Raw genomic sequence first — 71,650 nt, 5'->3', positions numbered from 1 at the left:
ACGTCAAAGCTGAGAGCAATGAAACCTGGGAGAGAAGGGCCAGCAGACACCAGCCATGTGCCTTCCCATGTGACAGAGGTGTCCCAGATGCTGGCAGCCTGACTTCCGAGTCCAGGTATCATCCTGTTAATGCCTTGAGTTGGGCATTTTCACAGCCTTAGAACTGTAAATTGTAAGTTAATAAATACACATGGTAAAAGCCAATTCATTTCTGGTATATTGCATTCTGGCAGCTTTAGCAAACCAAAACCAGAGAGGAAGTCTAGACAGAGAAAGATGACTGAGCAGCAGGAGTAGAAGCCAGAGGATGGGGTAGAAGGAAACAGAGTGCCATATGATGGAACAGAGATTGAGCAAGTACCAGAATGCTACAGCCTTCAGAGAAAGCATAGCCTATCATGACCTCAATTTTGGATTCCTTGCCTCCAAAACTGTGAAACAATAAACTTCCTGTTGTTTAAGCCAACTGGTCTGTGGTATTTTGTTGCAGCAGTCCTGACAAACTAAAACACAGAATAACTGGAACGCTCATACATTCCTGACGGGAATATAAATTGGAAAACTGTTTGGCAGTATCTACTAAGGCTAAACATATACCAACCCCAAGACCTAGCAATTTGGATCCTAGGTATATACTAAAAAGATTTTGAATGCCTATATCTACACAAAGATGTATAGAAGAATTGCATAGCAGTTTTATTATAAGAGCCCCAAAGTTGAAACAACCCAAATTTCCATTAGCAGGAGAACAAATAAATTGTAGTATATTTCTTCATTGGTGTATTAGTTATATACTGCTGGTATTACAGGTTATCCCCAAATTTAGCAGATCAAAACAACAAACATTTATTATCTCACCTAATTTCAGGAGTGAAGCTGCAGGCAAGCTATTGGCTGGGGCTGCAGAGGCTGCAGTCATCTCAAGGCTTGACCAGGGCTGGAGGATCCACTTCCAGGATAGCAAACTCAGGTGGTTGTCAAAGGAAGCTGTTCCTCACTGGCTGTTGATAAAAGGCCACAGTTCCTTGCTATGTGGACTTCCCTTTAGGGCTGCTCACAACAAGGCAGCTGGTTCTCCCCACAAGCAGGTGATCCAAGAGAAAGAGATGTCACAGTTACTTTTATGACAATCTCCAAGTCACATACCATCACTTCCAGCTTATTCTATTCGTTATAGAGAATCACTAAGTCCAGTGCACAACCAACAGGAGGGGATACACAAGGGTGTGAATACCAGGAGGAAGGGATCACTGGAAACCATCTTGGAGGCTGGCTACCACAGTCTGCCCTCTGGCATCCAATGATTCATGTATCTCCAACATACAAACCACACTCAGTCCCATTCAAGGTCCCCAAAAGTCTCATTAACTACAAATCCAGAATTTTTTCATTGAAATCAGGTCAGGTGTGGATGAAGACCCCTAGGTGTACTTCCTCAGTTCTAGCCCCCAGGGTACAGTTCTGCTTGATCTGTAGACCTGTGAAACTAAAGAGACAAGTTATCCATCCCCCACATATCCAATATACAAATGGTGAGGCAGGCATAGAATAACTGTTATAGTCATTCCTGTTCATAAAAGGGGGAAATAGGAGGCATCAAGGAGTCAAAGGACCCTAGTAAGTCTTAAAATGTGATCACAAGGTTAAGGAATAACTCTGCATGGCTCTCAGCTCCTTCCTCTGGGGTCTTGGTTACACTCTCTGAGTCATACTTACTTTTTCATGACAGATAGCATGCTGGTTTAAAACTGTTATGGATTCCAGAAGAGCCATGATCTTTTAATCCAATCTTGTGGGATGGAACCCTTTGATTGAATGTTTCCATGGAGATATGACCCAGTCAACTGTGGATGAAAACTCTAATTATATTATTTCCATGGAGGTGTGGCCCCACCCATTCAGGGTGGGCCTTAATCAGATCACTGGAATCCAGGAGAGCTCATGGAGAGGAGCAGCAGAGAGAAGCTCAGAGAGACATTTTGGAGAGAAGCTAATATATGTACTCCAGAGTTTTCCCCCAGGAGAAGCTAAGAGCTGACAGATCCAGATGCTTGGAGATGCAGACAGAAGGATGTTTGGAGATGCTAAGCTAAGACATGAAGTCCAGAGTTGCCCTGGAGAAGCTAAAGGAGGACTCACAGATGCTTAGAGGCACAGGAGCTGAAGAAGCTGACAGAGACGGAAGCCCAGAGACATGTTGGAGAAAGCCATTTTGAAACCAGAACTCAGGAGCAAAGGACCAGCAGATGCCAGCCATGTGCCTTCCCAGCTGACACAGGTGTTCTGGACACCAATGGCCTTTCTTCAGTGAAGGTATCCTCTTGTTGATGCTTTAGTTTGGACACTTTAATGGCCTTAAAACTGTAAATTTGTAACCTAATAAATCCCCTTTATAAAAACCAATCCATTTCTGGTAATTTGTGTAACAGCAGCTTTAGCAAACTGGAACAGGTAGCCTGTGCTTTCAGATGAATAGTTTATTCAGCCTGCTTCCTGCTTGCCAAAATTTAAGAGGGTCGAGTCCTTCTCCATTTTGTACTGTCTCTGTCCCTTTTAGTCCAAGCTGCAGTGTTTCTCCTAATAAAATTATCTTAAAAACATTGTAGGAATCGACAGACTCAGAAACTAGAACATAAGCCCCAGAGGATCAGGTAGAGGTAGTGAGTAGTGAGTTAATGCTTCAATTGTGCAGAGTTTCTGTTTGGGGTGACAGAAATATTTTGGTAATAGATGGTAGTGATGGTAGCCCAACTCTGTGAACAGAATTAACAGCACTGAAACATATATTTGAATGTGGTTAAAGGGGGAATTTTAAGTTGTATATATGTTACTAAAATTAAAAAATCATAGGACTGTAAACACAAACAATGAACCCTAATGTAAACCATAGACAATAGTTAATAATATAATTACAATAATATTATTTCAGTTGTAAAGAATGTGCCACAATAATGCATGGTGTTAACAATAAGGGGTATATGGATCTGTGTATTTTCTGAACCATTTTCCTGTAAACATACAACTTCTCTAATAAAAAAAGAAAAAAATTGATTGTAGGACTCCTCTGACTCTCATTGGGGTGCACTCTCATCACACAAAAGCCATGCCCACAAAACCCTTTTTGAGCTTCTGCTGATAATACTGAGGAACAAACTCTTAAGAGTCCTAGAAGAGGCTATTTGATAGTGAGAGGATGGGATACTCAGATCCATGTAAAGGGGGAATTCCCAAGGCCATGAGTGCATGACCAGGACAAGAAACATGCTCAGAAAAGGCAGGAGAATATACTGCACTTTCACTGCAGGCTGATCTACAGGTTCAGTGGTAGGGGTTAAACTCTGAAGGAGAGCACCACCCACTTCAGAAGCAATTTGAAAAGACTGTGAAAAATTTTTGTGTTGATTTGTTTGTTTTTGTTAGCTCCTGACATTCAAGAAAATCTGTCATATCACTAGCTGGCTCCAACTTAAGGAACACACAGATCAAGGACTAAATCCCAGAGTAAACATTTTAAAATATGAAAATGTACAGTTTGCAACAAAGATTACAAAACATACAAAGAAACAGGAAACTATGACCCATCCAAAGGAACAAAGTAAAACAACAGAAACAATCAACAAAGAATATCAGATTTTGAACATACCAAACATTTTTAGTGGTCTTAAATATGCTCAAAGAAATAAAGGGAAACAATACAAAGAGATAAAGGATATTAGGAAAGTGATATATGAACAAAATAAAAATTTCAATAAAGAGATAGAAATTTTAAAGATTAAACAAACAGAAATATTGGAGTTGAAGTCCACAATAACTGAAATTAAAAGTTACTATAGGGTTTCAACAGCAGATTGAAGCTGGCAAGAGAAAGGATACATTAGCTTGAAGACAAGAAAATTGAAACTATTTAGGCCAAGGAACATAAAGATAAAAGAATGAAGAAAGGTGAAAAAGCCTTAGAGACTTGTGGGAAACCATCCAGGGTATCAATATATTCCCTGTAGAAGGTCCAGAAGGAGAAGAAAGAGAGGAAAGGTTAGAAGGGACACTTGAAGACTTAACAGCAGAAAACTTTCCAAATTTAGTGAAAGATATGGTGTACAGATCCAAGAAGAGCAATTAACTCAAAGAGATCCATTTTTGTTTGCTAAAGCTGCCAAAATGCAGATACCATAAAATGGGTTGGTTCTCACAATGGGAATCTATTAGTTTACAAGCTTACAGTTCTGAGGCTGTTAAAATGCCCAAATCAAGGCAGCAGCAAGGTGATGCTTTCTCCCCAAAGACCAGCTGCTGGCAATCCCGTACTCCTCTATCACATGGCAAGGCACATGGCAACATCTGCTGGCCTCTCCCTTGGCTTCCAGGTTTTGTTGCTTCCAGCTTCTGGCTTCTGTGGCTTCCTCTCTCAGCTTCTGTGACTTTCTGTATCTTTTTCTGAATTTTACCCTCTTATAAAGGACCCCAGTAAGAGGATTAAGACCCACCCTGAATGAGATGAGTCACATCTCAATTTAAGATTTCACCAAAAGATCCTACTTACAATGGGTCCACACCCACAGGAATGGATTAAACTCAAGAACATGATTTTCTGGGGTATATAACAGCTTCAAACTACCATAAGATACATACCTAGACACAATATAATCAAATTGTCAAATATCAAAGATAAAGAGGGAATACTGAAAGCTGCAAAAGAGAAGGAAGGTGTCACGTACAAGGGAAATTAAGATTAAGTGCTGAGAGAACCTAAGATGGCAGCTAGGTGAGACAGGGCAAAAAAACACCTCCATGAAAAATGTTAGATAAAAGCCAGAAAGTGACCCAGAACACCAGTTCCAGCAAAGCACCAACTGGACAAGGTCTGCTAAATCCACAGGGACCGTGCATTTGGTGAAACCGGGAGTCTGCATTCTGAAATGAGTGAGTGAGCCAGCTGAAAGTCCAGCGCTGCGCTGCAGTGTGGGGGAACTGTGGGTTGGCATTTGGAGATGGACTAGTTCTTTAAAAAAAAAAAAAACAAAACTCAGGAGCGGCTGCAGTTATGATGGTGAGAACTGCACAGTGAAGCATGGTAGGAGCAGGCTGTGCCAACCTCTCAGTGCCTGGCATGGAGGATAGCCCACTGCTGATTGCCTCAGGGCCAGGGGGGCAGAGAGGAGCCAAAAAGAGAAAGAAACCTCGCCCCTTGTAGCCATCTCCCTGGCGAGCTGGGAACACTCCTGCCTGGGGCCAGAGCTATAGCCCAGAGCTGCGACAAGAAACCCAGTGTGATGGGGAGTGTCTCCCACAGCACTGCACACATGCCACAATATCAGCCGTAGACAGTGGCCTTTAGTGCACCCACAGCTAATTGTCCTGGAGCTGGGAAGGCATAGCTGTGCAAAAAGGGGGATATTAACATGCCCCATTCAACCATCTTTAAAGCAGGCTGGGAATGCCCCTGCACAGCCCAGTGGCCCAGGGCTTCCCTGGAGGGCCAGCGCACACTTGTGATGTGGCACAGCCTTCCTTCAGCAGAGGTCCTGGAAGAGCACAGCTGAGAAAGGGGGCCTGCTTGGAAATCCCAGGGACCCTACACCAATACCAAGGACTTGTGGGTCAGCGGCAGAGACAATCTGTGGCAAGAAATGAAGGCTTAGGCTCTTGCAACAGCCTTAAATCTCCAGGAACACCTGGGAGTTTTATTAAAGTGGCCCTGCTTCCCTAACCACTCAGACGCATGCCCACCATTCAGAGCAGACAGCACCAACAACACACCCAAACTTAGTGCACCAAACCCACAAGAACCAGATCCCCACACACCACAAAGACAAAGTTGGGGAGAACTGACTTGAGGGGAATAGGTGACTCACGGATGCCACCTGCTGGTTAGTTAAACTGTACGCCACCAAGCTGTAGATCCGACAAACAAGAGATTTTATATATATATATATATATCCTGAAAGGACCCTATCAAGTAAAGCAAATGCCAAGAGGCCAAAAACAACAGAAAATCTTAAAGCATATGATAAAACCAGATGATATGGAGAACCCAAACCCAAACACCCAAATCAAAAGATCAGAAGAGACACAGTAGTTGGTGCAATTAATCAAAGAACTAAAATAAAACAACGAGAGCATGGCACAGGATATAAAGGACATAAAGAAGACCCTAGAAGAGCATAAGGAAGAACTTGCAAGAGTAAATAAAAAAATAGAAGATCTTATGGAAATAAAAGACACTGTTGGCCAAATTAAAAAGACTCTGGGCAGGTGTAGCAATATTAACTTCAGATAAAACAGACTTTAAATGCAGGGATGTTTTGAGAGACAAAGAAGGCCACTACATACTAATAAAAGGGGCAATTCAACAAGAAGAAATAACAATCATAAATGTTTATGCACCCAATCAAGGTGCCACAAAATACATGAGAGAAACACTGGCAAAACTAAAGGAAGCAATTGATGTTTCCACAATAATTGTGGGAGACTTCAACACATCACTCTCTCCTATAGATAGATCAACCAGACAGAAGACCAATAAGCAAATTGAAAACCTAAACAATCTGATAAATGAATTAGATTTAACAGACATATATAGAACATTACATCCCAAATCACCAGGATACACATACTTCTCTAGCGCTCACGGAACTTTCTCCAGAATAGATCATATACCGGGACATAAAACAAGGCTCAATAAATTTAAAAAGATTGAAATTATTCAAAGCACATTCTCTGACCACAATGGAATACAATTAAAAGTCAATAACCATCAGAGACTTAGAAAATTCACAAATACCTGGAGGTTAAACAACACACTCCTAAACAATCAGTGGGTTAAAGAAGAAATAGCAAGAGAAATTGCTAAATATAGAGAGATGAATGAAAATGAGAACACAACATGCCAAAACCTATGGGAGGCAGCAAAAGCAGTACTGAGGGGGAAATTTATAGCACTAAATGCATATATTAAAAAGGAAGAAAGAGCCAAAATCAAAGAACTAATGGATCAACTGAAGAAGCTAGAAAATGGACAGCAAACCAATCCTAAACCAAGTAGAAGAAAAGAAACAACAAGGATTAAGGCAGAAATAAATGACATAGAGAACAAAAAAACAATAGAGAGGATAAATATCACCAAAAGTTGGTTCTATAAGATCAACAAGATTGACAAGCCCCTAGCTAGAATGACAAAATCAAAAAGAGAGAAGACCCATATAAACAAAATAATAAATAGAAAGGGTGACGTAACTCCAGATCCCAAAGAAATTAAAAAAATTATAATAGGATACTATGAACAACTGTATGGCAACAAACTGGATAATGTAGAGGAAATGGACAATTTCCTGGAAACATATGAATAACCTAGACTGACCAGAGAAGAAACAGAAGACCTCAACCAACCCATCACAAGCAAAGAGATCCAATCAGTCATCAAAAAGCTTCCCACAAATAAATGCCCAGGGCCAGATGGCTTCACAGGGGAATTCTACCAAACTTTCCAGAAAGAACTGACACCAATCTTACTTAAACTCTTTCAAAACATTGAAGAAAATGGAACACTACCTAACTCATTTTATGAAGCTAACATCAATCTAATACCAAAACCAGGCAAAGATGCTACAAAAGAGGAAAACTACCGGCCAATCTCCCTAATGAATATAGATGCAAAAATCCTCAACAAAATATTTGCAAATCGAATCCAAAGACACATTAAAAAATTCATACATCATGACCAAGTGGGGTTCATTCCAGGCATGCAAGGATGGTTCAACATAAGAAAATCAATCAATGTATTACTATACATTAACAATTCAAAAGGGAAAAATCAAATGATCATCTCAACAGATGCTAAAAAAGCATTTGACAAAATCCAACATCCGTTTTTGATAAAAACACTTCAAAAGGTAGGAATTGAAGGAAACTTCCTCAATATGATAAAGAGCATATATGAAAAACCCACAGCCAGCATAGCACTCAATGGTGAGAGACTGAAAGCCTTCCCTCTAAGATCAGGAACAAGACAAGGATGCCCACTATCACCACTGTTATTCAACATTGTGCTGGAAGTGCTAGCCAGGGCAATCTGGCAAGACAAAGAAATAAAAGGCATCCAAATTGGAAAAGAAGAAGTAAAACTGTCATTGTTTGCAGATGATATGATCTTATATCTGGAAAACCCCGAGAAATCGACGATACAGCTACTAGAGCTAATAAACAAATTTAGCAAAGTAGTGGGATACAAGAAGATTAATGCACATAAGTCAGTAATGTTTCTATATGCTAGAAATGAACAAACTGAAGAGACACTCAAGAAAAAGATACCATTTTCAATAGCAACTAAAAAAACAAGTACCTAGGAATAAACTTAACCAAAGATGTAAAAGACCTATACAAAGAAAACTACATAACTCTACTAAAAGAAATAGAAGAGGAACTTAAAAGATGGAAAAATATTCCATGTTCATAGATAGGAAGGCTAAATGTCATTAAGGTGTCAATTCTACCCAAACTCATCTACAGATTCAATGCAATCCCAATCAAAATTCCAACAACCTACTTTGCAGACTTGGAAAAGCTAATTATCAAATTTATTTGGAAAGGGAAGATGCCTCGAATTGCTAAAGACACTCTAAAAAAGAAAAATGAAGTGGGAGGACTTACACTCCCTGACTTTGAAGCTTATTATAAAGCCACAGTTGTCAAAACAGCATGGTACCGGCACAAAGACAGACATAGTGATCAATGGAATCGGATTGAGAATTTGGAGATAGACCCCCAGATCTATGGCTAACTGATCTTTGATAAGGCCCCCAAAGTCACTGAATTGGGTCATAATGGTCTTTTCAACAAATGGGACTGGGAGAGCTGGATATCCATATCCAGAAGAATGAAAGAGGACCCTACCTCACACCCTACACAAAAATTAACTCAAAATGGACCAAAGATCTCAATATAAAAGAAAGTACCATAAAATTCCTAGAAGATAATGTAGGAAAACATCTTCAAGACCTTGTATTAGGTGGCTACTTCCTAGACTTTACACCCAAAGCCCAAGCAACAAAATAAAAAATAGATAAATGGGAACTCCTCAAGCTTAGAAGATTCTGTACCTCAAAGGAATTTCTCAAAAAGGTAAAGAGGCAGCCAACTCAATGGGAAAAAATTTTTGGAAACCATGTATCTGACAAAAGACTGATATCTTGCATATATAAAGAAATCCTACAACTCAATGACAATAGTACAGACAGCCTAAAAGATATGAAAAGACAGTTCTCTGAAGAGGAAATACAAATGGCCAAGAAACACATGAAAAAATGTTCAGCTTCACTAGCTATTAGAGAGATGCAAATTAAGACCACAATGAGATACCATCTCACACCGATTAGAATGGCTGCCATTAAACAAACAGGAAACTACAAATGCTGGAGGGGATGTGGAGAAATTGGAACTCTTATTCATTGTTGGTGGGACTGTATAATGGTTCAGCCACTCTGGAAGTCAGTCTGGCACTTCCTTAGAAAACTAGATATAGAGTTACTGTTTGATCCAGTGATTGCACTTCTCGGTATATACCCGGAAGATCGGAAAGCAGTGACATGAACAGATATCTGCACGCCAACGTTCATAGCAGCATTATTCACAATTGCTAAGAGATGGAAACAACCCAAATGTCCTTCAACAGATGAGTGGATAAATAAAATGTGGTATATACACACGATGGAATACTACACGACAGTAAGAAGGAACGATCTCGTGAAACATATGACAACATGGATGAACGTTGAAGACATAATGCTGAGCAAAATAAGCCAGGCACAAAAAGAGAAATATTATATGCTACCACTAATGTGAACTTTGAAAAATGTAAAACAAATGGTTTATAATGTAGAATGTAGGGGAACTAGCAATAGAGAACAATTAAGGAAGGGGGAACAATAATCCAAGAAGAACAGATAAGCTATCATGGGTAAATTTAACGTTCTGGCAATGCCCAGGAATGACTATGGTCTGTTAATTTCTGATGGGTATAGTAGGAACAAGTTCACAGAAATGTTGCTATATTAGGTAACTTTCTTGGGATAGAGTAGGAACAGGTTGGAAGTAAAGCAGTTATCTTAGGTTAGTTGTCTTTTTCTTACTCCCTTGTTATGGTCTCTTTGAAATGTTCTTTTATTGTATTTTTTTAAATTATTATTTATTTATTCATTTATTTATTTATTTTTCATACAGTTGATTTAAAAAAAAAAAGTTAAAAAAAAAACAAGGAAAAAATATGTAGAGCCCCCTTGAGGAGTCTGTGGAGAATGCAGGGGTATTGGCCTACCCCACCTCGATGGTTGCTAACATGACCACAGACATAGGGGATTGGTGGTTTGATGGGCTGAGCCTTCTACCACAGGATTTACCCTTGGGAAGACGGTTGCTGCAAAGGAGAGGCTAGGCCTCCCTATAATTGTGCCTAAGAGCCTCCTCCCGAATGCCTCTTTGTTGCTCAGATGTGGCCCTCTCTCTCTACCTAAGCCAACTTGAAAGGTGAAATCACTGCCCTCCCCACTGCATGGGATCAGACACCCAGGGGAGTGAATCTCCCTGGCAACGTGGAATATGACTCCCGGGGAGGAATATAGACCTGGCATCGTGGGATGGAGAACATCTTTTTGACCAAAAGGGGGATGTGAAAGGAAATGAAATATGCTTCAGTGGCAGAGAGATTCCAAAAGGAGCCGAGAGGTCACTCTGGTGGGCACTCTTATGCACAATTTAGACAACCCTTTTTACATTCTAAAGAATTGGGGTAGCTGGTGGCAGATACCTGAAACTATCAAACTACAACCCAGAACCCATGAATCTCGAAGACAATTGTATAAAAATGTAGCTTATGAGGGGTGACAATGGGATTGGGAAAGCCATAAGGACCACACTCCCCTTTGTCTAGTTTATGGATGGATGAGTAGAAAAATAGGGGAAGGAAACAAACAAACAAGCAGACAAAGGCACCCAGTGTTCTTTTTTACTTTAATTGCTCTTTTTCATTTTAATTATTATTCTTGTTATTTTTGTGTGTGTGCTAATGAAGGTGTCAGGGATTGATTTCAGTGATGAATGTACAACTATGTAATGGTACTGTGAACAATCGAATGTACGATTTGTTTTGTATGACTGCATGGTATGTGAATATATCTCAATAAAATGAAGATTAAGAAAAAAAAAAGACTCTGGATACTCATAATACAAGATTAAAGGAAGTTGATCAATGACTCAGCATCCTCGAGGATCATAGAATGGAAAATGAAAGAACAAAAGAAAGAATGGGGAAAAAATTGAAAAAATCGAAATGGATCTCAGGGATATGATAGATAAAATAAAATGTCCAAATTTAAGGGTCATTCGTGTCCCAGAAGGGGAAGAGAAGGGTAAAGTTCTAGAAAGATTATTCAAAAAAATTGTTGGGGAAAACTTCCCAAACCTTCTGCACAATATAAATACACAAAGCATAAATGCCCAGTGAATTCCAAACAGAATAAATCTAAATAAACCCACTCCAAGATATATTCTGATCAGACTGCCAAATACTGAAGATAAAGAGCAAGCTCTGAAACCATCAAGAGAAAAGCAACTCACCACATACAAAGGAAACAACATTAAGACTAAGTAGTGACTACTCAGCGGCCACCATGGAGGCGAGAAGGCAGTGGCATGACATATTTAAAATTCTGGGAGAGAAAAATTGTCAACCAAGAATACTTTATGCAGTAAAACTCTCCTTCAAATTTGAGGGAGAGCTTAAATTTTTCACAGATAAATGCTGAGAGATTTTGCTAATAAAAGACCTGCCTTACTTCAGATACTAAAGGGAGCCCTATCAACAGAGAAACAAAGAAAGGAGAGACAGATATAGAGAAGTTTAACAGACATATATAGAACATTACTTCTCAAATCACCAGGACACACATTCTTCTCTAGTGATCACAGATCTTTCTCCAGAATAGACCATAGGCTGGGACATAAAACAAGCCTCAATAAATTAAAAAAAAAAATTTGAATATATTCAAAGCACAGTCTCTGACCACAATGGAATACAAATAGAAGTCAATAACCATCAGAGTCTTAGAAAATTCACAAACAACTGGAGGGTAAAAATGAGGGGGAGATGAAAACATTCCTGGATAATCAAAAGCTGAGGGACTTCATCACCAATAGATCAGTCCTATAAGAAATGCTAAAGGGAATTGAGCAGGCTGAAATGAACGGACACTAAACAATTGACTGAAACCACATGAAGAAATAAAGATTTCCAGTAAAGATCACATGGTAAATATAAATACCAATACTACTGTATTTTTGATTTGTAACTCCACTATTTACTTCCTAAAGGATCTAAAATATGTAAACTGTAATGATAAATCAGTGGTTTTGGACTCAAGGTAAAACATGTAATTTTTGACAAGAACTACATAAAGGTGGAGGAATGGAGGAGTATAGGAACATAGTTTACGTGTCCTATTGAGTTAAGTTGGTATAAAAGAAAAACAAGATTGTTACAGATATAAGAGGTTAAATTTAAGCCCCACAGTAAACACAAAGAAAGTATCAGAGAATATGACCATAGAGATGAAAAGTAGAGCAGGGATTACGAGAACTGGGGGAAGGGGCAATGGGGGGTTAAGAAATGAGTGTAGGGTTTCTGTTTGGGAAGAAGGGAAATTTCTAGTAATGGATGGTGGAAGGTGATAGCATTGCAACATTCTAAATGTGATTAATCCCACTAATGGAATGCTAGGGAGGGGTTGGAATGGGAAGATTTAGGCTGTATATATGTTTCCACAATTGAAGAAGGAAAAAAAAAAGACAGTCTAAATAGATAATGACAATTAAATGCCAAGGATGATCCTGGATGGGATCTGAGGATGGAGGAGAGGAGGCTCAAAGGGACACAGTTGGATCATAAGGAAAAAAAAAAAAAAAAGGAAATATAGAATGCAAGCTTTGTATTAATGTTGAATTTCTTGAACTTCTTAGCTGCGCTTAATGGGATTGCATAAAAGAATGTTCTTGTTCATGGGAATTGTATATGTGAATTATAGTGTTTGTTCAAGGATGTGTGCAGCTTGCTCTTGTATGTTCAGAAGACAGAGCAATAGATGATGGATGATAGGGAGGGAGGGAGGGAGGGAAAGAAAGAAATTGTGGCGTGACAGGATGTTAAAGTTGGTGGATGGGATATCGGGGGAGGGGGGTTGGGGTATGCTGGAGTTCATTCCTGTGGTGTAAACCCATTGTGAGTAGGACCTATTTCATTTAAGGTGTGTCCCGTCTCAATCAGGATGTGTCTTAATCCTATTACTGGAACCCTTTATAAGAGAATGAAATTCAGATTAAAAAAAAGAGAAAGCCACAGGAAGCAAGAAGCTGAAACAGAAATGAGGAGAGCAGGAAGAGAGAAGGATAGGCTGCCATATGCCTTGCCGTGTGCAAGAGGAACCAAGTGTCACTGGCAGCAGCCCCAGAACACTACAGTCTTCAGGGAGAAAGCTCTCCTTGGTGATACCTTGATTTGGACATTTTCTCATCCTCAAAACCATTAGCAAATAAATTTCCATTGTTTAAGCCTAACCATCTCATGGTATTTGCTTAAGCATCCTACGAAACTAAAATAGAAGGGCATAGGAACACAGTTTGTATATGCTATTGAAGTTAAATTTGTATTAAATCAAACATGACTGTTATAAATTTATGATGTTAAATTTAAGTCCCATGGTAATCACAAAGAAATTATCTGAAAAGTATATAAAAAAGGAATGAGAACAAACTCAAAATGGTTCACTACAATAGATCAAATAAACATAAAGGTAGGCAGTAATGAAACATATAAGAAAAAAACATAAACATTTAAGACTTATATGTTAAAAAAACAACATATAAGGTATTAAAAAACCAAATAGCAAAATGGCACATGAAAATCCTGCATTATTACTAGTTGCTTTTAATGTAAATCATAAAACTTTCAAGTCAAAAGGCCAAGATATTCAGAATGGATTAAAAAGCATGACCCAACTATATACTGTTTACAAGAGAATCACCTTAAACTGAAAGATGCTAGTAGTTGACAGTGAAAGAATGGAAAAAATATTCCTTGAAAACCTTAACCAAAATAGAGCTGGGGTGACTATATTAATATCAGATAAAATAGACTTTTTTTTTTTTTTTTTTTTTTTTTTTTTTTTTTTTTTTACCACTCTGTCCTCAACTTTTATTCCCCAACACCTTCTTTTTACATCAGTAAATGTAAACGCATTTTTGATAAGTAGCATCTGGCATGGCTCATGATATTTTACAGCTTTGTATAAACAATAACAATCACACCATTATCACTGGTAGCCAGCATTTGTTGAGCACATATTCTGAACCCGGCATTGTGCTTTGTACATTCACACATAAGATAAAATAGACTTTAATTAAAAACTGCTATATGGGACAAAGAAGGACACTATATACTGAAAAATGGGTAACTTTAACAAGAAGATACAACACTTGTATATGCACTTAACAGGAGAACATTAAAATATATGAAGCAAATACTGATAGATTTGAAGGGAGAAATAGATACATTAATAAGAGGAGACAATTTCAACACACCATTTCTAACAATGGATAGAATATCTAGACAGAAGATCCGTAACAAAATAGAACTTGAATGATACAATAAACCAACTAGACTTACCAGACTACATAAAACACTTCACCCCAAAACAGAAGAATACACAGTGCACATTCTTCTTAAGTGCCCACAGATTATTCTTGAGGAAAGACTCTGTTAGGCCACAAAACAAGCTTCAATAAAGTTTAAAGGATTGAAATAATACAATGTATCTTCTCTAATCACAATGCAATGAAGCTAGAATCAATAATACAGGGAAAACTGGAAAACATATCTGTGTGGAAAGTACACTTCACACTTGCGAACAACTAATGGGTCAAAGGATAAATCACAAGGAGAATTAGGAAGTATCTTGAGGCAAATGAAAAGGAAAACATGTTATACCAAAACTTATGAAACGCATCAAAGGCAGTGCTAAGAGGTAGTTTCATAGCTCTAAATGTTTATATTAAAAAATGAAGAAAGATCTCAAATCAGAGACTTCACCTCACAACTGGAGATCTAGAAAAAGAAGTGCAAATTGAACGAAAACAATCAGAAGGAAGGAAATAACAAAGATTAGAGTGGCGATAAATGAAACAGAGAATAAAAAATAGAGAGACTCAACAAAACAAAAAGTTGGTTGTTTGAAAAGCACAATGAAATTGACAAACCTTTAGCTAGACAAAGAAAAAGAGAGGGAAGATGCAACTAACCAAAACCAGAAATGAAAGGAGGGATATTACTACTGACCCTGTTGTGGTTTGCTAAAGCTGCCATTATGCAGAATACCAGAAATGGATTGACTTTTTTTTTACCTTCATTTTATTGAGATATATTCACATACCATGCAGTCATACAAAACAAATCGTACATTCGATTGTTCACAGTACCATTGCATAGTTGTACATTCATCACCTAAATCAATCCCTGACACCTTCATTAGCACACACACAAAAATAACAAGAATAATAATTAAAGTGAAAAAGAGCAACTGAAGTAAAAAAGAACACTGGGTACCTTTGTCTGCTTGTTTGTTTCCTTCCCCTATTTTTCTACTCATCCATCCATAAATTAGACAAAGGGGAGTGTGGTCCTTATGGCTTTCCCAATCCCATTGTCACCCCTCATAAGCTACATTTTTATACAATTGTCTTCGAGGTTCATGGGTTCTGGGTTGTAGTTTGATAGTTTCAGGTTGGATTGACTTTTATAAGGGGGATTTATTAGGTTACAAATTTACAATTTTAAGATGATAAAAATGTCTAAACTAAGGCATCAACAAGAGGATAACTTCACTGAAGAAAGGCCGATGGCATCCAGAATACCTGTGTCAGCTGGGAAGGGATGTGGCTGGCATCTGCTAGTCCTTTGTTCCCGAGTTCTGATTTCAAAATGGCTTTCTCCAAAATGTCTCTGGGCTTCTGTCTCTCTTACCTTCTCTCTCTCAGTCTCTGTGCATCCTTGCTTGGGCTTCTGAATCTCTTAGCTTCTCTCTCCCAGATCCTGTGTATCTTTGCTTGTTCTCCCAGGACATTTCTCTCTAAGCATCTGGGAGTCCTCTCTTAGCTTCTCCAGGGTAAACTCTGGGCTTCCTCTCTTAGCTTAGCATCTCCAAGCATTTCCAAGCGTCAGCGTCTGTGTTGGCTCTTGAGCTCTCTTAAGTACTCCAGTGAGCAACTGTGAATGGGTGGGGTCCATACCTCCATGGAAATAATTTAAGCAAAGGTCTCACCCACAGTTGGCTGAGTCACATATCCATGGAAACACTCAATCAAAAGTTTCCATCCAAAAAGATTGGGTTAAAAGATCATGGCTCTTCTGGGGTCCATAACAACTTCAAACAGCACAGACCCAATAGAAACATAAAGGATTATAAGAGGATACTATAGAAAATTGTACACCAACATATTGGATAACCTTGATGAAATGGACAAATTCCTAAAAACACTCAAATTACCTACACTGATTCAAGAAGAAATAGAAGATCTCAACAGACCAAAACAAGCAGAGAAATTGAATCAGTAATCAAAAATCTCCCACCAAAGAAATGTCCAGAAACAAAGACTTCACTGTTGAATTCTACCAAACATTTAAAGAAAAGTTAACACGAATCCTTCTCAAATTGTTCCAAAAACTAGAAGAGGGAATGCTATCTACCTCATTCTATCTATGAGGTCACCCTGATACGAAAGCCAAAGAAAGATATCGCAAGAAATGAAAATTACCAACCAATATCCCTCATGAATATAGATGCAAAAATCCTCAACAAAATAATAGCAAATTGAATCTACAAGCAGATTTAGTGGAATTTATCCCAGAAATGCAAGGGTAGTTCAACATAAGAAAACCAATTAATGTAATAATCAAATTAATAGAAAGAAGAAAAAACACATGATCATCTCAATTTATGCACCAAAAGCATCTGACAAATTCTAGCACCATTCTTGATAAAAACACTCAGATAACTTGGAGTCAAATGAAATTTCATCAACATGATGAAGGGCATATACGAAAAACCCATTGCTAACCTCATACTCGATGAAAACTGATCAGAAAGAAGACAAGAATGTCCATTTTCACCAATGGTATTCAACATTGTACTGGACATTCTAGCCAGAACAATAAGACAAGACAGAGAAATAGAAGGTGTGCTTAAACTGACTCCATTCCTGTGGGTATGAACCCTTGTAAATAGGACATTTGAGGAAGCTACTTCAAATAAGGCATGGTTCAGCATGGGTCTTAATCCAATAAGTGAAGGCCTTATAGGGAAAGTCACAGACAGAGGTAAAAGCCACAGAGGGAGCAGCCTGAAGCTGAAAGTCAGTGGAACCTGGAAGAGAAGGGAGAAGAGAGGAGCAGCTGGTATGTTCACTGCCATGTTACAAAGAAGCCAAGGACCAAGGCTCACTGGCAGCCAGTATCAGACACCAGTCTTTGAGAGGAAAGCATCACCTTGATGATGCCTTGATTTGGACTTCTAGCTCAAAACTGTGGGTCAATAAATTCCTATTTATAAGCCAACCCATTGCATGGTATTTCCTTTAGCCACAGGAAATGAAAACATCCAATTTATCCAATCAAAACAGATAAATTGGTCTTTATCAAAATTAAAAACTTTTGTGCATCAAAGGACATTATGAAGATAGCAAAAAGACAACCTACAGAGTGGGAGACAATATTTGCAATCATATATCTGATAAGGGTTTGATCTCCAGAATACATTAAAAAAAAAAAAAAAACTCCTATAGCTCAACAACAAAAGACAAACACAATTGAAAAATGGGCAGAGGACTTGAATAGACATTTCTCCAAAGAAGATATAGGAAAATGGCCAGTAAGCACATGAAAAGATGCTCAACATCATTAGCTATTAGGGAAATACAAATCAAAACCACAATAGAAACCATTTCACATCCACTAGAATGGCTTTTGTCAAACACATGGAAAATCACAAGTGTTGGTGAGGATGTGGAAAAATAGGAACCCTGGTTCATTGTTGGTAAGAATGTAAAATGGTGAAATATATTTTGGTTGTTCTTCAGAAATTTAAGAATAATTACCATATAACCTGGCAATCCCACTTCTGGTTAAATACCTTAAAGAATTGAAAACAGGGACTCAAACAGATATTTACACACCAATGTTCACAGCAAAATTATTCACAATTGCCAGATGGTGGAAGCAACCCGAGTGTCCATCAATGATGAATGAATTTAAAAAATGTGGTCTATCCATATAATAGAATATTATTAACCATAAACAGGAAGTAAAGTCTGATACATTCTACAACATGGATAAACCTTGAAGACACCATGTTGAGTGAAATAAGCCAGACTGAAAGAACAAATGTCGTATGATTTCACTTATATGAAATAAGCAGCATATGCAAATTTAGAGTCAGAAATTGGAATACAGTTTACAAGGGACAGCAGTGGGGGTGCAAATGGTTAGTATGCTTAATCAGCACAGAGTTTCTGTTTGAGGTGATGGAAAATTTTTGGTCATGGATGGTGGTGATGGTAGCACCCAACAATATGAATGTAATTAACACCAATGAATTGTACACTTCAACGTGGTTAAAACGGGACATTTCAGGTTGTATGGATGTTACAAGAATTTTAGAAATCACGTACAACTGCAGGGCACAAAGGATGAATCCTAATGTAGAATATGGACTGTAGTTAAAAATATATCTCATGGTGTTGGCTTGTGGCACCAGAACGCTAAAGACTTCAAAGACAAAGCATAGACTTAATTACACTTAAAGTATGGTGCTACCATCACACAGTATTGTGCTATCCCTTTTCGAACATTTACCGTCCGCCTTAATAAATATTCAGTACTTCTTAAGCATCATTTCCCAATCTCTGCCCTCTATCTCCTCATAACCTATGCTCTCAGCTTTAATTCCCAGAGTTTGCTCATTACAGTTAGTTCATATTTTAAAATGTAGAATGCTTCACGAATTTGGGGGTGTCATCCTTTCGCAGGGGCCTCAATAATATTCTCTACATCGTTTCAACTTTAGTAAATATATGCCTTAAAAGCAGCACTATATCTTCATTTTTCAAAAGGCCCTTAGTTTAGGGCTCCAGCAGGAACTCGACCGCGTGAGGGCGCTCGAGGCCTGACGCAGAGGCGGGCGAGCGGGCGTGAGCGTCCGCGCGCCGGAAGCCGGAAGAAAAGGTGGGCGCGGCCGCGTCAGCGCGGGCGCGCCGGAAGTCGGGGTTGTGCGGGCCCGGGCTGCCGCGGGTTATGGAAGGTGGCGTCCTGGGTGGCGGGCCCCGGGAGGGGCCCGCGGATGAGCCCGAGCTCCAGGGAGCGGCGTGGAGCGGCGACAGCGGCAACGTGTCTCAGAGCCACAGCAGCGCCTCGGTGCCGTGGGAGGACGAGGGCCCTGAGGACGGCGCGCCCGGCCGCGACCTGCTCCTGCTACGCCGCGCGGCCGCGGGCTACGCCGCCTGCCTGCTGCCGGGAGCGGGCGCCGAGGGCCGGCCCGAGGTGGAGGCCTTGGACTCGAGTCTGGAGGACCTGCTCACCAAGGTGGACGAATTCGTGAGCATGTTGGATATGATTCGCGGCGACTCCTCCCACGTCGTCAGCGAGGGTGTGCCCCGCATTTATGCGAAAGCCACCGAGATGAGGCAGATTTACAGCAAGATCGACAAACTGGAGGCCTTCGTGAGGATGATCGCGGGCAGCGTGGCGCGGATGGAGGAGCAAGTCGCAAAGGCAGAAGCCGAACTGGGGACTTTCCCCCACACGTTTAAAAAATTCTTGCAGGCAATTAGCGTGCCCTCCTTCTTTAACAAGTCGTCTTCCACGAGGCAGCAGCAGACCGCGTATGAGCCGCCCATCCTTTTTCGGACTGAAGACCACTTCCCTTGTTGCAGTGAAAGACCTCAGATCTGAGTCCGCGAGACGACTGACTACTTTAAGAGAACATTGAGATTCTTATCTTGAGAGCCTAATAATATACGCGGATGGTTTGGGCGTGTGGACATTTTTACCTTGTTTCGTGCAGACTTTCAGTGTTCTCACGATTACACGTAGAATGTTTGATTTTTCTGTTTTCCATTCCTATTCTAAAAGCTGCTTGGTGGGAGATTGGAGAAGCAAAATGAGTGAAATTACGTGTGAACTCTGGCAGAACTGTTATTTTTTGGATATTACAACTCGATTAACAGTATTGTCTTTTCGAAATATTTGTATATTTATGTAATCTTTAAACTACTGAACTTTGTTATTAGTCAGTGATAACAGTTTTCTATAGCTTGCTTATAGGAAGATGGTAAATTTTTCAAAATCACATTAAACTTTCCATATCATGGATTGTAAGCTGGAGGAAATGATACAATTTTTGAGAAAATATGTTGATTTATTGCAACTGATTCTGAATTTTGAAAGTGTAACCTCACAGTGGTAGTTTGTATATAGCAAACATGTCTTTCTGTGGTTTTATTAATATTTATAACTTAGATAGTAATAAAAATTTTAAATTTTATTGGAAAAGCATTCCTTCAGAAAAGGACTTTATATTAAATTTCCTTTTTGTTTGAAAATAGATAGGTTGCTCATGATTTTAAAATGGAGACAAAGAAAAGTGGTTTGAGAAGCACCTCCTTTAAAAGGCTAATAGGACCAACAAACTTTAGTTACTGTCTTGCAACATCTTCTTTTCCCTCAAAATGTGTAAAATCATTTGCATGAATGCCTGGTATTAGTATTTTGTTCTTTAACCCTGACAACACGGAAGACTTAAACCTCCCTTTGAGATGCCTTTCAAAATCTGGCTTTGATTTTGATCTTAATCTGTTTTAGAAGGTGGCTTCCTAAATAGCAGACTCTAATGATGTATATACTTTAGGTTGTTTTTGTGTGTCATCATAGATCTTGAGGTTGATGGAAGAATAGACATATTCTCCTTTTGGCTGTGTGTTATGTAAAATCTGGTAGTACAATCTAGACCTTAGCTTTATAGACCCTCTAAGTCACACGTTTACATTTTTTTATTCAGGTGGTTCATAGTTCACAAGTTAAGGGACTCCTGAATTAGAAGCTGAAAGAACAAGTAACCTACATTCAATATTTGGCAACTACTGGGTACTGCTGTAAGTAATCAATACATTCCTATGATGTAGTCACTAAATAGGAAAATGTCATTCTTACATAACATCTGTGTTGCTGAAATGGATTTTTAACTTGGGGTTAATATTAAAGAGTATGTAAGCAATTAGGGTAAATTATAAAAAGCCTTAGGGTAATGTTAAAGCTGAGATTTCATCTGCGTAACAGAAATCCTAAATTCTAGAAAGCATAAGTTAACGGGTGCTATAAAGTAAAACTTTATTAATTAGGAATGTAGATACTTTCATTATCTATGATAAAGGAATTTGGTTGAGAAAATTAGAAGTATGATACCCAGTAAGAGAGTGAAATTCAGCTTAACAGCTTTTTGAAAAAAAATCTTTATTTATTTTTATTAGAGAAGTTGCAGGTTTACAGAAAGATCATGCCAAAAATACAGAGCTCCCATATACCCACCCCCCTTTTTAACATTTTACATTAGTGTGATACTTTTGTTACAATTGATGAGAAAATATTATTGTAAAGTGAAATTAATAGTTAATATATTGTACAGTTAATAGCTTAACAGTTTTTAACATTAAGCAAATAAAATTTTTTTTGGCATTACCTCAAAAAAAAAGCTCTGGCTTAGATGAAAAATTATAGGATTATATGTACACTTTAATAGACTTTGGGTTCTGAAATTCTCTTAGTCATTGTTCTTCCTGAGATTTCTAAATGGAGATCTGTGCAAGGCGTTCTGGTTTGGAATGTGGACTTGAAGTAGATTGCATAGTGTATGTGACAGATAATAACTGAAGGTCATTGGTCTGTCTCAGTAGAGGTGGGGAGCCAAGTACCTCCCCCTGTCCTTGGCACTGCCGCCTTCAGACGTCTTCCCGGCTTCCCCCTCCTCTGCCCCCCACAACCAGGCTGGAGGGTCATCAGGGCCCTTTTGGACCATGGAAAACTGCTCCTTGGCCCACCCTCTTCCTAAATGATCACAAATTAGTGGGGAGGGGTCCCACCCCTGGAGTTTTCGGGGGAGGCTTAGTTGTCATCCTGGGTCACCTCTGCAGACCACCTTTGCAGACCATTTCTGCTAGTGGGATCTGGAGCTCCCCTGCTTTCTGGAAGTGTAAGCAGGGTGGGATGTGGTCTCCTGAAGCTTTGGAGGGCTGCTGACGTTGGCCCCACCAATCACATCGGAGTCAGTGAGCTTGCTCTTTGCTCTCACACTAAGAGCATAACACCCCTTGAGTTTTCAGCAGGGTCCCAGGCCATCCCCTCAGTCTAGAGGCAGCCTCTGGCCTCCAGGAATCAGTCTGTGCACCCCATAAAATTGGGCACAGATGAGCTGTAGATACCTCATGGTTTCTTTGCCTCCAACCCAGAACTTCTAGGAATGTGAGTCTTGGACCACATGTGGGAGGCGGGTCCAGCATAGGTGTAAGAGCACTGAATGTTGGCATCATCCCCCTGTGAGCCTCCTGCTAACCTATGCTCTAGGGCAGGGGTTGGGTAACTTCTTTTTTTTTTATTATTTAATTCAGTTTTATTGAGAAATATTCACTGTTCTGGTTTGCTAATGCTGCCATTTTGCAAAACACCAGAAATGGATTGGCTTTTATAAAGGGGGTTTATTTGGTTACAAAGTTACAGTCTGAAGGCCATAAAGTGTCCAAGGTAAGGCATCTACAATCAGGTGCCTTCACTGGAGAAAGGCCATTGGCATCCAGAAAACCTCTGTTAGCTGGGAAGGCACGTGGCTGGCATCTGCTTGCTCTCACGTTGCGTTTCAAAACGGCATTCTCCAAAATGTCTGCGTCAGCTTCCAACTGCTGTCTTCAAAATGTCTGTCTCAGCTGCAGCTCCTCCGAGGTCCTTCTGTTTGTGAGCCCCTTTTTGAGATTCCAGTGAACTATTCAAGGCCCATGCTGAATGGGTGGGACCACACCTCCATGGAAACATTCAATCAGAGTCATCAAGTGGGGTGGGTCATATCTCCACGGAAATATCCAATCCAAAAGTCACACCCTAATCAAAAAGATTAATCAATGTGTCCCCACAAGACTACATCAAAGAACATGGCTTTTTCTGGGGGACATAATATATACAAACTGGCACATTCACATACCATATAATCATCCACGGTGTACAATCAACTGTTCACAGTATCATCATATAGTTGTGCATTCATTACCTCAATCAACTTTTGAACATTTTCCGTAAAAAAGAATAAAAAGAATAAAAATAAAAGTAAAAAAAGAACACCCAAAGCATTCCATCCACCACATCCTACCCTATTTTTCATCTAGTTTTTGTCCCCATTTTTCTACTCATCTGTCCATACAAAGGATAAAGGGAGTGTGTGCCACAAGGTTTTCACAATTACACAGTCACACCATGTAAGCTACATAGTTATGCAATCGTCTTCAAGAATTGAGGCTACTGGGTTGCAGTTCTACAGTTTTAGATACTTCCCTCTAGCTATTCCAGTACACTAAAAACTAAAAAGGGACATCTATATAGCACATTATTAGAGTGCCCTCCAGAGTGACCTCTTGACTCCATTTGAAATCTCTCAGCCACTGAAGCTTTATTTTGTTTCATTTCACTTCCCCCTTTGCGGCTAACTTTTTAAAAGGTCAAATGGTAGGTATTTTAGAATTGCTGGTCATATCCCTTTTGCAGCTCCTGAACTCCGCCCTTGTAGCCTGAAAGCAGCCATAGACAATTTGTAAACAAATAGGCATGGCAATGTGCCAATAAAACTTTATGTATAAAACAGGTGGCTAGTTCACGGGCTGTAGTTCACTGATCCCTGAGTTCTAAAGTGAGTTATTTATAAATATAACCCCGTCTACCTCAGAGGGTTGGTTATGGGTTGAATTGCATTCCCCACAAAAACATGTGCAAGTCCCAACCCCCCATCCGGATGGTGTGACCTCATTTGGAAACAGGGCCTTTGAAAATGTTATTAGTTAAGATGAGAACAAACTGGCTCAGGGTGGGCCCTCACCCAGTATGACTGGAGTCCTCATAGGGAGAGACAGATGGGGAGAGAGTCAGAGAAGGAGGCAGCTGTTTGATGGAGGCAGAGCCAAGCAGTGCCCAAGCCTTCAGAAGGGGCACCCACCCTGACGTCAGCCCAGGCTGCTTCTGCCAAAGGTGATGAGGAACAGGGATGACACTTCTAATGTCTAGATTTAAAATTTCTCTGTCCCCCCTTGTAGGCCCTGGGCTGAGATGGATAAACCAAACTTGGAGGCTGAATCTGGGGCTTGATTAATTAATTAATCCATTAACATACCACTCAAACTCACAGCTTTGCCAATCTCATGTGCGATCTGGGACCAGTTAAGGTCTCCATCTGGAAAAAGTGTTCTGGACAATTGGAAAGAGATGGCTCTAGCCATGCCACAGAACTGCTTCTTTAGAAGAAACCTAATGGTTTTCCTAATCCCAATGTGTGGGTCCGATGGTCATGAACAGTTTCAACTTCTGGTGGCCTCAGTGGTGACAAAAAGAATCCAAATAGACAAGAGTTACAGCCAGCAAGAACTGCAGGAACTAGCTAATTTATATGGTCAAATATCTGCAAAAGGAGGGTTAGATCAAGATGGTAGACAAAATACAATTGTGTATCCTCTCCCTTCTGCCTTAAGTCCCAGGAATGGAAAGAAAGAATATATTAAAACAAAAAAACTAGAGCAAATCTCTAACAATTGAAGATAAGGGCCGGGAATTCCTAAAAGAGACAGCAGGTAGGAGTTCAGATAATAGGGGAAGCAAAATCAGAGAAAAACACATGCTATGGTAAAATGGATTGGGGGTGGTTTGGAGGAGACGGATTCAGACTGAAATGTCAATGAACATCTTGATGTGTACTGAGGCTAAATGGATGATGACATGTATCTGGAACTTTGTGTTCAGGTGGTAAGGAAGGATTCTTGCAACAGTGAGGACATACCGAGAGGAAAAAACTAATAGTCTGGAATTTAATGTTCTAATTAACTCAGCTAAACAGCTGACACAAGGGGGCAGGGTAGGGAGAATAAAGGCATTTGTTCCTAAGGAATTTTTCTTGTGGCCCAAAGTGAATAAGGAGAAAGATGGGTTCTGGAAGCCAAGGGCACAGAGGCGTGGGTCCAAGTTACCAGCTCTCCCCGAGAGTGGGACTAACAAGCCCCTAAACAAGCAGAGCCCAGCTCGGCTCATGCTGTCCTGCCACCACCACTTTCTGCACCAGAAACTTCCCCTTATAGACTCCCTCAGCATATCTTCTAAAGACTTGTGGCAGAGAATGATCTGCTTTTAAGAATATGAGCTAATATCCAATTCATCAATACCTTCTGTAGCTACCACCCCAAAACATAGCCCAAATGCACCGCCTTCTGTCCATCCCCACTTGCTTCCCACCGTCCAAGCCACTGTCACTTCTCACCTGGACCACTCAACAGCCCTTAAGTGGTCTGTTCACCAACCCCCCCAAGCTGCTCTCCACAAGTACACAGCACCTAGCGGGGCCTTTAAAAAGGCTTTACCTAAAACCCTCTGGCTTCTTGGTACCTTATAGTAAGACCTGAGTTCTGACCCGTGGCCTGCCAGGCCCCACATGGTCTGGCTCCTGCCCTCCTGTCTGACCTCGCTGTGGGCCCCTCTCCCCTCCACTCCAGGCTCTTGGGCCTGCTCGATCCTGGAAGAGGCCTTGTGCACGGTCTCTTCCTTCCCAGTGCTTAGCAGAATTCCTACTCTGGGTTTGTGTAATTATTTAGCACTGTCTGGCTCGCCCACCTCCAGGCAGCCTGGGCCTGTCGGGCCTGCTCCACCTGGGCTGTGCTCTCAGAAGGCAGCACCGTGCTTGGCACACCCAGATGTCTGCTGAGTGAATGACCAGACAAAAGCCAGGCACCCCCTCAGGAGTGGGAGACGGACAGAAAGGCAAATGCAGTTATTCAATCAAACAAATGCTTGCTGGGAAAAGGCACCATGGGAGGGCTGAGGGCACAAAGAAAAGAAGACCTGGTTTCTTCGCTCAAGAGATCATCGGGCCAGTGGGCGGCTCATCAGACCCCAACCTCAGCCAACCCAAGAGTCAGTGCCTGAGCTTGTTAACTATGGTCAAGCCTTCCTCTGGGCTGAAGGGGACCTCGTTCTCAACTGCATCCCCGGGATAGTGACATGGAACCCTTAGGACTCCCTTTCTAAGGAGACTCTTACCTGTGAAAGGTAAAAATTGTCTGTCTCAAAGTCCCTTTCAAAGGGACTGCCTTGGTTTCCTAGGGCTGCTGTAACAAAGGACCACGAACTGAGGGCTCAAGGCAACGGAAACATCTCATCTCCGCTCTGAAGGTAGAAGTCCAAAATGCAGGTGTGGGCTGGGCTGGGCTCCCTCTGAACCCTGAGTGGGGGCTTCTTCCTGGCTCTTCCCACTTTGGATGGGTTCCAGCAGTCCTCAGCGCTCCTTGGCTTGTGGCCGCATCACTCCAGTCTCTGCCTCTGTGTTTGCACGGCTGTCTTCTCTGTCTGTCTGTCTGTCTGTGTCTCCTCTTCCCTTCATAAAGATATGCAACCATATGGGATTAGGGCCCACTCCACCCTAGTATGACCTCATTTCAATTAATTACATCTTCAAATACCCTGTTACCACTGAAATACATATATCTGAATGTGGTTAAAAGGGGAAATGGTAGGTTGTATGTGTGGTGATAGAACAAAAAATTTTTTTAAAAGTCCATTAAACTGCAAAAAAAAGGTCACATTTGCAGGACCAGGGATTCGGACTCCAACGTATCTTTGAGGGACACAATTCAAATCATAGCAGTGACCTGAATTGTTAGTTTCAGCAATAGAGAAGGAAACGCGTTTATTTTAGAATGGAAGATTCTTCTCCACAATCCTCCTCATCAGAGGGGATCCCGTCTGGCCTGCCAGGCCCTGGCCCTCGGCAGGAGGGAGGAGGCCCCTCTAGCTGTAGGCGTATCCGGGGGGCTTCTCATGGGGGTTCCGACAGCCGCTTCCCCACCAGGGGCGCTGCAGGAGCAGGAACGGACCTGCTGAAACCAGCTGTGCAGCTCCTGTCTCCAGGAAAGGACACCCACCTGTCCTCAGTGGTCCCCGGGGGCCGGAGGTCAGAACCACAGGCCGGCCGGCCCTGGCGGTCAGCTTGGAGGCAGGGTAGGAGCACTGTAACCCAGGGCTGATGGGCTGCACGTCTGGCAGGGGATGGGGGCTCAGCACATAGACCAGGTGGCTCGATACCACCCCCCGAGTGGTGTCCCCTCCGTGATCCCAGTCAAAGCCCGTCTCCTGTGTGAGTCTCCCATGGCCGCTGTCACAAAGTCCCACAGATCAGGTGGCTTCAAACCCCAGGAGTCTGTGCTCTCACAGCTCTGGCCACCGGTCCGAAATCAAGGTTGGCAGGGTGGGTCCTTCTGGAGGCCTGGAGGGAGGGGCTGTCCCCCAGCTTTGGTGGCTGCCAGCTACCCGTGGTGCCCCTCGGCTCGTAGCTGCGTCACTCCAGTCTCCACCTCCATTGTCACATGCCTTCTGCTTTGTTATAGGGACACCAGTCGCTGGATTTATTGGATTTAACCGGTTATGTCTGCAAAGACCCTATTTCCAAAGAAAGTCACATTCCGAGGTTCAAAGTGTGCGGGGACTGAGCTTGTGCCTCGACTTACCAGGCCTGGGCCAGGGGACCTGATCACCCCCTGGGGAGGGTAGTAGGTACGGGCGTGAGTGCCCTCTGCAGCCCCCCCGAGCCTGAGGAGCGAGGTCAAGGCAGCTCCCTTTTCCTCACCCAAAATGCCACTGGCAGGGGAGGCTTGCCGGAGGAAACCGCCTTTCTCCCAACTGCCCTTTCCCCACTTCCTTATCTTACCCACATACTCCCTTGTGCCAAGGCCACTCCTGCCACCGCCAGCGCGCATGCACCGTGGCCAGAACAACCCCCGCCCGCTGCAATGGCTCCTGCGTCCTCTCAGAACCAATCCTAGCCCCTCTTCCTTCAGTATTGCCATTTTAGGCTACTTCACCTCCTTTCCAGCCCTGCCCCTCTTACCAGCCTATATAACCTGTAATCACCCCTGAATAAATCTCTTTGGCGCATACTCCTACTGGATGAAGAGTGTTTTTGTCCTTATCGCCGCCCTCCACACCTTGCACGCCTCTCGCCGAGGACCCTGGCCACGTCCTCCGCCTCGCCCTCGCCTCCGGGAAAGAGCCCCCGCCGCCGGTACCCTTTAAGCAGCCCCGAGAGCTGAGGGCTCGGCTACCGGCCGCCACTCCCCCTAGAAGCAGTAACCCCGACCGCAACTGGTGCCCCGTGTGAGGAACGTCTCCACACGACAGTTTGGCAGGTCACCCGCTCACCCGGACGCCTCTCCAGCTTCCCATTTCCTCGCCTGCAAGGTAAGGGCCGCCTCTCCCTCGCCGCTTCCGGAGCCGTGTGAGGTTCCTTGCTCCGAAGCCGCTCCTCCCTTCCCCCACGCTCTCTTCATCCAGTAGGAACTCTTCCCTTCCCCCACGCTCTCTTCGTCCTCTTGTATGCGCACTTCTATGACCCCCGTTCCTCCTAACACTCTCCCTCTTCCCCTCCATTACTTTGCTGTAGTTCTTTGTATCTTTATTTCCTCATTTGGTGCCGTGTGCCTCTTTGCAACTGCCCCCCCTGACTGCTCCCGTTGCCAAAGGGCACTGCTTTCTGCTCTCGCCGTCTCCTTCGGCCTTGCAGCCACAGTTTATCTCATTCTCTCTGCTCGGTAAACAACTCCTCCTCCTCCTCCCCGCCAGCCGGGCCGGCCCGGCTCGGGAACAACTCCCCCTCCTCTCCCCTCAGCTATGGGTAATCGTATATCTACATGTCAGGCACCTCAAGTTCGTGCTCTAGCGGGTCTCCTAGACACGCATCGCTGTAAAGTGTCTGTCCGGCAGCTGCAGATATACTGGGATCTCCTGCTGCCCTTTAACCCATGGCTCACCACTTGCCATCTTTGGGACCCTGTTACTTATGATCGTCTTATTGATCGAGTCACTAACGCCATGGAACATGAGAGCAAGCGCTTCCCTCCTGGCTTGCTCCCCACCTTGATAACCATCCGCTCCTGCCTTCAAGGCTCCCTCCCCCCAGATCGAGGCCCCGTTAAATCCAAAGAGGCCCTATCAACCCAGCCAACAGACTCAGATAGCGATACTAATTCAAATCATGACTCGGACACGGAGTCCTTAGTCGAGCAGATTAACAACACGCTCGAGGTGACTCCCAAAAAGCAAAATAACACTGCGCCACGCCAAGATGGCGAACTTCCTCCTCCTTCTTCCATCGAGGGGAGGAAATGCTCCGGCGATGACATCAGCCCTAAGCTGGGCCGGAAACCGCATACGCTTTACCCCGCCCTTCCACAGGGCGGAGCTAGTCCACCATCTTATGCCTTGAACCCCACCCTTTCACAGGGCGGGGCTGATCCACCATCTTGTGTCTTAGCCACGCCCACCGCGCCGCCATCTTGCGACGCTTGGGGCCTCCCACTCCCGCCTCCCCCTCCGGCGAGCTCCCCTTCGGAGCCGCTACCGGCAGCTGCCGCCGCTCCTTCCACCCTGCCGACTAACAACCCCTGGCTGCCTTCTGCACCTCAAGGCAACCCTTGGGGCAACGCTCCCCCTACCCCCACTCCCGCGCCAAGTCCTCTGCAAGCGTGTCCTCCTTTCTCTCGTGCTTTTCGCTGTTTTCCTCTTAACCTTGCCCCCACCCCACAGAGACCGCATGACTGGTATCCCATTGACTTAGATACTATCAAGCAGCTTCGCAGGGCCGTCAAGGAGGATGGGTTAGGTAGCCCATATGCTTCCCAAATACTACAGGATCTCGCCATGAACTATTGCCTCCCCCAAGACTGGGCCTCGCTTGCCCGTTCAATTTTTAACCCCGGTCAGTTTGTTGACTGGCGTGCTCACTTCCAGGCAGAAGCAGCTAAGCAAAGTGAGCAAGATGCAGCCATTGGAGTCTATCATCCCCCCGAAGCCTATTTGGGCACTGGAGCATTTCTAAATGCATCTGCTTATATTAATGCACCTGCCACCTTTTGGCCTATCCTCAGAGGCATCGCCTTACGCGCGTTTGCCAACTGCTCTGCCCGTCGACCTAACAAATTTACCAAGCTCTTCCAGGAGCCGAGTAAGCTTTTCGCCACCTTTGTCTCCAGAGTCGAAGAAACCTGCACTCAAAAGGTAAGTGATCCCTAGGCCCAATATTACATGTGCCCATCCTCAAATCCTGGAAAATCGTACTGTAATTCCCCCAACGAGTACTACTGTGCATACTGGGGGTGTGAAACACTAACCACTAATTGGAAGCCTCCTGTTCCTAATCATTACCTTACCTTAAAATGGACCCCTACAGGGTACAAACTCCCTACTGTTAACTGGCTCGGCCAAGAAAGTGAGAAATCCTGCACACATCTTAATCTTACAGTGCAGCTCCCCACTGATCCCTCCTGGTTACTCGGTCAAACTTGAAGCTTCAAAATCTATAAAAAAGGAGGCGACCGAGGATCACTTATTCTAATAAAAAAGGAGGCTGTAAACCAATCATGCCAAAATACTGCATTAAAAACACCCTCTGGCATAAGTCCCAACCAAGTCATTAACCCCCTTTTCCACAGCCCTCCAGCCGCACCTCAAGTACAAGCAGTGCATCCGGAAACCGCACCTCAGCTACAAACAGCGCATCGCCAACCCCACCACCCCAACCTTTTCTACCCCCCTCTCGTTATTCCTCTCCCCTCCTCAGCCTCATCCAAGCCGCCTTTGCCTCAGTGAACTCCTCCAACCCCAATTTTACCTCCTCCTGCTGGCTCTGCCTCTCCACCTCTTCCTCACTGTACGAGCCCGTTGCCTCCAACCTCTCCTTTTCAGAAAGCACAGAAAACAGCCCCTCGGAATGCAATTGGAATACCTCTGCCGTCCCCCTGACCTTTCATTCAGTCTCCTATACGGGAAAGTGCGTCCGCCCTCGCTCCAGTAACTCTCCCGACCTCACTGCCTGTGCCAGCTACTCATCTCCCAGTAGCTCGGCAAAATTTCTCATTCCTCATAACTCCTCCCAATGGCTCTGCTCCTCTACAGGACTTACCCCCTGTCTCAGCACGAATATCATCAGCGAATATAAAGAAACTTGCCTCCTAATTGTCCTTATCCCTAGGGTCTTATATCATAGCGAAGAAGACTTCTTCCTCCGTCTGGAAAGAACTGCAGCTCCAGCCCCACTGCGAAAGCGAGAGCCCATCACCGTCCTCACAATTGCCTCCCTCCTAGGTCTTGCCGGCGCTGGCACCGGAATCGCTGCACTAACCAGTCAAGGCTCCGCCCTAACTCACCTCAGGGCGGCTGTTGACGAGGACATTCGTCACTTACAAAACGCTATTTACCATCTAAAAAATTCTGTCAATTCCCTCTCTGAGGTCGTGCTCCAAAACCGCCGAGGTCTTGACCTTCTCCTCCTCAAAGAAGGAGGCCTCTGCGCCGCCCTAGGAGAAGAGTGCTGTGTTTATGCCAATTCCACAGGTCTCGTCGAGGACAGCCTGAAAAGGGTCCGAGAGGGACTGGAAAAGCGTAAAAGAGATCGTGAAGCCACCAGTTATTGGTCCAGTTTTTTCACTCCCATCCTCCCATATATCCTTCCTTTTCTTGGCCCCCTATTAATAATTATTCTAGCTCTCATCTTAGGACCCTGCCTCATCCGCAAAATTGTCCAGCTTGTAAGAAAACAAACAGATGCCATTTTTTCCTCGTTCGTGCAAATCCAGTATCAGCGACTCGCCACCTCTGACGCCCCCCACTCCAAGATGACAGCCAACCCTCCGCGACCTCAACGCCACCGGTCAACCCGCCGACCGCGAGGCCCTTCTCAATCACCTGAACATTGCTCTCATCTCGAGTTCCAGCTTCTCTGAACCCCTGAACTTTAAACCCCTGAACTTTAAACCCCTCACCTTCGCCCAACCCGCTGCAGCGAAGCCATTGTCAAGCGCCCGGGCACCACACCAACACTGAGCTCCAGCCTCGCTGAGCCACCGTCAACCCCTTTTTCCCTTCCCTTACCTCCCCCTTCCCTCACCCTTAGCGGCCTCTCCGGTAAAGCCTCTTCCTCTAATTAGAAAAGAAAGGGGAATTGCGGGGACTGAGCTTGTGCCTCGACTTACCAGGCCTGGGCCAGGGGACCTGATCACCCCCTGGGGAGGGTAGTAGGTACGGGCGTGAGTGCCCTCTGCAGCCCCCCCGAGCCTGAGGAGCGAGGTCAAGGCAGCTCCCTTTTCCTCACCCAAAATGCCACTGGCAGGGGAGGCTTGCCGGAGGAAACCGCCTTTCTCCCAACTGCCCTTTCCCCACTTCCTTATCTTACCCACATACTCCCTTGTGCCAAGGCCACTCCTGCCACCGCCAGCGCGCATGCACCGTGGCCAGAACAACCCCCGCCCGCTGCAATGGCTCCTGCGTCCTCTCAGAACCAATCCTAGCCCCTCTTCCTTCAGTATTGCCATTTTAGGCTACTTCACCTCCTTTCCAGCCCTGCCCCTCTTACCAGCCTATATAACCTGTAATCACCCCTGAATAAATCTCTTTGGCGCATACTCCTACTGGATGAAGAGTGTTTTTGTCCTTATCGCCGCCCTCCACACCTTGCACGCCTCTCGCCGAGGACCCTGGCCACGTCCTCCGCCTCGCCCTCGCCTCCGGGAAAGAGCCCCCGCCGCCGGTACCCTTTAAGCAGCCCCGAGAGCTGAGGGCTCGGCTACCGGCCGCCACTCCCCCTAGAAGCAGTAACCCCGACCGCAAAAGTGGACATGGAATTGAGGGGGGGGGGCATAATTCAACCCATTACACCTCCTAACGGGTCTCCCCAGCTCCTGTTTTGTCCCGGCCCTGGGGGAGGCCGTGAGCCAGGAAGCTTTGCAGGCAGGGGCCAGTTCGTGCAGCGTGAGGAGTTCAGGCCTCACCCTGCGAGCACAGGAGGGCACCTGGAGCCCGAGGCACCCTGCTCCTGGGTCGCCCAGTGGCCACCCACGTCCCGTGTAAGCCACACCCAGCTCGGGATCCTGGCTCTCCCGATCTCCTGCGGTGGCACGTTACATCACACCTGCGCCTCAGTCTCCTCATCCACAAAATGCAGTCACAGGAATATGGTGAGAAATCCACCAGGCCACACAGGTAAAGGGGCTGCCAGGGCCTGACCCAGCAGGTGCTTCTTCAATGTGGGCTGCTGTCAGTGGGATCACAGATAATGCAAATCAATGTTTACCGAGCTTTTACTGTGCGGCCAGGTTTTAAAAACTCATTATGTGTCACGGCTTCTCACAACAGCCCTATGAGGTCGGTACTTTTACTATGTTACCAATGAAGAAACTAAGGCAAAGAGAGGCTGAGAGACTTGCCCAAGGTCACAGAGCTGGAAGCGGCAGAGCTGGGATTTGAAACCAGATCATCTGGTTCCAAACTCATGCTCATAGCCACCTCCGCCAGGCTCAGAGAGTGGGTAGTGAGAACAGATGAGGGGTGGGGAAGGAACCCGGAGAGCCTCCAACCTCCTAAGAGGTGATCAGGGAAGAGGAGCCCCAAGGGGACTGAGAAGGAGAGGTAGGAGTAGAGCGAGGAGGGTGTGTCCTCACCGACACCAGAGCCGGGTGACCACCGTCCGGGGGGTGGGATCCTTCAGAGGGAGATGGGGTGCCGGCAGGAGGTGGCTACCGATGGGACCCTTCCCGGTCTCCAGTGACCTCGTCATGGCAAACTTCCAGGGTGGGAGGGGTGGGGGGAAGCCAGGCACATCTGGATCCTCCCTGTGGCCCTGTAAAGCTGGAGAGCAGACCCCGTAATCCCCACTTCATGGAGGAGGAAACCGAGTCAGAGAGAAGTGGCTGTCTGAGGTCCCATCACCACCTGCATAGAGTCAGGATTCAAACCCAGGGCCTCAGAGCCCACAGCCAGGGCCCCCGCACTGGCACAGTTGGCTCTCTATGGCCTGGGTTTAAGATATCTGGAGGAAGAGAAGTGGCCTGAACTGGGTGAAGGACAAATGTAGGGACGGGAAACCCAGAAGCCGGCTGGCTTTGCTTGCTCTCTTCGGCTCCCCACACCCCAAAGGCACCAGCACTGGTCTGATAATCTCCCCATCCTCCCACCCCCACAGTGGCCAGGCCCACCGATTGAGAGTTCCAGAAAGCCAGCTCCTGGGCCGCAGAGCTGGGCCTTGGGCCCCGGGTGAGGTCTGTTCTTAGGCTCAACCCACTCCCCGCGGGCTCCCGGGTCCACGGTTCCTACAGTGATGGCAGCGTTGGGGTCTTCACCATGACTCCAGCAGGCCGAGCGCTGCCGGGTGATGTGCGTGTAGTATCCGCAAGCCCCCCAGCTGCTGGGGGACCTGGGCTTTGACCCCAGGTCTGACTCTTCCTTTCCGTTTCTGTAACACAGACAGCTTCTCCTACCCCGCAGGGGGCGATGAGAGCCCGTGAAGGGGTGTCTGGGCCCCCCGCCAGGTGCCCACGCTTGGTGACGGCTCCGCCCACTGCCCTTTCCCGTCCTTGGCAGCTGTCGGCAGGCCGGGCCAGGATGTACAAGGCTCAGACAGGCCAGGCAAAGGCGGACAGCTTATTCCAGTTTCTGGGAAAGGGGGAAAGAAAGATTAGCAGCCCCAAGGGACATTCGGAGCTGCAGAAGTGGGTCCGCTCAATTCCAAACCGCCACCCTGTTCTCCAGTCCCATGAATGTGCTCTCGCTGCCAGGGCTCTGTGCAGGCACCCGGTCCACACAGAGTACAACTACCCTTGAGCGGGTTTGCAAGTCCCAGCTGAGCTCACAGAACCACGCTGTGGCCTTGCATGGTTCCCCCAGCTGCCCCCTCTCACTACCACCTTTTGCATCTGTCTATCTTTGATTAACCGAATCCTTAAGCTCTTTGACTCAACCAGTGGCTCATTAACATGATTCATTTAAAGCAGCCACTCCAGAAACTTATTAAACTATTATATTCCTTGGAGATATAAAGGTCTACATGCCACAGGCCACTCACATGTGGGGTTGCCAGATTTAGCAAATATAAAACACAGCATGCCCAGTTAGATTTGAATTTCAGATAAACAGTGAATACGTTTTGATATAAGTATGCCCCATGCGATATGTGGGACATAATTATACTAAAAATTATTCGCTGTTTATCTGAAATTCATTTTTAGCTAGGTGTCCTGTATTTCACTTATGGCAATTTATCCATTGGCAAATTGGCTGGTATATCCTCTGTGGACAAACTGGGCGATTCAGGGTTTTTAAAAAACAGAATTGATCAATTGAAAAAAAAAGCAGCCAGAGCCTTCATCTCATTACTCAAGTTCTAGAACTCCATCCTCAGGTGTTTCCTGCTGATGCTGTAACTAATCACCACAAACTCAGTGGCTTAAAACAACCCACATTTATTCCCTTACACAGCTGTGGATTCAGAGTCCAACATGGGCCTCACCGGGTGAAAATCAAGGAGTCTCGGCAAGACGGGTCCTCCTGGGGGCTCTGGAGGAGAATCCGTTTCCTCGCCTCCTCCAGCTTCTAGAGCCGCCCGCACTCCCTGGCTCGTGGCCCCTTCCTCCATCCTGGGAGCCAGCGGTGGACAGCAGAGCTGCTTGCACACGGGTCACTGGGACCCGCTTCCCCTGCCTCCCCCTTCCACCTGGAAGGGAGCCTGTGATTACACGGGGCCCACCTGGGGAGCCCGGGACGCGCTCCCTTTCTTACGGCCGTCTGGTTGGAATCCGTCCCTTCACCTGCCACCTTGATTCACCTTTGCTGCATCAACTCACGTGTTCACAGGGTCCAGGAATGAGGACAGGGACAGCCGTGGGGGCCGTTACTCTGTCACCCCAGGAGAAAGCGTTCTCAAGGATGGTCCTCGCAGTATTTTTGAAAGCCAAAAATAAGTAAGTAAATAAATAAATAAATGAAAAGAGGGCTTAAATTTCAGTATTTGGGGAACAGCAGCAGACAGAGTATCATGTCTCCATTCAAAACGATTGCAGTCAGCTGAATAACAGCCCCAAAAATGTTCATGCCCCAGTCCCTGGGGGCTGTGCCCGTGCTACCTCACATGGCCAAGGGGGCCCTGCAGATGTGATTAAGTGAAAGATGCTGAGATTGGGAAGACTGTCCTGGGTCATCTGTCCTTGTAAGAGATTGGTGGGATGTGGCCATCACAAGAAAGCCAGCAGCTTCTAGAAGGTGGGAGAGCAAGGACCCAGCCCTGCCAACACCCGAAGGTGGCCCCGTGTGACTTATTTTGGACTTCTGACCTCCAAGACTGCAAGAGAATAAGTGTGTATTGTGTTAAGCCATTAAGGTGGTGGTAACTGGTTACAGCAGCCATAGGAAATCAATACAATGATGTTTATGATTCTTAAAATTAATTAGTTTTTTTTTCTTTTAGTTGGAGAAAGTAAAACACCCACACGATCTGAAAGCCCTCCAAACGATCAGGAAGAGTCTTAGGTGCAAGTTCTCCCCCTGGCCAAGAAGCCCTTGTAAAGGGCTTGTCCATGTTGGCCTCAAGGAGACGCAAATGAAACCGCCATGGGGTCCTCACGTCTCAGGAACCCGCAGACACCGCTGCTGGGGTGTCACTGGCGCTGCTTCGGAAACCCTGTCCCGCGAGGTCGCCGAGGTGCTGCCCGAGACCTGCTGTGCCACTCCTAGGTAAACCCCGAGAGACACACCCGCACCTGGTGCCAGGACACCTGTTCTAGAACCTTCACAGCAGCATTGCCCGTAACTGCCCCCGACTGGAGACACCCGGGTGCCTGTCCACAGTCGCGTGGATCAACCACGTGATCGGTTTCTGAACCACAAAGTACTGTACCGGAGAGAAGATGAGCTGGCGGCCGTCGCCCAGCAAGGACCCATCTCACCCATGTCAGGCTGAGTGAAGGAAGCCAGACGCCCACGAGAACATCCTGGGTGGTTTCAGGAGCCGGCACGACACCTGGGGATCAAGGCTGCAAACTAGGTGGTGAAACTGATGGAACGGGAGGCAGTGATCGCCCTGAGTCAGCTCGGGGGCTTGTTTGAGGGGCTGGGGTGGGGGGGGGGGGCGTGGAAAGAGGGCTCCTGGGGCTGGTGCTGGGGGTTTCCTGACCTGCTTGGTGGTTACCTGAGGATTTGCTCTGTAATTCATTCAACTGTGACTTAATTTGAGTGCACTTTCCTGTAGGTGTGTAATTCCCCACCTCCCCCAGAACACAGAGAAGAGTCCATCTGTCCCTTTGCTGGAGGCAAGTATGGTTGCAGGACTTTTTTCTGCCTTCTCAGGTGTAGGCTGTGCACACAGAAGTGTGTGTGTGTGTGTGTGTGTGTGTGTGTGCACGTGCATAGGAGATAGATACAGGTACATAATAATTTGTTACTAGGTGTTTGCTTATAGTAGAGAACTAAGTGAAAAGCAACACCCCTCCCCCCAAAAAACCCATAAAAATGAACACAACCCAGGCTACAAAACCACAAATACTACAACACAAGCCCTCCAAGCACCAGAAATCATTGCTAAATGCATGAAAATATGATCTTACTATTGAAAAACAAACACCTGGAAAAAGCTTTGAGAGGACCCACAGGAGAACAGCAGTGGACCTGGGCTTACAGGAACACAGACTGGGGATTACATTCAGCTGGAAAGTGGAGATGGAAAGCTCTGTGCTCTGGGAAACATGGATTCTCAGGGTGTAGGGTGGTGATAACGATGGAGAAAATCACAACAACAAAAACAACTGTGGGCTGCACCCCGCTCCCTGGTCATTTGTGTGTCTGCCCACCCTCCTTCACACCCTCCCTGCACCAGGAGGAGGAGGGGGGATTTATCTGGGTGGCGGGTGTGAGCCTCAGGCACCCTGGCCCGTTTCTCAGCTGGGTGGACTTACAGAAACACGGCCCCTGCCCTCGGGCTTCCTCTCTGTGGGTTTCTTTGACCAGCGGGCCTGTGGGCAGTGGACTCCCTGCAGCTCCCCATGGGTCTCCCCACAAACCTGGCCTTCCTGAGGGTGTGTGGGAAGCTGGTTTGGCCACAGGGACAGGCCACGTGTCTGTTCCAGCACAGAAGTGAAGGAGGTCAGAGGAAAGAAGAGTACTGCACACAGCCCCTTCCGGCCAACCCCAGCACCCCTCACCTTTAGGGAGGGCTCGAGGCCCGGAGGAAACACGAATTCTCAGGGTGTATAATGGTGATAATGATGGAGGAGCTACACAGCCTGCCTCAAACCATGCTGTGTGTGCGGGGCAGAGGCCAGACACAAACCCACGACTGCCTGGCTCCCACACTCACCTGCCGACAGGTATTTATTGGTGCCTAGGAAGCCAAGAAGTGCAGCCACTTGGGGACACCACACCTGGAACTCTTCCTAATGGATTGTTCACAGACCACTGGGATTGTGAGGGGGCCTTTCCCTGTGTCATCCCTCCCTCTTTTTGTTAATACCTTTTATTTTGAAATAATTTTAGACTTTTCCATAGAAATTGCAAAAAAACAGCTCAGAGAATTCCCACTGACCCTTCCCCCAGCGTCCCCCAGTGACAACGTCTTCCAAACCCAGTGCACTGAGCAAGACCAGAAACTGACATCAGCACAACCGTCGTAAGTAAACCTCAGGCCTTGTCCAGGCAGCTCTAGTGTTTCCACACTCTCACTTTCCTTTTTGTGTATATTTCTGAGTTCTGTTGCCTGTAGAGATACATGTACCTCCCACCCCAATCAGGATACAGAATGTTCTGTCATCCCAATATCTCCCTCACGCCACTCCTCCCCCCACTCCAACCCCTGGCAGCCCCCGATCTGCTCTCTGTCATGCTATGTTTCTTATTTTGAGAATGTTATGGAAACGGGCTCTAGAGAGTGGCTTTGTCTGCACAGCGGAACGCCCTCAGGACCCACCCAGCTGTCATGGGTTTCGAGAGATCGTTCCTTCTGTTTCCGGAACTGGTTATCAGAGCAGCCAGGCCTCCTGCAGGGACGAGCCCTTGTCCCCCCGCCGTGCATCCCACGCAGGCCGGCACGCCGCTTCCCCGAGTCCTGGGCACGCCGGGCTGCGCTTTCTTGGCCTCGGATTCCCCAGCTGGCAGGGCCTGAGCGCTTGTCGTGGACGCAGCCTTGTGTCATCTGTGCCCGCGCCCTCATCAGCCTCACACGCAGCCTTGCGTGGCCCCCCAAGGCGAGTTCTGTGTGGTCACCCCCATTTCTCAGAGGGGGAGCAGAGGCCTAGGAAGCCATTAGCTCCTAATCTGGCAAGGAGCCCTGGAAGGCCACCCCAGCGCACACCCTGACCACAGCGTCATCCCGCTCCCCACGCGGCCTGGCACCCCCAATCCTGCTCCTTAGATGGTCCAGGGTGGAGAAGGCAGGAAGTGTCCTCCGTGCCGAGACCTGAAGGAGGCAAGCGAGGCAGCCAGACAGCGACGGGCACAGAAGAGCGAAAGCCGAGGGAACAGCAGGTGCCAAGGCCCTGCGGTGGGAACGGGTGGGTGCCCGGTGCCTCTCGGGGAGGGAGGCCCCAAGGCGGGGGGCAGGTCTCCTGAGTGGGGTCTTTTGTTGATAGAGCTGGGCAGCAACAGTGGAGCTCATACGTGACCATGTTCTCGCCTCCTTCTCATAAAGAGAAAGCAGAAAGCCACGCTCCTTCACGCGAGAGACGTGTGCGTGCATGTGTGTGCATGTGTGTGTGTGCATGTGTGTGATGTGTGCCTGCATGTGTACCTGGTACACATGCATGTCTGTGTGTGCATGTGTGTGTGTGTGTGTGTGTTGGGGCAGTTTGCTAAGTGCTGAAGCAGCGGGCAGCATGGGGTGATGGGAGACCTCAGCCAGGAGGGCAGATCCAGAAATGAAAGGGTGTCCCGTGAACCGGCTGACCACCTGTTCTAGGGCCAGTCTATGTGGGTTCAAATCCCTGCTCAGCCACTTCTACGCTGAGAAACTTACTTGATCCATTCCTCGGTTTCTCCACCTATTATAGGATGTTGATCGTACTCACAAAGGGTCATATGGGGATTGGAGGAGCTAATCTGGTTGGCTTAGAGCAGAGCTGGCTACACCCCCAAACCACAGGAGCTATGTTTACCGGAAGGGGCCATGTGGGTGGGGAGTGGCCCGGTGGGGAAGGGGCAGGGCAGGCAGGCTGACAGGTGAGCGGGGAGGCCTCTTTGGGAACCTGGTGTGGATGGGGCCCTGGGTGTCTGAGAGAGGATGACACTAGTCATTGGTGACGATTCATGACATTTAGGCTCCGTCTTGTAGGTGGCAGCCGGGAACGGGAGAAAGCAGGGCCTCGGCGTCCAGCAGACCTGGGCTCACATCCGGAAGACAATTTGCCACGTCCCTGCAATTGCCAAGTCCCTCCCTCCACCCCACTCCCCGACCCTCACTCTCCTCATCTGTGAAGCGGGCACAATAGTACCCACCTCCTGGGGCTGCAGTGGGCAGTAAGTGAGGTCAAGTGCATATTGGGTCTGGCACACAGTAGGTGCTCAATAACAGCAGCCTGGTCCTGTAGGAGGTGGCAGCTGGTCAGCTGGAGCCAGGTGAGATCTGTGGCTCGGATGTCACTCTGGGAGGGGAGGTTTGCAGGCCTGGAGGCCGGGAGCACACGCAGGAGGCTGCTCCATGGCCCAGGTGAGTCAGAGAAAAGGATGGACAGAGAGACACAGGCAGGAATAGACAGGACTTGGTGACAGGTGCCATGTGAGTAGGGGAGGGGAGAGGAGTCAGGGTTGACTCTAGTCTGGGCCCAGGTGAGCAGGTACAGCCCTGGAGGCCGGTGAGCCAGGTTGGGAGAGGCTGGCTTGGGGGATGTGCTGGGCCGGTCGGACAGTAGAACATTTGGACCACATGGACACTGCTGGGCCTTTGGGAACGGCGGCCTGCCCGGTCACAGGCCCTCACCCCTCCTCTCCACCAGCCCCTCTGACCCACCTGCAGTGTCCAGCCAAATCCCCCTGCAGCACTCCACTTCCCTAAAATACAGTGCAAAGGAATTACTGGGAAACTGAACGACTAAAACAGAGGCATGCAAAACACAGGCCCCAATTTCTATTATTGGATCCCAAACACATAAAGCTAACCTCCTCAGGGCTTGTAGGGCTCGGCTTCTGGACTTGTCTTGCCATGGCCTGGCTGGCAGCCGGGGCAGGGGCCCCAGGCCACGTCGGTGCTTGGGCCAGCCCTGATCCAACCACCCCACACATGGGACAGTTGGGGAAACCGAGGCCCAGAGAAGGTGAGAGACCTGCTCAGGGCCACATGAGAAGTTCCGCCTGGGCTGGGGTCTTTTCTCCAGCTCAGGGCCCCGATCATTTTAGACTTTTCTCACATTTCCTCCCCATCTTCAAATCATCTGGGAACAACAACAAAACCCCTCGCTGCTTGGGTGAAATGCACAGACGGCCTTCAGCGTCTCCCGGACTTTGAGGTCACCGAGGCCCAGAGAAGCCAAGAAACTGCCCAAGTGCGACCGCCGCCTGCCCACCCACTTCCCCACTAAAGCAGCCCCTCCTTACTGGCTTGAAGGAGTTTCTGTTCCGTTGTTTTGAGCTCCTGCCTCCTCATGTTTATTCATAAGAGGCTTGCTTCAGCCGCAAGATAAGTTACTGTCTCCTCTCCTTTTGCAGCTCCCACTAAAGCTGGTCCTGGCCGGTTCTAGCCACTAGAGCACGTGCAGTCAGGAGAAGCCTTAACTTCAAGTTACCGTTACCTAATTACAATAGTCAAAACCACATCCACTATGTGAAATGAAACAAAATAAAGCTTCAGTGGCTGAGAGATTTCAAATGGAGTCAAGAGGTCACTCTGGTGGACATTCTAATCCGCTTTATAGATAACACTTTTTAGGTTTTAATGCATTGGAATAGCTAGAAGTAAATACCTGAAGCTGTCAAACTGCAACCCAGTAGCCTTGACTCTTGAAGATGACTGTATAGCAACGTAGATTACAAGGGGTGACAGTGTGATTGTGAAAGGCTTGTGGATCACACTCCCTTTATCCAGTGTGTGGATGGATGAGTAGAAAAATGGGGACAAAAAACTAATGAAAAGTAGGGTGGGATGGGGGGGATGATTTGGGTGTTCTTTTTACTTTTATTTTTTATTCTTATTCTGATTCTTTCTGGTGTAAGGAGAATGTTCAAAAATAGATTGGGGTGCATTTACTGTTGAGGAGGAGGCAGAATGGTGTAGCCTTTCTGGAGGTCAGTGTGGTAGTTTCACAGGAAGCTAAGTATGTGGGGGCCATGGGGTCCTGCAACCTCATTATGGGGTGTGTACCTGAAAGAACTGAGAGCAGGGACATGGACAGACATTTGCACACTGATGTTCATGGAGACAGTGTTCATGATTTGCAATGGGTAGAAGTGGCCTAAGGGTATATTGACTGAGGAACAGAATGGTGAACTGTGGTGTGTGCATACAATGGAATACTGAGCAACTACAAGAAGGAGTGAAGCTGTGAGACACGCCGCCACAAGGTGATTGGATCCTATAGACAGCATTTTGAGTGAAGTACACCAGAAACCAAAGCAAACACTATAATGCCTCACTAACATGGACTAACTACAATGTGTAAACTCAGAACTGAATCTTAGAGCACAGCCTAACAGGGAAATGCTTATAATTGTGCCTAAGACTCTCCTCCTGAGTGTCTCTTTGTTGCTCAGATGTGGCCCTCTCTCTCCAGCTCAGCCACCTCGGCGGGTGATCTTGCTGCCCTCCCCACTAGTGGGACCTGACTCCGTGGCAATGTCAGATCTGACTCCCGGGGATGAATCTGGACCCGGCATCGTGGGATTGAGAACATCTTCTTGACCAAAAGTGGGATGTGAAATGAAATGAAATAAAGCTTCAGTGGCTGGGAGATTTCAAACGGAGTTGAGAGGTCACTCTGGTGGGCATTCTTACGCAGTATGTAGATAACACTTTTTAGGTTTCAATGTATTGGAATAGCTAGAAGTAAATACTTGAAATTATCAAACTCCAACCCAGTAGCCTTGATCCTTGAAGACAATTGTATAACAGTGTAGCCTACAAGGGGTGACAGAGTGATGGTGAAACCTTGTGGATCACACTCCCTTTATCCAGTGTATGGATGGATGAGTGGAAGAATGGGACAAAGACTGAATGAAAAATAGGGTGGGATGGGGGGATGATTTGGGTGTTCTTTTTAAATTTCATTTCTTATTCTGATTCTTTCTGGTGTAAGGAAAAGGGTCAAAAATACATTGGGGAGGAGGAGGATCCAAGACGGTGGCATAGAGAGGAGTGGAAGCTAAGTAGTCCCCCTGGAACAATTGAAAAAAAAAAAAACAGAAACAACTAGTAAATAATCCGGAATAACTGGAGCAGCTCCACGGAACCCCTGAGGGAGGGGGACAGGGAGCCGGGTTGGGGCCCCCCAAGCCAAGTCAAAGCCTGTGGCCTGTATCCTAGAGACCATGGGAGCCACTGGGAGTTTTCACAAACGGGGATCCTGGGAGTTACCCACGCTCGGTGGCAGTGACGGCTGTACCCCCCTGCCCCTGGGGCCTGGAGAGATCTGCTGGGCCCACCTGGACACTGCGGTGGGGGCAATCCCAGAAGGACAGGCCATGACGGTAAGGACACACCCTTGTCACAGATGTGAGTGGCCTTCTCTGTGCCAGGAAACCTCCACGTGGCTCTTTACCCCTGACCTGGGACAGAGGCGACCTTACCACTCCCGATTTGCCCGAGGAGCCTGAAAGGCTGGACAGTTTGCCCAAGTATCCCAGAAGTGGCAGTGCCTGCTCCCCCTGGCAGGGAGCCCAGTTCTCTGGACACTCCCATCTTGTCTCCAGGGGGTGGGGGTGTGGATGGACCAGGTCCTGGGTGCTGAGGGCCCTGCGCAAGTTACTGAAATGCAGTGCCTTGGTTTCCTCACCTGGAGACCAGGTGAGCGCCACAGACCACCAAAATCTCCTGAGTGCCTTTCAGGGGCGGGGCCGCCTGAGGGGCTGTGGGGACACTCCCGTGGCAGCTTGTGTCTTCCTGAAGGACCCCGACAGCATCTCCTACCCCATGTGCTCTCCTGTGACTTGGCTGTGATGCTCCTCCCACCCTCACCATCCCCAGCTGCCCTCCACCTGGCTCTCCTTGGGAGGTGCATCCTGGGGGAGCAGCCTCCAGGCTGCGGGTGCCCACGTGGGAGGGCGACCCGGAGAGGCTGCATGGCAGGAACGGAGGCTCACGGGGGAACGAGTCTCGGGATGAGCCACCACACATGAAGGAGAGCCGAGCTGTCCAGATCGACCCACGGGATCCATGAGCTTGGCCAGTGCTGGCTCCACGTCTCCAAGTCTCGGGGTGAATTGCAGAATGTGGACCCGCCCTCGAGAGACGGAGCTCATGGGTGAGACGACAAGTCCTTGAGACCTGCTGTGGAGGCACCGTATGGGGAGGTCGCGTTGGCAGGAGTTGGGGGCTTTCCTGGGTGGGGCCTGGTGCAGCCTGGAGTGAGGGAGACGGGCTGCCCTGGTGCAGCCATCCAGGGAGGGGACTGCAGGCAGGGTAAGCACCGCAGCCAAGGCTCAGGGGTGTGAAACCGTCCAGGGTGCTTGGAGGGCTGATGAGAAGGCCAAGGTCAGAGGAGGGCACGGCAGGGGGTGAGGGTGTGGAGGCAGCCGGGGCTGATGGCTGGGAGTCTGTCCCCGGGAAGGACTGACACCGGAAGAAAGATGGGGCCAGGTTAGATTGAGGGGACCACACAGAGGAGGATGCACAGCAGATGGCAGCTAGAGGCGAGAGGGCATGACGAGGTCAGAGCAGCAGAAGCTCTAGGGGCGCTTTCCCCGGGCAGCGGCCCAGCAGGCAGGCCCCACACCCCCTCCCCCAGGGTTCTATGCCCCAACCCACCCACCGGCCAGCCAGGCACTGCCCCAGCTCCCAGGGACCTCCATCTCACGAGAGACAAGCCCCAGCCCGAGAGCTGGTCCCCCGGTCCCGGGCAGGGAGCCCTTTGGGCCTGCTCCCCACAAGCTGCCACGTGTGAGCTGAGCCGGTCCCGCAGCCGGCTGGCCCTGGGCATCCCAACCAGGTGGAGTGTTTGGAGGCTCCCGGCACAACCGCGTGACTAACATACTCACACGCACATGCACACACTCACACACACACCATGGGGTGAAATACACAAGCATCGGGCTCGGGCAGACCTGGGTTCCATCCCATTCCACTACTCACCAGCTACAAACTTGGCGAAGGTGCTGATGCTCTCTGACCCTCGGTCTCCTCCTCTGCAGAATCGGGTCTCTAAGGGCACCTGCTTGCTGGGTGGCTGGGGACCAGCCGAGCTCAGGCTGTGAGAATCACGGAGCCTCACACGACCAAGTGTTATTCACTGGCCACCACCTTTCATTTGCGGCTGAATTTATTTTTCTGTCCTGAGGAGGGGGGAAGGGGATGGTGAGCTCCCCCATGTAGACAGGCTACCTATGGCCATAAATGTAGACCTGCTCTATCCAAGCCCGGGGTCTGCATGGGGCACCCCCCTGCGCTGTACCCACCTCAGGAAGGCCCCAGATGGACGGCCTGGGGTGTCCTCTGGCTCAGGCCATGCTGGGCCTCCCTTAATAAAGGCCCGTTTCATCCCGGCTGCACTCGGCCTGGCGAACACGGGCTCGGTGAGCTATTCTGAGCTCCCAGCCTGCCCACCCAGGCACACTTGGACTTTCTGTTGACTTTCTGTTGAAACAGGACTTTCATAATGAAGCCCTGTTCTCGCCTCTTCCCGGCCACCCCTCCTTGGGGCCGGCTCGGGGAGGACGCCGTGCCAGTCGGGGGAGGCCGCGCTTTGCTGGTTTCCAGGAAGACGTAGGCGCTGTGTGTGGTCGAGGTGGGGGTGCCTTGTTCTTGGCAGCCCCTGCTAATTAGGGGGTGATTTGTTAGGGGCAAAATGCACACTCAGCAGACAGGGCCGCCATTGCGCAACCTCAGCTGCGGGCTTCCCTCTGAGCAGCGAGCGTGGCCGGCCTGCCCTGGCCTCCGGGCCTTTGCATGGGCTGTCTTCTGCTCCCGGGGTCCGTTGCCACCTCCTCACACAAACCTGAGCCCTCATGGCTCCTCCTTGGACAGGAATCAGTAGCTCCGACCTCGTTGTGTCTCATTGCCCTGTTTTATTGTCCCTGATGTATCCTATGTGTTTATCATTTGTCTCGGCCCTCTAGAGGGTAAGTTTCAGGGATCAAGGGGTTTGTCTGCTCCCTGAGCCCAGCACAGTGCCTGGCTCAGAGAAAGCTATAGTCAAGATTTATTAGATGAATGAATGGATCAGCCAGGCCCCCAGTTAATAAACCCGCTTAGCAGGAGCCTGGCCTCTGCCTAGTATTTCACTGCCTTTTTAAAATCTGATCTCCCCGACTCCCGTCTCAGCCCTCCAGGACAGTGGGACAGGGGGGCTTCCTCTGGAGGATCCCAGACCCCACGGTCAGCCCAGGCCTGGCACACGGCACTGCTTGGTGAAAGCCGATGGAATGATCTGGAAAGGCCATTCGCGTGGCCTGGCCCCACTCTCCACCTGCCCCTCACAATCTCTGTCCCAGGGTTCCTCCCAAGAATGCATCACAGTCCGCAGTGGCTTACTGAGTTCCGTTTTCATAGCAGCTCCCCAGGGCCGGGCGACTACTGCCTTCTCTGGGCCCAGAGGCCGAGCTCAGCGACCATTTCTCATTGGGTGGACAAAGGCGCAGCAAGTCTGGGAAGTGGATTCTTGGTCCGTTGCAGGTGAGGGCCGTGGGCCCAGATCCCAATCACAGAGTTTGTCAGAGACAGCGCAGGCACTGGAATCACCTACTCGACAGGTGTTTGTGCAGTGCCTATTGGATGCCGAGACAGATGGAACTTGATTCTGTCCGCCATGTAAGGGAGAAAGCTTCGCTGGAGGCAGGTACAGAGGCAGGAGTGCGGGAGGGGGCAGGGGCAGTCAGGGAGGGCTCCCTGGGGGAGGTGAGGCAGTCCCTGCGTGGAGTCTGAAGAAAGGAACTGCAATTCAGCGGAAGGAGGGGTGGGAGCTGTGTGAACACACATGGGAAGATGAGCCCCTGAGGGGACACGCAGCTGGCCTCAGGCTCAGCTGGTGCTCGCTCTGCCCGGTCGCCAGGACGGGGGTCAGTGGGTGAGGCTCAGGAGGACCAAGTTTATTTCAATATTAGGGGAACATTTCCCAGAGGCAGAGCCAGGCAGAGATGGAATTAATCTGCCTTGAGATGAAATGAGCTGTCTGTCCCTGGAGGTATGTAAGCTGGAGACCAATGAGGGATTAGCCTAGGCAAGAAACCAGCAAGATCCCTCCTAATCCAGCGACTATAGGTCTGTAATTGAAAACTGTCACGTGCAGGCAGAGGAGATATTGGCCGGACAGTATCAAGATGCTGCATAAAGACGACCACTGCGGAGGTTTTTACAAAGGACATAAACCCTGTTTCCAAAATTCCGCTTTTAGAAAGTTAGCCTAATGCCATCAACCTGAGTGCATTTAGACATTTGGCTATAAGACTGCAGCCCTGTGTGCAACAGAGGGAAATGGGAAATGACTTCAATGTTCATTCACATGTTTGTTTTCTGTCTGCCCTGCAGACTGTGAGGTCTGAGAGGTTTGGAGCCTGGGTTGCCGTTTTCACTGTCCTATCCCTCGGGTTTAGCAGGTACAGGGAGGCGATGCGATCTTTTTCTTGAGAGAGAAGGAAAAAATGTATCAAAATATTATAGTGGTTGTTTCTGGGTGAGGGAATTAAAAGTTCATTTTTTTCTTCTTTATGTTGCACTATATTTTCCATAATAGCTATGATGAAACATGAAGTATATTCGCGACATGGAAATTTTTTTTAAGAAAAAATAGAATGACATCAGGATAAAAAAATAATAACTGCTTTATTTGCTGAGCTCCGAGAGTGGATTTTAAAAGACAAACTGAACCATGAAAGGCCACTGTCCCTAGTGGCAGGCTAGGGTCACGCATGAACAATCCAACTTGTTTGGGGAGGAAAATAAGTTTCAGTTTCTCAGTGGTTGCCCCTGAAATCACCCACCCTCAGATGGCTTTCTTGGGTGCAGTCTTGACACTTATCTGGGGTAACAAGTCATCTAAGCTGCTTGGGTGTTCCAATGCTGTGTCTGCTCGAGACGGATAAAACACAGATAACTGTTCCAATGAGGAATCTGCCTTTGAATTTGTTTTTCAGAACAAGCATGCTCTCTCTCTGGTCAGGGACAAATCAACCTGTTTTGAATTGTTCAGGACTTTGAAACAGCACTCTCTGTTTTTCCAGACTGGGCTGTTTGGACACTAGAAGTCACTGTCCACTGTGAAGTAGTGAGCCCCCTGTCCCTGGAGGTGTGCAAGTCGAGGCAAGTCACTTGTCACAGATGTTGTGGAGTGTAGATTAGGGGCAAGGGAGGGTATTATGTCTCCATTATACATACAGGGGAGAGAGCCGGGGCTCAGAGAGGTGACATGACATGCCCAAGTTCTCACAGCTGCTACTGGCAAAGGCAGAGTCCACCCAGGCTGGCCTGCCTCTAAAGTGTTTTCCCTCCACCTGCAACACAGTGTGTGGACACTTGAGTAGGAGTTTTGTACAGAATGCCAGGATTGCCTACATGGGGGCGGTCAGAGAAGGTTCCCTAGAAAAGGTGCCGCCCAAGCCCAGGCTCAAAGGAGGAGTAAACGCTCAGCAGAAATCCAGTGGATTTCTAAGGTTTTACACTGAATTTGCCAAGCCAGAGGCCCTGCCCCTGGAGCTCAGCCCCGAGGCTGTCCCGCCACGCAGAGAATCACACTCCACCCACCACGTGGGCTCCGTGGTGCAGCAGCAGGAAGACCAGGCTCACAGCAGGAGCCTGGGTTCAAATCACAGCCCTGCTTCTCTCTGGCTGTGTGCTCTTGGCGGAGCCGCTCAACCTCTCTGAATGTTGAACATAAGCTGACTTCGCAGGATGCCTTCACTCCCCGCCACTCTATGCCAGGTGCTGGGCAAAAAGCAGTGAATGGCTCTGAGTCCCACTTGCCTGGCCCAAGACAGGAAAGAGGAAATCGAGAGGCAGGGGGAGGGAGAGGAGAGGGCTATGAACTCAGAGGAGGCAAGGCCAGGTGGGACAGCCGGGGAGACCTCTCTGTGGAAGGTGCCCTGTGGGCAGCCGGGGGATGGGGCACCTGAGCTGGATGTGAGCCCAGTAACCCAGCAGCCAGGCCCCTTCTAGTGCTGCCCTCACGTCCTCTTAAAAACCATGTGCTACTCCTAAAAACCACCTGCTGCTTTTTTGACAGCAAACCCATGACCCTCTCCCATGAAGCCTGAAGTGCTGGTGACAGCAGGGACCCCCAAAGGATCCCTGTGTCTCTCTCACCTCCAAGGGCTTCTCACTTGGACCTGACTTTGGGGCCCCGGGGGCCCCGTGGGGTATAGCGGCCCCTCATGGAGGTGAACCCCCAGAGAGGTGATTCTGCTGAGGCCTGACTCAGAACCCCTGCAGCCGGAGGGAGCTGGGAGCCGGGAGCTGGGTGCTGGGAGCGGGGCCAGGGCCGTGGCAGGGCAGGCAGGGGCCACAGGTGTTGTTTTCCTTTCAAAGCCTCCAGTCCATCGCCCAGAAGACAAGGGACTCAGCCTGTTGGAAAGTCTCCGCACCCTGCCCTGCCAGCGGCCCCAAAAGATCAGCCTTCACGTGGTCACAGCTGGGGAGACTGAGGCCAGAGTAGGCAGCTCGGCCCGGGTCACACGGCGTGCAGGAAGGCCTGCCTGAGCAGGTGACATCTCAGCAAATACCTGGATAGGATGAAGGTGTGAGCTGTGCAGGCCTCTGTGGGGAGAGTTTTCCAGGATGTGCAGAGGCCCCGGGGCAGGTGCGTCCTGGCAGACTCGAGGGAACACTGAGGGAGGGGCGGGGACAGAGGGCGCCTCGGTGAGAGAGAGTTGACCTTCCCTCTCCGAGACATCGGCCCTTTCCCTTCCAGGACAGGGGAACTGCTCAGCCCCGGCACCTAAAGGAGATAAATGGAGAACCCCACCCCTTCGAAAATCTCATGTTGTGAGGTGACTTCCCAGAGGCTCCTTCTTGTCCCAGCCGCTCACCCCTCCCCCTGCTCCGCTGCAGCGGGGTCTCAGGAGACTGTGGCCACGTGGGTCAAGGCGGGCACCGCGGAAGGAAGGCCAAATCCCCAGCAGGGACTGGTCCTGCTCATCCCCCAGCCTCGCTCAGCACCCTCCACCTCCACCTGTTCTCCTGCCGACCCCAAGCCTACCCAAGGGCTGCCCCCCTCCCCACCCCCCATCTGGAACACGCTGACTTGCACTCTCCCCTGCTAAGATGCTCATCTCTCAAGTCTTGGGGTGATGTCACATCCTCGAGGGGCTCCCTGACCGCCATCCAGTTTTGCCGCCCATCCCACCTTCTTTTTCGCAGCTCCCCTGCTTCGGGATGATGTCATCATCACAATGTGCACACCTGAGCGTGTGCTGATTTGTCCCTCCCTATGAGAGTGCCAGCTCCGAGGGGCAGCGGCCAGGACCGCCTTGTTCCCCTCTGCAACCTCAGGGCTGGCACAGAGCCTCATGTGTGGTACTAAGTGACAACTACAGAGTTGTGTCTCCAGAGTCTTTAATTCATTCCTTGAGAACCAGCTATGTACATTTCTCCTCTCCCCACTTCTCCCCTTCTCTGCAACCTGGATTAGGAATCAAGAGACCTGAGTCTTAGCTGTGTGACTTTGGACAAGTCTCTTAACCTCTCTGGACCTCAGAATCACAGACTTTGGGAACTGGAAGGGAACTAAGAGTCTCCTAGTCAAAACCCTGCCTGATGTGCGGTACAGCTCTGATGTATCCCTGTTCAGCAGCCAGCCAGTCTCTCCTTGCTCACCTCCAGAGATGGGGAGCTCACCGCATGACTCCTGAGGAGGTTCATTCCTGGGTGACCCCAGACTAAGTCAAGACCCCCTGACTGGAAAGAGCTTAGGCGTCAGAAGACCTGGCTCTGATCACTTCCCCCACTCCTGGTTCTACGACCTTGGGCAAGCCACTTAATCCGAGCCCCAGTTTCCCCAAGGAAAATGGGGATAATCATTGCTTCCTTTTAGAGTTGTTTCAAGGATCAAGCAAGATGACAAGGTTAAAGTGCTTGGCACACGGAAGACACTTGAGACACTTAAGGGACCTAAAACATTAAACCCCTTTCAGGATTAAAGAGCTGATTGCTAAGTTGGTTCTCAGAACCAAGATCTGTTATGGAGTCAAGAGAAACTAGATAGATAGATAGATAGATAGATAGATAGATAGATAGATAGATAGATAGGCAGGCAGACAGGCAGATGGATAGATAGATATGGATGGATGGATGGATAGACATAGATTTTTTTTAAATGGCTTCTAGTCCCTGATTACCAAAACAGTACCTTTTCAAAAAAGACAATTTGGAAATACAGAAAAACAATGAAGAAAATGCTTAAAAATCAGCCCCTGCGAAAAGAATTACTGAAATGGAGGGAAAGGATGCAAAATGAAAATGGCGTTAGATTTGTGGGCAGGGGTTCCCATTTCCTCTGGTTCCCCTGGGGTGCTGATGCTGAAGGCTGTTGTGGAAACGCCCACGGGGCAGGGTCTTGGGCCTCCGGCCCACCTGAGCACACGGTCCATCGGCTGCCCCTGCATGGGGTTTTCTTTGCTCCCAGAGGGTGTGGTGGTGACCATGTGATTCCAAGACTGTCAAAGTGAAGCCCTGGCTCTGCTCTGCGGCTACTGTTCTCATTTACTCACATACGTCTAACAAAGCCGTAGTTGGCTTTTCAACTTTATGTCAAAAGGATGTTGAATAGGCAAATTCTGCAAAATGATACTTATATAGAACCTTGACACCTATTCCTATTCTTTTACTCAGTAAATCCACTTTTAGGAACTATCCAGAGGAAACCTTTACGGAAAGGTATTTTGCAGGATCATATATAACAGCCAAGAACTGCCCATCAGGCAGGGAATGCTGAGTGAATTATGACTATCCCCTCAATGGACTATTGTGCTTTCAGATGTCAATTAGTGAGGAGAACTTTGTTACGATATGAAATTTACACCGATAAGTGAAAAATATCAGGATGCAAAATTATTCATATAGCATGTTTAAACTCTAATAAGATGCATGATATTAAAGTATTTTCAAATACATTTTACAGCCTTAAAAAATTCAGCCCAGGATTTTAGGTGAAAAAGCCATGAAACTGTATGAAAATTGCTACAATATTGTGTATGATCCAATTAGGAAAATTGTATTATGATACCTAAAGAAAAAAAGACTGGAAGGAAATAGCCCAACATGCTAATAGTGGTTATCTCTCAGTTGTGGTATAATGAGTCATTTTTCTTTTTCTTTTTTTTTTTCCTTTATCTTTACTACAATGAGGCTGAACTTCTATAATCAGAAAAAAGTATTTTTTTTAAATGCCTAGGCAAACTATACTGTGAAAGTTCAGCAAAATGCAGATAAGTGCTTGTGTTAGGATGAAATAAGAGGTGATTTTTTTCCCTTCTTTTCCTATTTTTCTAATTTTCATTTGCTTTATTGTAAATGGTATAAAAACTATGTGCATGTGATGTGTACCACACTGAATTGAGCCATTCCCCTTATGGCTCCCCACCACCCCGCCCCAATCCCCATTTCCAGATGACTGGCACCCAAATCTACCTGGCTTCTGAGTCAGGGAACAGGGTGCACAGGTAGAACCAGCAGGAAGGCCAGGAGCAAGCCCCACCTTCTGCCACCTTCGTGACTAAGAGGCCATCTCCCCAAGCTCAGGCACCCTGGCCCCGTGGCTCCGTCTCTTGCCCAGAGCGGCCCCAGGGTGGGGAGGAGCAGAATGTGCAAGACGGATGTCTATTTCCATACAGGCTGGGAAGCTGCCTCCCCACCTGGATGCAGATTCCTGAAAACACCTGGCCAATGAACCCTCATTAAATGTGCAGGCACCTGCCTTCAGCTGTCAATCATGTCGCACCTGGACACACACCGCCAGCTCATCTGGCTGTGGCTCCCAGGCAGAGGGAATAAAAACGTGTTGTGGGAGTAATTTAGGGTTGTCAACTCTTATTTTTCCCCACCAAGGGCATTTTATTAAAAACTATAATTTAGAGGCATCACCATTTCTTGAAAGAACATTAAAACATAGGAAGGGCTAATCTTAGGGAAAATAACAAGAAAGGATAGCCATCAACTGTATACTGATGTTTCCAAAATTGTTATGTAAAAAACATATTTTAAATGTTTGTCTGGGAGCAACTCAAATGTCCACCAACTGAAGAATGGATAAACAAACTATGCTATACCCATACAATGGCACCTTATTCAGCAACAGAAAGGAATGAAGTTCTGATACGACGCGGACAAAGCTTGAAAACAACATGCTGAGCGCAAGAAGCCAGGCACAAAAGGGCACATATTGTGGGATTCCATTAATATAAAATGTCCAGAACATGGAAATGGAAAGCAGATTCCTGTTTTCCAAGGGCTGGGGAGATGGGGGGAATAGACAGGGACTGCTGACAGGTATGAGATTTCTTTTGGGGGTGACAAAGATGCTCTGGGATTAGATAGTGATGACGGTGGCACAACATTGTGAATATATTAAAAGCCACTCAAATTATGGCCTTTAAGATGATCAATTTTATGTGAATTGTATCTCAATTAAAAAACTCAATTAAAAAAACTAAAACCGTCTGTGAGTTCATAACAATGACTTAAAGTTTTGTGTTGGGATCATATTGATGTGGGGTTGCTTTCGCTCTGAACCCAACCCTACTGACCCTGCAACATGAACTTGTGCTGCCTTGGATTTTGTAAGTGTTACAAACCCCTTTTCACGGAGGTGCGTCAACTATGGAAACAGGAGGGAAGTCACTATCCTCTCGTTCCGGTTTGCTAATGCTGCCTTTTTGCAAAACACCAGAGATGGATTGGCTTTTATAAAGGGGGTTTGTTTGGTTACACAGTTACAATCTTAAGGCCATAAAGTGTCCAAGGTAACACATCAGCATCGGGTACCTTCACTGGAGGATGGCCAATGGCGTCCGGGAAACCTGTGTTAGCTGGGAAGGCACGTGGCTGGTGTCTGCTCCAAAGTTCTGGTTTCAAAATGGCTTTCACCAAAATGTCAGTGTCAGCTTCCAATGGCTGTCTTCAAAGTGTGTCTTTCAGCTGCAGCTCTTCCAAAATGTCACTCTTAGTTGCTCTTTTTAAAGTGCTCCAGTGACTTAATAAAGACCCACCCTGAATGGGTGGGGCAACACCTCTGTGGAAATTATCCAATCAAAGGTGTTGCCCAGTTGATTGAGTCACATCTCCATGGAAACACTCAATCAATGATTCCAGCCTATTCAACACTAATACGTCTGCCCCCACAAAATTGCATCAAAGAATATGGCTTTTTCTGGGGGACATAATGTATACAAACCGGCACACCTCTCCAGGCAGAATTTTCCATCTGAGCTAAGAGAAATGAAAAAAACAACAGCCCTGGGTGCAGGACAGTGTCCTGTCTTCCTTCTCTTGGCCGTGGAGGGTGGTGGGAAGTGGTTGCAGGTGTCCTGACTCACATGCTGTGGGGACACGACCACCGTGTTGCACAACTCCGGAGGGTGCTGTTCATGGAGAAGACAAAAGGAAAACAGTGTGTCACATGGTGGGCTGGGTGGAGAGTGGGGCAAACGGACCGGTGCTGGCCCTGAAAGCAGCTGGGATCCCGTCACACTCTATCCCACCTATTTCTTCCAAACACAACAGGCCCTTCTTGCTCCCCCACCTCCACTCACATCTGCTGAGTGTCCTGGAAAACCTAGACCCAACTCCAAGACCCCTCAAAACAATGCAGATTTCACTGGAGAGTTTACGGGAACTGGGGATGGAGAGGAACTTAACTCACACAAATGAAAACTCCCTATGAACACCTTCCAGAAGCTTCCCTTTTCCCTTCAAGAGACCACTCCTCCCAGCTGCCACCTCCCACCCCCCCTCTGACCCCTTCAGCCTCTCTCTGAGGCCCGTGTCCCATACCCTCCTTAGCCCATGCCTCCATCCGACTGGTTGTTGCTCGTTTCTAGGGGAGCAATTGACTTTTGTATAATTGACCTTGTATCCTGCAGCCTTGTTATACTCACTTTTTGTTCCGTGGAGAATTTTTGCCAATTCTTTTGGGACTCTTACATAGGCAATCATGTCATCTGTGAGTAGAGACAGTTTTATTTCTTCCTTTCCAATCTGTATATCTTTTATTTCCTTTTCTTGGGCTTCCAGTACCATGTTGAATAGGTGTGTCCTCCTCCCTGATTTTCCGGAGGAATGTGTCCAGTTTCTCACCATTGAGAATGATGTTAGCTGTAGATTTTTTTGTAGATTCTCTTTAGCATGTTGAGGACGTTCCCCTGTACTCCTGGTTTGCTGAGAGCTTTTACCATGAATGGGTGTTGGATTTTGTCAAATGCTTTTTCTCTATTGATATGATCATACTATTTTCTTTCTGTTGATGTGGTGGGTTACGTTGAGTATTTTCAAATGCAGAGCCAGCCTTGTATAATCCCACCTGGTGCATAATTCTTCTTATGCATTGTTGGTGCAATTTGCTAACATTTTGTTAGGATTTTTGCCTCCATGTTCATGAGAGATACTAGTCTCCAGTTTTCCTTTCTTGTAATGTCTTTATCTTATCTCTTTTTGGTGTTAGGGAAATGCTGGCCCCATGGAGGGAGTTGGGAAGTGTTCCCGTCGCTTCTATTTTCAGGAAGAGATTGTTGAGAAATGGTATCATATTTTCCTTAAATTTTGGCTGGAATTCACTGGTAAAACCATCTGAATCTAGTGATTTCATTTTTGGAAGATTATTAACTACTGATTCCTTTTCTTGAATAGCTATTGGCCTGCGCAGATGATCCATTTCTCCTTGTGTGAATTTTGATACTTTGTGTCTTTCAGAGGATTGCTCCATTTCACCTAAATCATCAAACTTGTGAGCATAGGTGGCTCACAATTTTTCTTTGTTAGCCTTTTAACGACCCCAGGATCAGTACTGGTGACCTCTCTATCATTTCCAATATCTTTGTATCTTCTCTCTTTTATCAATTTTATTGCTCTTTTCAGAGAACCAGACATCTGTTTCATTGATTTTTGTCTATTGCTTTCCTGTTCTCGAGTTCATTGATTTCTGCCCTAATGTTTTATCATTTCTTTTCACCTGCTGGCATTGAGCTAGAATTGTTTCCGTGCTCTGGTTTCCTGAGGATGGCGCCTGGGTTGATCAAGTGTCCTTCCTGTCAAAACCTATGCCCAGCCCTTGGCCATCACCACCTGGGGTCTGGGGTCAGGCTGGGAGTCAGAGGTCACCAAGTCCCAGCCCATCAGAGACAGACAGGGAAGGACAGGTCCCTGCTGGCAGGCTCGTCCCCTCGGTCATGATTGTGGGCTGCTAGGGCCGTGGCAGCCCCTGGCCCTTCCGGGCTGACCTGAACGTGGGCACAGAGAGGCAGATGCTGGCTACAGGGAGTCACCTGGGCCCACTGGGGTGAGGGTGGGGTGAGGCCTGAGGGAGGCAGGTGGGCACTGGTAGCGGTTGCCCCCTATAATCTGAAGGGTGCCTTCAGCATGGATGATGGGCACTATTCCTTGAAGTCATCTAAGATTCTGCCCTGTGAAGCCCCCTTTATCCTTGTTCATCCTGCTATGCTCACGGTGCCGGGTAGGAGGGGATTTTGGGGTGCAGTGTGAATCAGGTGGAATGCCACGCCAGGGGCAATGGGGGCCAGCAGGGTAGCACAGAGGCAGGGGCACCCGTGGACGTGTAAACCCACAGGCAATGGATATGGGGGCTCTCCAAGGGGCGGGGTCCCAGCTGCTGTCTGGGTTAGGGAGAGAACGGGCTGGGGAGGGGTGAGGGTGGGGTGGGATCAGCTCTGAAGCAAGGACTAAGTGAAGCTCCTGTGGGGAACCTGCCCTGGAGAAGCATTGGAATGTTCCAGGACCCGCCAGGTGCTTCAGGGGCATTTGTGGGTGCAGGGAACTGCAGCCTTGAGGGATGGGGATCCCAGAAGGGGGTCTCTGGGCCTGGCGTGTTCTCCCTCCTGAGCAGCCTGGGTGCCCCCGGGTTATGCTAACCGTACGTGCGTGTGGATGAGCGAGCGTGGGCACACGAGCAGGTGTAAGTGTCAGCACACCTGCCCCTCTCCCCCTGTGTGTGAACCTGTGTGCAGGTGTGAGAACATGACAGGGTGCGAAGACGTTGAGTCATTGTCAGTGACTGGGGGTGTGTGTGTGCAAAAACGGTTGTGTGTGTATGTGCACGTGTGTGCTCACCCAAGAGTGAGAGGGGTGTGTTGCTTGATCTCTGTGCCACCGGGAGGGGGGGCTTGTTGGCGGGCAGCAGAGGCCTTCCCACGCCCACTCTCCAGCTCCTGCTCTGTGTGCCCCCACGAGCCCCAGCTCCCGTGGCTGGGCCAGGCGGCTCTGTCCCTCCGGAGACCACCCTCCCGGGCCCCCTCCCCACAGCCTCTCCCGCCCACCGGTCCTGCTGGCCTCCAGTTGCCCTGTGACCGTCTCTGGGTCCGTGTCCCCCTCTCTCTGTCCTCCTGCGCCCCACTAGGGAAGGGCCAGGTCTTTCTGCCCAACAGCCCCTGCCCCCGGGCCCGCGGCCTCCCCTGTCTGGCTCCTGTGTGGGTCCCCAGGGACTCTGGGAAGCCTCCCCTCCCGTCTCTGACGTGGCTCATTGTCACCCATTTTATGGGGGCCTTAATGGGTGCCTGCCGGGACAGATGTCATAATTAAAAAGGCTGCCAGGAGCCGGCACGGCTGGCACCAGGTGTGCCCCTGGAGCGGGAGCCCTGGATCCCCACAGGGCCTCCCCACGGGGCCTGGAAGGCTCCAGAGAGACGGGCGCCCCAAATAGCAGGCCCGCGAGGCTCCCTCCCTCGCAGATCATGGGTCCAGCCCTGGGCAGGCCAAGACTGGGAGTCTATTTCACAGATGGAAAAACCGAGGCTGCTGAGCAGGGGCCGGTGCTGCCCGGTCCTCCGTCCGCTGCTACCCTCCAGGGTCCAGCTGGAGGACCCCCGCTCAGCTCCTGGGTGGGAAAGAGAGCTCGGGAGGGGTGGGACAGCCACAGGCCCAGGTTCCCAAACCTTCCTGATGCCTCCGTCACCACCCGAAGCAGCTCAACTAAGTAATTTCCCCCAGTCAAGGTCTCTCCCTGAGAATTCTGGAGCCTGAGAATAACGTACTCTCCGTCTCATTCATTCATTTGTTCACTCATGAGCTCTGTCAACCGAGAAATAACAAACTGAGCTGCAAGGCCACAGAGCCAGCTATTTGGGGTCTTGGAATTGCAATTCCGGAAGCGTAGATGCAGGTAGCAGGCCAAACCGTGTCCCACCTTGGCATTTCCAGGCAAGGGTCCTTAGAGAAGCTTAGACATGTTGTTTGTGGTTGGTGAACACTTGGGGTGCTCTAATTGTCCTTCGGCTTAGAGAGTTACCAAGTTCTTTACTGCGTGGCTTGTTTGTGGCGTCCGGGTATCCTCCGGGTTTTGAGCACGTTGGTGCTTGAGGCTCTGCACGCTCAGTTTGTGATCTCTGGCTGACATTGGCCTAAGAGTTGCCTCCAGAATGACCTCCCGACACCGTTTGAAATCTCTCAGCCATAGTAACTCTGTTTTGTTTTGTTTCTTTTTAGAGATCCTTCCAGACTCACTCACCGGGCACCTGTGATGCCCCAGGCGTGTGCCAGACACTGGGGAGCTGAAATGGATCCAGACTGGAGCAGCAGCACCAGGGGCAGGAGCCGAGGGCTGTGGGGGGCCCCAGAAGCCACCTCCTTGGGAAGCCCTCCTGGGCTGCTCCGGCCCTCCCCCAGACCCTGGCCCTCAGCCCCCCTCAGGGCCCTGTCTCAGGGGGACATACCTGCTGTAGTCATCGTCTGCATCCGTCCCCGCTGGCTGTGGGCTTGGGGGGCTCAGTACCTAGCACGGGGTCTGCCCACAGCAGGAGCCAGAACTGTCATCTGTGAGGGGAATGGGGCTCCCTGTGGGTGAAACGCCTTGTGAATGGTGAGTTCGTATACGGGGGTCGCTTATGAGCATGAGTGCTTCAGGCCGGCCGGGGGTGAGCCAGGGACACGGAGGGCATCTGGGGGCCGAGGCAGAGGAGGACATGACCTCTGGCTTTGGAGCTGACACAGACAGGCCCGGACCCCAGCTGCCTTGGCCTTTCCCATGGCGGGGCCCAGAGACACACCCTCCTAGACACTTACGGACGGGAATCCAAGATTCAGGGAAGTGACGTGCCCAGATCCCCAGCCACCCAGAAGCAGAGCTGGGCCTCCGATCCAGGCCTCCTGGTCCCGTTGCTGAATGGAGCAGTCTCCCAGCAATTGACCCCAGTCATAAGAGGATAATGTGATAACAATTCCTTGCAGATGGTAAATGGACCTTCTCAAACATATCTCATTGGATGACAGCTCTGCGAGGTGGGCATTCCCATTCTCCTTTGCTGATGGGGAAACTGAGGCTCAAGGAGGCCGGGTCCCACCTCGAGCCATGTGGCAGGTCCAGCCCACACGAGGCTGGCTCTTTTTCTGGGTGAGCAGGGTCAGGACAGCTGGGCAGGGATGGGGCTGCTTGCTCACGCTGTGGGCCGGAAGGCAGGCCTCGAACTCCCCCCGAGCCGGGCCTCCCCGGGGAGCCATGGCTGGCTTGCAAACTTGCTGTGTGGCCCAGACATCTGGGTGGGAGTGACAGCACCAGGGAGGCCGCGGGCCCAGCCCAGTTAGCTCACTTCTGCCCACTGCCTCGTTCCCCTCTGGCTGAGCTCCGTGTCCAGCAGAGCTCACCGTGCCATTCCCCCAGGGTCCCTCCCGCTCTGACCTGCTTTCCTGGGTCAGGTCCAGACCTGGGTGTCCTGCCCATGCTGAGGTGGCCCGGGGGTCAGAGCAGAGTCTGCTGCACCCCCCCCCACTCCCCCTTTGTACACACGACTGAGAAGAAACCCTTCCCCTCTCTCGTCTCAGCCTGTCCAACTCCAACCCATCTGGCAATCCTGCCCCAACAACACTCCCTCCAGGAAGCTTCTAGACTCCCCACCACCTTGTCATAGGGTTAGCCATCTCTCTCCCTTCTCACGCTATGCTGACCTACATCAGAGGCCCCCAGCCCCATCCAGAAGATTTAACTTCCACTTTTCCGAGGTGAGGGGGTATTTTAAACCAGAGCAGACGAGTGCCCAGGGCCCCCAATTTCAAGCCTGTGCCTGGCACAGGGAGAGGGTGCTATGGAGAGGCCCAATCAGGGTGCAGGGCTCAATGGCCACCCCCAAGCCTGAGAAGAGGCCTGGCTACTTCTGCCCAGCCCAGAATCCCCATCTCCCGTGATGGGCTGAGTTCCTCTGCTCTACACAACAGCACCGCAGACCCCCAGAGAAGCTTGATTTTAGCTAACCAGCAAATATTGTGTGTACCCTGGGGCAGGCATGGTTCACTTATTCCTCACAGCAGTCATGCAAGGACAGTACTGCAATTGTCTCTCTTTTACAGACAAGAAAACTGAGCCCAGAGAGGTTAGGAAATACGCCTGGGGTCACACAGCAAGTGGGTGTCAGAACCGGGATCTGAACCTGGGCTGTCTGGTGCCAGAGTCAGTGCTTGGCTGTCCAACTTTCACAGGGGGCCATGTGATCAATAAGCGCGACCCACTCCACCGGAAACCAGAACCTGAGAGCCCTGGCCTGGCTTCCGATCTCTCTATGACCCAGCCTCCTCCTTGCTGTGTGACCTTGGGCAAGCTGCTTAGCCATTCTGGTACTCAGATGTGTCCATTCTACAGCTGGAAAAGTGGCAAAAACCATGCATTCAGAATTTATGGAGCACCTTCTGTGTGCCGGTCCCTGTTTTAGGACCCAGGGACCCAGGCATGACCAGGACAGGTGATTCCTTCCTTCCCAAAGAGTATTGAGGCACCGTGTCCACCTTCTGATCCCAGCTGGCTCTTTTAAATGCCCCACTTGGCCCCACTGATGATGCCTGAATGATAGTGAGGGTTTGGGAAGTGCATACACGGGGAGAGGGACATGCCAGGTGGAAGCAGAGGTAAGGTGACTGGGATGGGTGCAGCCCCAGGCCAAGGTGGCCCTGTTCTACGGGCTCTGCTGGAGGCCCTATCCTCTCTGTGTCCTGGGTGGAGCTGGGTGACAAGCGGCAGTGTCACACAAGAAATCCCTGGGCATGTCCCCGGTGCAGGAATCTCCCGTCTGACAGCCTCCTCACCAGCTTCCTGGCACGCACCTGTGCCTGTCGGTGAGGCTCACCTGCCCGGCCGGGGCCACCGCGGAAACACCCCGGGCTCCCCTTCCTGAGTCTCAGCTGGTGCATGGCTGTCTTCTGTTTTTAGAATCACTTTCTTTCTGAATATGAGAGTGATCTTTGTTCGTTGTAAAACAAAAATTGGAAAGCCCAGAAAGATGACAGATCCATGTGAAAAGCCACCAAGTTCCACTGCACCCAATCCTCTGGAGACAAATCTCACTCATGTTGAACCGGTCTCTGGGTGGTTTCCTGTGCTTTCTCATCACGGCCGGACACGGACCTCCACAGGCTGCTCCTTTCACTTAATATAAACATGTCGTCATCTAAAATTACCTTTACGGTTTCTTTCTGATTACAGAATGAAGACCTGCTCATTGTAAAAACAAAACAAATCAGACCAGTATACAAAGGTGGAAAGAGAAAGATCAGAAGGAAGAAAGAGAGTGTAGGTTCCCTGTGGTACCGACCCCAGGCGACTGCCGCAGACGTGGCTGCCCAGGGCTGTGCGGACGCCCGTGGGTGTAGACCAGAAGAGGGGTGAGGACGCCGGCTTCGGGGCAGACCTGCCTGGGCTCAGCTCCCAACTCGACGGAAGTCTCGTTAGCTGGCCTCCCTGACCCCAGTTTTCCATAATGTGGAACTGAGCGTCTTGGTCCCTGCCGCATGGACTGCTGGGGGAATTAAAGAATGAAGGACAGACCTTGGCATAAATGGGCTAAAACAGGTAGAGAGTTTAGAACAGTATACAGTGAGTGCTCAGGAAGCGTTAGGATGCGCAACACAAGCAGGGACGGAGCGCTGGCCCTGGGCCAGGTAAGGGCTGGATGTCAATCCACCCACCTAATCCTTCTGGCGCCACCCTGAGGCAGGTGCCTCGATTATGCCCATTTTACAGATAAGAGGACTGAGGCTCAGAAAGGCGTGTCACAGTCACACTGTCGCAATAGCCAAAAGAGAGAAATAACCCAAGTGTCCATCAACAGAGGAATGGACAAGCAAAATGTGGTCTGTCCATGCAGTGGAATATTATTCAGCTATAAAAAGAAATGAAGTTCTGATACACGCCACCACCTGGGCGAGCCCTGAGGACATTATGCAAGTGAACTAAGCCAGACAAAAGGACAGATAGCGTCTGAGCCACTTGCATGGAATATGCAGAATAAGTAAATCCAGGGAGGCAGAAAACAGACCAGGGGCTGTCAGGGGCTGGGGGGGGGAGGAATGGGCATCCCTGCTTTATGGGGTCACCTTTGAAGGTGATGAAGATGTTCTGGAACTAGATAACATTTGCACAACATTGTGAATCTATTAAATGTTACTGAATTGTACATTTTAAAATGGTTCATGAAATGATTCATTTCATGTTACGTGAATTTCACCTCAATTAAAATAAAAGAAAAGCACGTTCGATTGACTTTCCCAGACTCAAGGTCACACGGCTGGTGACAGGCTGGTGACAGTCGAGGTGGCCGTGGCGGTTCTCCCTTTGCACCTTTGGTCCCCAGCTGTGGACCACGCCACCAGGCCCCGTGCACGCCCCACCCCTCGCCCGTCACCGTGACCCTGGCCCTGATTTCCAGAAGTAGAGTCGCCGGGTCAAAGGTGCATAGCAGTGACACATCTGCCCGGCCCTGGTGGGTCCTGGCTGGGCGAGGTGCTGGCCGCTGGGCCGGCCCAAACCCCGCGGGACTGGTCTGTGCTGTCGCTCCAGTGGGACTGGTGGGTGGTGGGCGGGGTGAGGGTGGGGGTGCTGGGTGGTGGGTGGGGGAGGGTGGGGGAAGGGTGAATGTTGGGGAGGGCTGGGAGACCGGCTGCCCTCTGGCCTGCCCTGTTCTTTCCAGCCTGCGCTTTCCACACCCGCCCGTTTCCAGAAACCAGCAGTGAGGATGGCAGGGAGGCCCACCCAGCAGGGGTGTGTCGCTGCGCCATCCTGCCCCTGGTCACCCTGCAGCCTCGGGGCCTCGCCTCGCACGTCTGAGCCTCGGTTTCCCCATCTGGAGACAGATGTAGCAATGGCTCTCCCTCCGGGAGGTTTGAAGGGAGGTTAAACTGGGCCAGGCACATTCTCAGGAGGCGCTGGGAAAATTGTGTCGACTTGCCCCCTGAGCCACACCAGGCTCCTCGAGAAGTGCCTCGGAAAGCGCTGTGTGGACGAGGATGACGGGCTTGGAAATATGTCCAAGACACCCTGTTGAGTGGGGCGAACATGCAGGGTCGGTGAGCCTGGTGCGAGCAAACACTCGACGAGTGGGAGCTATCACCGTTTGTTTATTTGAGCTTGTAACGTTTGAGCCACGTGTGCGTCGAATGTTTCTGGAAGGCTACACAAGAAACTTTTTTCCTTCTGGATTTTTACTGTCCCCCATTTCTGTAACAGCTTGATTTCTTTCTGTTTTTACAATGAACAGGTATTCGTCTTGTAATCCCAAAGAAATAGTAAAGATAATTTTAGATGATGTGTTCTATGTTAAGTGAGAAGAGCAAAATACAAAATTTCATGTAGGGTTCGAACCTGGCCTTGTTGAAACTGCACAGAAAAAATACCCCGAGGGCTCTTTATCCGCTTAAGAATAAGGTTTGTCTCTGGGAGACACAAGGGGAGATTTTGTGACCTTTTATATAAATTTGGTAGTTCTAATTTTATTCTTACGATGAACAATTATCAGTGTATATCCAGAAAGACAGTAGCTAGTTACTTCTGGAGGGTGGGTAGGGAAGGAGATTTTTCACTTAATACCTTTCTGTTCTGTTCTAAGTTTTCATTATGAACAGGTATTAATTTTATAGTAAAATGATAGTAGTTCAAAATAAAATCACATTCTGAAATTAAAAACAAAATGTTAGTTACTCTAAGCCTCTCAATTAACCAAAGAAGAAAATGGCTCCCAGAGCTCGCCTCCTCCAAGAAGTCCTCCTGGTGGCCCAGGTGCCTGCTTCTCTCTGCCGTGGAAGAGATCTCACCGCCTGTCACAGTCTCCTCATCTACCTTGCCCACAAAACTGGACACACCACGAGGAAGGGCCCATCTGACTCATCCTTGGTCTGTAGCGCCCAGCACGAGCTGAGTGAAGGAATGAGGCTCAGAGAGGTTAAGCCAGCTGCCTGAGATCACAGAGCGAGTGGACTTTCAGGATGAGACTCAGGTCTCTGAGCTCTGACTCCACCATTCCCACACCCGGCTTCTCCAGGACAGCCCCACCCTCCAGCTCGCAGGAGCACAGCTCCCACGCACTCAGTACAGACTCCCCCCTGGGAATCGTCCAAAAGGCCACCAGCCTTCGTGCAGACACTGTGGAGTCTGGTTCCTGGAGAAAGGTTGTCCAGGCTTCGGGTGCCAGCTGGGGACACCCAGGGGTGGAAAATGGGAGGCCCTTCTCTGCAATGCCGGACAATGCTCCAGGCAGAGCCAACCTGAAAAGCCACAGATGAAGGAGGTTAACTATTGCTGCTGCCCTATCTGGCACTTCACAATTGAGATTTCGGCCTCATAAACTGAGGTACAAACTTCCCTGCAAAGTTCTCTGCGGGCAGAGAACAGCTGCCGTTGCCCGGAAAGTTTTGGAGGCCAAAGGTCCAATTGGGCAGCTTTTGTCAACCCGTTTTGCAGATGAGAAAACTGATGATCAGAGAAGCGTGATGCCTTACCTGGGATCACAGAACTGTAGGTAGAAGAGCAAGGTCTCAGATTCAACCCTTTGGAGTCTGGAATGCATCTGCATTCCCAGTGGAATCTCATCATGGCCGTGAGTCCAGCTGCCTGGGTTTCTAATCACTCCCGACTCATAAGGCTCTTTGTGGATTAAATAATGTCATATACAGAAGACACTTAGACCAGTGCCTGGCACAGAGTAAGCACTTGACAGTGATGGTCATTGGTGGCTCTTGGTGTAACGGCAGAGGTGGATTTTGGGAGCGTGCATGTCCTTTCCTAGTGACCTTCCCGCAACACGTGCTCACCTGCCCTTTGCAACCCCCATTGCAGCAAGAGCTGGGACAAGATCCAGAGCCAACCTAGAAGAACCGGGGCCTCTGTGAGCTCCACCCTCCCAGGGGCTGCACGGGCCCAGCTCCAGCCTCTGACCCCGCTGGCGGTGGCCTGCCCACCCGCCCAAAGCCCAGAGGACACAGCCCGCGGTCCGCCAGCACTGGCCAAGTACCCTTGACCTGCCTGTGCACAGAGCAACGACCTCAGTGGACGCCCACGCCGTAAAACCAGCACACAAATCACAGTCCTAAAATGAAGGGACTCCAGGAAAATGAACTAGGGTTGCTGCAGCCTGCTTTTGGAGAGCTATCCTTGGAGTTGTCATCTTCAAACGTTTTGGCTCAGAGAATCCTGAAGAATTTCTTGGCAGGGAGAAATTTCATGATGTAGTTCCTTGAACATTTTTAAGTTGACTCCCCCAATTTTTCATCCTAAGTTTACACAGTTGCAAATGAAGTCATTTCCAATGCATTGTAAATACTGAAATTTTAAAATTAACTGGTTACACCACTTTTAAAAATGTAATCCATGGAATCTAAAATCCACAGCATTTGATACCTGCTCTCACACATTGAAAAAATGCATGAACAAGCTCTTTGACAATCAGACATTTTGCACTATTTCTTTTTCTCCTCTCCTCCCAGAATTTGAACCTAATCTAATAGAGCATATTTTTATATACTCGAAAATATTTTACTGTTCTCCAGTCATAATTTTCTTTAACAAAGATACTTATAAAAAATTGAAATAATTCCCCGTGACTACAAGGCTCTATGGGCTTTGAAAAATGTACGTTTGGGTTGACTTAGCATAATCAAAATAATTAGTAAAAAATGTACTATGCTATATATTTTGAGAAGTAATTATTGAACATAAAACTACAATTTTACTAGAAATTCATTAATGAAATGGATAGGCTTTGTTTTCTGAATTAGTTCATAGCATCCACCAATGAATCTTCCTTAAGCTTGAGCAAGATATGGTTCAGGATAGGTTTTCTTCCTCTTTTGTGTTTATAGATAGAAGCACGGGGAAAATATATTCACACATAAAAGGAGACATAAATGGAAGAACTTCTCTATAGATATGTCCCTTAATTCTCCCAACTCCTTCAATAATGTGCTCCCTGCAAGTCATACAATGACGATCCATTATCTAAATGATTTTTTACTTACCTGCCAGCTGACAACTTGATCATGAAATTTTTCAACTTGTTGAAGTTAAAAATGAGAAGCCACTTGAGGTGCAGAGGGATTTGGGACTCCACGGTTGGACTCCTTTACTTTCTCTGTTTCTGGGAAGTGCACCAAAAATCCTTGGCCAGGAGTTATCCAGGATTTGCTAATTATACCTGTTACTCTTTCACTTAAAGGCACTTTGTTCAACCTGACATTCTCAGAAAGAACTGCAAAAAGAAAAATGTTGTTAATTTAAATACACCTTTTTCCAAACAATTTTTAAATGCTTTAGCTCCAGTTGATTCATTTGATTTATGGAAAGTGGCTACCATGTAACCGATCAGCAAAGCCAGTCCTCGTTCATCCAATCGATGCTCTTTCCAATCAGATATGTTTTTTCCCATGAAAAGCCTGGCTTTGTCTTTCTGTCCAAATAAAGGCGTCAGACCCAGTCTTTGTGAGCACCCTCCCGTCTGAATTCTGGGGTAAATGGTGGGCGGATGGGCCATGCTGATGAGACCTACCACCGTCAGCCTTTTACATGGATGAGCGCTCGGCTTTGCTCCTGCAAAATCCTTGCTCTGACAACAGAGGACCAAAGAGTCGTGTTCTTTTAAAACAGTGTCCTCAGTCCTGCCCCATGCTACAGTATACCAGGATTCAGAACTTCCAAACATGAGCCAAAACCCGACCCCAGCGCCAGTCCTGCCCTTAGAAATAGAGACAAAGCTGGCGGGAAGCCCTGCCACTGTGCCGGCTTAACATAGGCTCTGCCGACATCTGCGGTCTGGATTCTGGCTGCGACAGGTGAGGGGTGGGCCTTTCTCTTGCAAAGTGGGGGAAGCCCGATTGTGACGGGGGGGGGGGGCTAGGGAAGGAGAATTGAGCTCATCTCTCAACTGATGGCTTGTAGGAGAGAGGAGGAGGCAGCCCAGGGCAGGACCTGAAAACCAAGCTCCCTAAACCTGCCATGCCCCCCGTGCCACTTTGAAAGTCTTTGCAGAGCCCCAGAGCACATACCCTACCCCATCCTCCACATCCTGTGAGGCTGCAGCCTTGGGGGACACTCTTAGATTTCGAGGGACCTCTGAGCCACTGGCCGGGGGTGACACAGGCTCTACCTGAAAATGTCCTCCACTGTGGAGGATCTGGTTTGGCAAGCCCCCTTCCGCCCCCCGCCAGGTGGCTCCTGCCAGCTGAGTCCATTCTGCAGAGCTCCAGGCCCTCCTGGGGATTTCCCCTCGGATGTCTCCAGGCAGCTCCAATACCGCACACCCCAAGAGCCCAGCTCCCCCCAACCTGTTCCTCCTCCAGGCTCAGCGAGGCCCCACCTTCCACCAGAAACCTGGAGGCCACTGGGTCCTATGTCTGCTCTGCCACAGCCCCTGCCCTGGCCCTTGCCCAGCCTCCCAGTTGGCCCTCAGCCTCCCGCTTGCTGCTCCTGCCTCCTCCACCTTCCAGCCACCAAGGGGACTTCCCCAGGCCTGCCCTCGTGTCTTCTCTGCTTAAAATCCCCCCGTGGCTCCCCACTGCCCTGGAGGTCAAGTCAGCCGCCTGGGTGCAGCGTTCGAAGCCCAGCTGGCCCTGCTCTCATCCGCTTTGGGGAGCAATCCTGACAATCGTGCCCTCCAAGTGTTGGGGTTCACATTGGTCTTAAATTTAGGGTGTGGGAGACCCCCATGATGTATCGCTTCACACCTTTTTAAGTTGACTCCCAAAATTTTTCATATTACATTTACACAGTTGCAAATAACACAATTTCCAATGTAATGGAAAAGTTGACATTTTAGTATGAAATGGTTACGCTACTCTTTTTTTTTTTTAATCATCATTTTATTGAGATATATTCACATACCACGCAGTCATACAAAACAAATCGTACTTTCGATTGTTTACAGTACCATTACATAGTGGTACATTCATCACCCAAATCAATCCCTGGCACCTTCATTAGCACACACACAAAAATAACAAGAATAATAATTAGAGTGAAAAAGAGCAATTGAAGTAAAAAAGAACACTGGGTACCTTTGTCTGTTTGTTTCCTTCCCCTGTTTTCTACTCATCCATCCATAAACTAGACAAAGTGGAGTGTGGTCCTTATGGCTTTCCCAATCCCATTGTCAACCCTCATAAGCTACATTTTTATACAGCTGTCTTCGAGATTCATGGGTTCTGGGTTGTAGTTTGATAGTTTCAGGTATCCACCACCAGCTACCCCAATTCTTTAGAACCTAAAAAGGGTTGTCTAAAGTGTGCATAAGAGTGCCCACCAGAGTGACCTCTTGGCTCCTTTTGGAATCTCTCTGCCACTGAAGCTTATTTCATTTCCTTTCACATCCCCCTTTTGGTCAAGAAGATGTTCTCTGTCCCACAAATGCTACTCTTTTAAATATTGTCCACGGCATCTGAAATCTGTAGCGATTTGATATTCACTCTTACCCATTTAAAAAACCATGCAAGGCAGCTTTTTGGCAGTCAGGCATCTGTGCGTCACTCCTGGCCCTGCCTCACCCTCCAGCCCCAAGGGCTCCTGCTGCCCCCATCCCTGCCTACACAGCACACTCAGGCTACACCCTCCTGTCCGAGTCACCTGGCACACATCCTCAACCCTCTTTGCACATGAGCGATCCCAGCCCATCCTCACTTCACCTCCAGTGGCAAAGACCCACCATGCCAGGCAAATGTTAGAATGAAATGAGAGACGGAACCCTGCAGTGGGACTCAGGATCCCGCCCTCCCCCAGCTGACCACCATCCCCGTCAGACCAACCCCTGCTTTGGCTCTGCATGGGTGGGCTTGCAAACTCGAAGACGGTTCCAAACAGGGCAGGGTCCACAGTGTAGACCAGACCAGATGTCCAGCCTCTGGGCACTGGCTCGTGAAACCACTAACCTGGTGTGACCTTGGAGGGGTCATTTCTCTCCCCAAGCCTCAGTTTCCCCATCTGAAAATGAGGAGATGGACTAACTGAGGTCCAGTGTCTCCAGAGGTGGTCTGACGACTCTCCATCCACGCCCTGTCCTGGCAGCATCCTGGGCGGCAGTTGCTGTATCTCTTTACTAAACTGCCTGTGGCCGGGGAGTCCCACAATTCTCAGAATTCTGGGGGACCTGCTCCCACCACTTTCCCTCCAGGCATGAGCCCCCCACCTCCCACCCCTCCTGGGGCGGAGACAAGGAAACTGTTCAGCTCTGGCCTGTAGCCCTGTTCCCCCCGGAGGGAACCCCGTGTCAGCCGCCTGCACGGCAGGGGCGTCTTCTGGAAGGCCAAGGACAAGGGTGCTGTGTCCTCAGGCCAGTGGCCGTCTGTGCTCCCCTGCGGCCCTGACCAGGGTGCAGGAAGTGGCCCAAGGCCTCATGTTTGAGCAACCATCCCCATTTCTTGGTGGTGGTCAGTGAGGGAAAGCAAAGAGAAGCTGGGCAGCTTGGGAGAGGCGGGGAAGGGCCCCTGCAGCCGGCCAGCAGTGGGCGTCTGGGCCAGGCGGCCTGCCCCGGGCTGGGGAGGTGTGGGTGCTGCAGCCGGCTCCGACCTCCTAGGCTGCTTTGGAGAAAGGTGGAGGGGGGGCTGCGAGGGAAAGCAGGACCTGCTGTGCAGCCGGGGGAAGTGGGCATTCCCCAGGTGGGCAGGCCAGGACCTGGTCCTTGGTCCCCAACACTGGGCTGGACAAGAGAAGTGCATCAGCAGGGTCCTGCCCACTCCTGCCTGCCCTGCACACACATGACCCCTGGCAGCGGTGGGAATGATTCCCATTTCCCAGATGGGGAAACCAGGGCTCCCAGAAGCCGCTTCTGATAGAGAGGGCTCCGCCGTGAGGAGCAGCTCCAGAGTTAAATGGCCTGGCCTGGCCTCTCGGCTTGGGGTGACCTCTCCAGGCCACGTTCCCCCATGAAACGAGGTGAGGGACGTCCCTTCCTCATGGGATGGCCGGAGGGACTTCAGGAGCTCATGCACGCGAAGCCCAGCGGTCAGGGCCTGGCTCAGTGGGCACAGACTTGGGACTTGCCCACGGCTTCCATGGGCAGGCGGGCTCCAGTGCCTAGCGCTGCTGGGTGCTCCTGGGGCCCGTGCCCCACCCCCCCACTCCCACCCTGTGCACCAGCCCGGTGCACACACGCACTCACATTCCTGATTGTGTACCTGTTGCCTGCCAGGGACTCAGGCTGCACCTGGGAAGGTGATGGGAATGTGACACACCCAGCCCTGCCCGGGTGGCAGGTGGGGGGGCTGGAGTGCTTGTTGGGGAGTCACAGGTGTGAGAGAAATAGTGACACGTGGTTACCCCAGCACGGAAGAAGGTGCGTTGGGTGAGGGGCGCCCAGCAGCTTGGCCAGGGAGGGGCGTCTGGGGGCCACGCCAGAGGGCAGAGAGGGGTGCGGTAAGCGCTGACGGGCTCTTGTGAGCTGCGCCCCAGGACACGTGGCACAGAAGAGGGTCCCACCTCCGCCGGGTGCTAGAACGCGTCCTTTCCTGACGTTCGCCTCTGCTGCCTGCCCCGTTTTGTGATTAAAATCAAACAATGGAGTTCAAAACCGGGCAGAAGTAACCTACGTGGAAAGGAATCAGAACCAACGTGGCTTCTGGGGGTGCGGGGTGGGGGTCGACTGGAAAGGAATATGGGAGAACATTCCCGGTAATGGAAATGTCTGTATCTTTTAGAGTGATGGTTACAAGAATGTATACATTCATGAAACTCATCAAACACTAGAGCTCTGTGTATTTTATTCTATGTAATTATACCTAGAAAGAAAGAGGAAGGAAGGAAGGAGGGAGGGAGAGAGACACAATGAGTGAGAGAGTAAAGGAGAAAAAAGCAAGAAAGGAAAAAAGGAAGGGAGGGAGGAAAGAAAGAAAGAGAAAGGAAGGAAGGAAAAAATAGGCAGGGAGGTAGGAAAGAGGCAATATAA

General features: G+C 48.6%; 1 protein-coding gene, 1 long non-coding RNA gene and 1 other non-coding gene across 4 annotated transcripts; 2 read left to right on the top strand and 1 right to left on the bottom strand.

The window, feature by feature from the left end:
- Window positions 1-19,072: 19,072 nt before the first annotated feature.
- LOC119530697 lies at window positions 19,073-19,182 on the bottom strand. The gene has a single exon (XR_005216089.1). It is a non-coding gene; the product is annotated as a U6 spliceosomal RNA (small nuclear RNA).
- A 169-nt stretch (window positions 19,183-19,351) lies between these two features.
- On the top strand, window positions 19,352-21,057 carry BLOC1S4 (biogenesis of lysosomal organelles complex 1 subunit 4). Its single transcript, XM_037828883.1, has one exon. It carries the CDS (start codon window positions 19,385-19,387, stop codon window positions 20,039-20,041), a length of 657 nt encoding a protein of 218 aa, XP_037684811.1. The 5' UTR covers window positions 19,352-19,384; the 3' UTR covers window positions 20,042-21,057.
- An 18,239-nt stretch (window positions 21,058-39,296) lies between these two features.
- Window positions 39,297-43,091, top strand: LOC119528527. Of its 2 annotated transcripts, none has more exons than XR_005215740.1 (3): window positions 39,297-39,709; window positions 40,512-40,795; window positions 42,943-43,091. It is a non-coding gene; the product is annotated as an uncharacterized LOC119528527 (long non-coding RNA). The 2 variants fall into 2 exon arrangements; XR_005215739.1 differs by having other exon boundaries at window positions 39,297-39,735.
- Window positions 43,092-71,650: the final 28,559 nt, after the last annotated feature.

This window comes from Choloepus didactylus, chromosome 3 (assembly GCF_015220235.1).
Source record: "Choloepus didactylus isolate mChoDid1 chromosome 3, mChoDid1.pri, whole genome shotgun sequence".
Lineage (NCBI taxonomy): Eukaryota > Metazoa > Chordata > Mammalia > Pilosa > Megalonychidae > Choloepus > Choloepus didactylus.
The sequence above is the reverse complement of the archived record's forward strand: the minus strand, read 5'-3'. Positions and strand labels throughout refer to the sequence as shown.

Bases quoted from the DNA above. Each gene is read 5' to 3' on its own strand.
- BLOC1S4 (XM_037828883.1), top strand. From the start codon at position 19,385: ATGGAAGGTGGCGTCCTGGGTGGCGGGCCCCGGGAGGGGCCCGCGGAT.